Here is a 60,948-nt window from a genome sequence, read left to right as displayed (position 1 = left end):
CCCTGCATAGCCCAACCTTTGCTTCAACCAGGTCCTGGGATTACAGGTGTTTTCCACTGCACCTGGTTTAGTAACTTTGTTTCTTTTTTCATCTATTGTGCGTGCGTGACAGTGCTACTGCTGCACATGTGTGGACGTCAGAGGACAATTTGTAGGCGTCCATTCTCTTTCTCTGCCATATGGGTCCTAGGTATCTCACTCAGTTTGTCAGGTTGGTGGCAAGAGGCTTTATGTGATGAACCATCTTACTGGCCCAGTAATTAGGTTTGTTTATTTATTTAAAATGTATTTATTACATGTTTGTGTGTGTGCGCTCAGGCATACATGTGTCACAGTGCACATGTGGAGTTCAGACTCTATGGAGTCATTTCTCGCCTTCTGCCATATGGATCTCGGAGACAGAATTCAGCCTGTTAGATTTGGTAGCAGGAGCCCTTATCTTGAGCTTCCTCCCTAGGAGTAGTAATTATATCTTGACCATAGAACGTAGGTATTATCAAAATTCTCATTTTACAGATGAGGAAAGCAGCACAGAGGGGAACAGTCGTTTTGTACACTTGTAGGCTTTTATAATTTGAAAGATGAAGCTTCCTTAAATGAAGCATTTCTCTGTCCTGTCCCTCAGCTGCTGGCACAATTCCTTTTTCCTTTGGACGAGGCTGCAGGACTTCAGATGGAAGAACTACAGCTTCCAGCAGCCATTGCGTACTCAGCTCTGAGTGTGTGCAATATACCACGCCTCCAGGCATCCCGCTTGCGCAGCGCTCACTCGCAGAACTACACTTCCCAATGTTCCTTGCTCGGCACGTGATGCTCTGTCCTCCGTGGGCGCGGAGAGCAGTTGCTACAGCGTTGCTCCACTTTCTCTGATCCGGTCCTGGACCCAGCCCCAGCAGAGTTAGAACTGACTCCAGCATGGAAGAGGCCGATCGAATCCTCATCCATTCTTTGCGCCAGGCGGGCACGTAAGTACGCAGCCCCCACTCGCCTCCAATTGCTCACATCCGGGACTCCAAAACCTAGTACCCCATTACCCGGGAACCTTAAAATCGAGACCTTGGCAACCAAGGGCCCCAACTTACAGGATCTTAAGCCCACCTACACCTTAACATCACGGATCTCCCAAACGTTTGACCTGGACATTTGGTAAGCCCAGAGGACTCAGGCACCTTATAAGTCTCGAACCGTGGGAACTGAGACCTGAAATGTGTGATTTGGACACTAATCTGCTGGGACCCTGATATGTAGAGGGTGTAAGACACCTGCACTCTTGAGATCCGGGAAACTTACAATCCAGGACTGGCACTCAGCGTCTCCAGAGTCCCTGAGACTGGACCAAGTAGAAGTCTTAGTCACGGACACCCAGGGTCTGTTGAAACCTAGGCTCTTCCCTGCCCCTGGGTACTAGCGCTTCCTTCTCTAGAGGGCTGTTTTTCCCCCTAACCCCCCCTCAAGCCTGCTGCTTTCCTCTTTAGGGCAGTTCCTCCAGAAGTGCAGACTCTGCGAGCTTTCACCACTGAGCTGGTAGTAGAGGCCGTGGTCCGATGCCTTCGAGTGATCAGTCCTGACGTGGGCTCTGGCCTCAGTCACTTGCTGCCACCAGCCATGTCTGCCCGGTTCCGCCTGGCCATGAGCCTGGCTCAGGCCTGCATGGTGAGTGCCCTCCTCCCAGTATGCACACCACCTTCATTCCCTTTTCACAGTCACCAAGTTCTTTGACACTCTTGCCTTCCTCTCTGTCCCTCTTTGTGGCTTGCCATTCATTAATGGTTAAAGCTGCCACATGTGTAGCCAGACCGTGTGATTAGTTCTGACTCTACGTAGCTCTACTCATCCTGGCTGTATGACCCTAACCCTGCCATGCTTATTTCCTTATTTCTGAAATGGAGGTGATAAAAGGTTGGGTGGAGTAAATGAGTTGATCCAGTTTACACCTGGACTAGCTGTAGCCCCCACCTTTTAAGCTTGCGGTCAAGATTTCACCCCAGTGTTACACTGTAGCCAGCAGCAATCAGAAAGGGTCTTCAATTCAGCACTGTGTTTGGTGTCTTCCTTTCTATGTCCCTTGCTTTTGGTATCCATTTCTATACCTGAAGCACCTCTGTGTTTTGGCATCTGTCACTGTATAAGGCTACTTAGTCGGTGCTCTATTGCTGTGAAGAGACACTATGACCATGGCCACTCTTATTAAAAAAGCATTTAATTGGGACTGGCTTACAGTTTCAGAGGTTTAATCCATTATTCTCATGGTGGGGAGCATGATGGCACACAGACAGATGTATCTGAGAGTTCTACATCTGGATCCCAAGGCAGCAGGAAGAGAAGGACTCTGGGCTTGGTTGGCACAGGCTTCTGGAACCTCAAAGTCCACCTCCAGTGACACACTTCCTCTAATAAGGCCACACCTAATCCTTTAAATAGCACTATTCCCTGGAGACCAAGCATTCAAATCTATGAGCCTATGGGGCTATTCTTATTCAAACCACCACTGTAGCCCACTCCTGGAATGAGTTTCCTTATCAGTCACAACTCTTAGATCATAGATTTCAGATTTTATAAGCTTTAAATTATGTAGCATAGACACAACTTGTTTTTTTATTCTTGTGTGACCATGATCCTCTAATACAGCTTCTATTGTGACAGAATACATGAACATATCATAATGGTGGTTTTTGAGTCAATATTCTGCACCAGGCACTGTGATAGCATGCTGAGAACTCATTTAAGCCTCGTGACAGTTGTCCCAGATGAGTACTTTTAATATTTTATTAAAGAATGTTGGGGGCTGGAGAGATGGCTCAGAGGTTAAGAGCATTGCCTGCTCTTCCAGAGGTCCTGAGTTCAATTCCCAGCAATCACATGGAGACTCACAACCATCTTTAATGAGATCTGGTGCCCTCTTCTGGCCTGCAGGCATATATGCAGACAGAATACTACATACATAATAAATACATTTAAAAAAGATATTGAAAATTTTTATTTATTTATATTTTTCATTCTGTGCATATGAGTGCTTTGCCTACATGCATATATATTATATATATTATATTATATATGCATCATTTGTGTGCCTGGTACTGGTGGATGTCAGAAGGAGCTATTGCCTTCCCCTGGAACTGGAGTTTTTTGTTTTGTTTTGTTTCGAGACAGGGTTTCTCTGTGGTTTTGGAGCCTGTCCTGGCACTAGCTCTTGTAGACCAGGCTGGCCTCTAACTCACAGAGATCCGCCTGCCTCTGCCTCCCGAGTGCTGGGAATAAATGCGTACACCACCACCTCCGCCAGGCTAAAATGCACTTATCTATTTTTATGTGTATGGATGTTTTGCCTGCATGTGTCTGTACATCATGTACTTGCCGTGGAGGACAGAAAGGGCCTCAGAACGTCTTGAACTGGGGTTAAGGACAGGTGTGAGCTGCCATGTGGTTGCTGGGAATCAAACCCAGGAACTCTGGATGAGCAGCCAGTGCTCTTAACCACTGAGTCATTTCTCCAGCCTCCCCCTGGAACTGGAGTTACAGAGGGTCATGAGCCACCATGTGGATGCTGGGACTAGAACCCAGGTCCTTCAGAAGAGCAGCTAGAGCTCCTAACCACTGAGCCATCTCTTTAGCCCTTGGTATAATTTTTTTCTTACATAAAAAAGTGAAGTACAGAGAAGTATTGACCCATGGTCACACAGTTGGTAAGAGGCAGAACTTGGGTTTGAGTCCAGGAAGTTTGCTTTATCTTTGAACCTTTCTGGAACTCTTTTTTTTTTTCCTCTCGAGACAGGGTTTCTCTGTAGCTTTGGAGCTTGTCCTGGAACTTTCTCTGTAGACCAGGCTGGCCTTGATCTGCCTGCTTCTGCCTCCTGAGTGCTGGTATTAAAGGTGTGCGCCAGCACCGCCCAGCCTCTCTGGAACTCTTCTTGAGAGTCCTTTCTTCCTGAGCTGTGTTGTGTGTTTGCTGATCTTTTGCCTGTTGTCATTGATGATGATGGTGGTGGGAATTATTTTGTTGGTACTGGGGGTGGAACCTAGGGCCTTGCTCACGTAGGCAAGCTCTCTGAGCCACATCCCCAGTTCTGTTTATTTTTAGGCACTACTTATATAATAGATAGGTTCATGACTTTCTTCTCAAAGGCGACAGATATTGTTTTCCTAAGCTGTCATTGCTCTTTTGACTTTGTTAGTTATATATTTTTTAAGTCATTTCTTTTTTTTTCACATGGGCAGAAATCCTGTGTTCTTTTATGGCCTTTGGATTTTGAGTCATAGTTAACAAGGCTGAACTTTGTTTTTGTTTTTGGAGACAGGTTTCTCTGTGTAGCCCTGGCTGTCCTGGAACTTGCTCTGTAGACCACGCTAGCCTCCAGCTCACAGATCCTGTTGCCTCTGCCTTCTAAGTGCTGGGATTAAAGGCGTGCGCTGCCACTGTCAGCAAGCCCGCTGAGCTTTAATCTCTTTTATTGATCTTATAATACTGACTATAATGACTTTGTGGCCAGAATGCCTTGGTGATGCAGGTAGGGGGGCAGTGGGAGGTGATAGAAAGCAAAAGAGTCAGAGCAGGTGTGGTAGTCCCAGGGCCCCCAGATCAGGAGGCTCCTCCCTGATTGGCAAATCAGGGCCTGGCTTTTTACCCTCAGTATCATCATCTGGCTATACTTGCTAACCCCCAGGACCTGGGCTATCCCTTGGAACTCGGCTATCAGAACTTCCTCTATCCCAGCGAGCCTGACCTTCGAGACCTGCTTCTCTTCTTGGCTGAGCGGCTCCCCACCGATGCCTCTGAGGATGCAGACCAGCCTGCAGGTATGGGGTCCCGAATGGACTGTGTTCCCAGGGTGATAGGGGCTAAGAGAAGTGATAGGAAGGGTAGGGGGCTGGATGTATCCTCGGGAGAATGGGTAGATCCAAAGTCAGAGAGTGGATGGATTTAAGGCAGGTAGCATGAGGTAGGAAATGAGTTGCCCAGCTTCCCTCCTATACCTCTGTTCCTCACTCCGCTCTTATCATATGGGTGTTCTTAGTATTCCCAATGTGCCAGGCCCGGTCTAGCCTCAGTGTGTTGGGTCCCTGGATTATTCTTCCCCTCAGATCTCTTCATAGTCAACTCCCTACTAAGAGAGTCCCTCCCACGGGGCATGTGCTGCTGAAAATAGCTGTGAACGTCAGGCAACACAAAACTAAACCCGCTTCAAACGTTAGGAGATTGTTTGGTGTGACTGAACTGCACTGTTCTTGAGTGTGCTCTTTGTAGATGATAATATCATGTCAGAATGTCAAAAGGTTAAATACGCCCTCAACTCTTGTGCCTTCTGCTCTGTTACCTCAGTAAGGCCTTTCTCTGGCTGCTCTTTGAAACATTCCAGCCCCTTTTAGCAATCCTTCTCTTTCCTGCTTAGAATAGATGGTCCTAATGGTCCTATTCATGAAGTTTCTTTTCTGTTATCCTGCGGACGCTATGAAGATGGGGACCTTATCACTTTTGTCTCCTGAAGTGGTGTTTGACGTGGTAACTGGTACCTACCTACTTTAAGCTCAGTAACTGTTGGATGATGTTAGTTGACTTTACCTGCACTAGGAGGCGAGGGATCAGGTGCTACAGCTGGCTTCCCAGGCTGGCTTCCCAGTACTTTCAGATTTGTGGCATGTCACTCCTTCCCTATCCCCCGACCCCCACCCCTCACCCCATAGGTGACTCGGCTATTTTCCTTCGGGCCATTGGGAGCCAAATCCGGGACCAGCTGGCCCTGCCCTGGGTCCCACCTCTCCTTCGAACTCCCAAGCTGCAGCGCCTCCAGGTGGGATCCCCACCTCCTGTCCATCTGGACTTGCGCCCTCCTTGCCTTCTTGCCCTCATGCGCTTGCTCAGGTTGTTGCCCCCCCCACCCCCTTTCACTAGTACCTCAACCTAGAGGCCGACTCTGCTCTCTCCACAGGGCTCAGCCCTCCAGCAGTCATTCCACTCCAGCACGTTGGTTCTGCCTGAGCTGAGTTCCAGAGGAGGTGAGGATGCAGCTGTGTGGATCTAAGTGAGGAAGGGAGAGGAGCGTGTGAGCATTGGTCTACGGCGGTGAAGCGGGGAGCTGACTGGCACTGTTTCTGCCTTCAGAGCCACGGGAGTTCCAGGCGAGTCCCCTGCTGCTACCAGCCCCCACACAGGTGCCCCAGCTTGTGGGGAGGGCAGCCTCCCTCCTAGAACATCACGCCGTCCAGCTCTGCCAACATGTGAGCAGGGATTGCCCAGGGGATGAAGACCGAGTGTGCCGGACACACCGCCTCCCATCCCAGGTACCACCATTGTTCAGCTCTCCTCCCAAGGCTACTGCTTCCCGTAGCTCCTCTTAGTTCTCTGCATCTCATTGTCCCCACTCTGTCCCTCTCTTCTTTGCTTCTCCTCTGTGTGCACCTGCCTGGCTCCCTGCCTGAAAGAATGGCTAAGAAGGACGGAACCTGCAGCAAGGCCTTCCCCTTTGCTTGCTTTCCTGTTCTGAAAAAATGGGCTAGTGGGGTAGCGAGCTCACATGAGTTTTACCTGGGACTGTTGAAAGTATCCCCTGTGGGTACTGGGGCGCGTCCCTGAGCTCTGTCTCTGCCTCTGAATTTGTCACTGATCCTCATGGTTTCTGGCTCTGGGTGTCTGCACCATCTCCTCCTCTTACTGTCTTTCTTGTTCTGTGGTTTTCCTGCCCCTCTCTCATTCTTTCTGTCTTCAAAACATTCAAACTCTCAGATTCCACAGCATTTTTTTTTTTTTTTTTGGTTTTTCGAGACAGGGTTTCTCTGTGGCTTTGGAGCCTGTCCTGGAACTCGCTCTGTAGACTAGGCTGGTCTCGAACTCACAGAGATCCGCCTGCCTCTGCCTCCGGAGTGCTGGGATTAAAGGCGTGCGCCACCATTGCCCGGCTGTATCTTTCTCTCTGTTCACTTTTGCCTGTCCCCTCTTGCCCTCTTACCAATTCATCTTCTCTCGCCACCTCTGTCTACTTCTTCATCTGTCCCCTCTTCCCCCATATCTGCTTCTCCACCTGTCTCCTCTCCCCACCCTCCCCGTCCATTTTTGCTTTTGTCTCTTTCTATCTATCTATCCCTGCCACCCTGGTTACCGTTTGCTTGTACTTTCTCTCTCCCTGCCCCATCTTCTGTTGTTTTTTTTAGGGGAGATTTGAGACAGGATGTCACGATATAACCTAAGCTGGCATCACAATTTACAGTCCCCTTGTCTCTGTCTCCTGAGTGTTAGGACTACAAGCATGTACCACCATACTCAGATACTGTATCTTCTTTAAATTCACAGGAATTTTGAAGCATAAATATAGACAGATTGTTCTAATGATTCTTGTCTTCTAGTCTTTCTTCTATTTCCTTTTAACTTTCCCCCTGTATTTTAAAGCAAATCTCAGAGCTTGGAATGTAGCTCCATGGTAGAACACTCTCCTGACATTCACAGGGCCCTGGGTTCCATGTTCAGGATCAAATCCTAGTCAACCCAAACTGCCACACAATTTCCACTCCTAAGTAGTCAAGATGATGAGTCATTACTCACAAGAACATTTTTTATGTAACCCTTGTGCCATTTTTATACTGAATGAAATTAATGATTTTCTTCGTGCCCTTCAGCACTGAAATGGTTTCTGTTCTTCTCTCTGTTGCTTATCTCCCTCTGTCTTGAACTCTGACCCTTTTTGACCCGGTATTCTACATTCTGTGTCTTTGCTGCCCACCATCCTTTCCGTCTCCTTCTGATCTGAAAGCCCCAGGCTCACTTTTCTCTCTTCTCACATTCTGCAGGGTGAGAAGTGAGTGGGTAGAGAAATGCTACCCACTGTAGAGAAGGGCACCCCTCTGTCCTTGGGGAGCTCCTAGGCCAGTAGGGCAGGGAGCTACCTTGGTGAGAAGGCGGGGTCCTAGGGAGCAGCAGGCCCCTATGTCTTCCTCTTCCCCTGTCTGTTCTTTCCAGGAGGATTCCCGGGCTGCACAGCAGCGACTGCACAAGCAGCTGGCTGAACATCTGCGTCAGAGCTGGGGCCCAGTTGGAGCCTCGACACACGTCCGAGACCTAGGAGAGATGCTACAGGCCTGGGATGCTAGGACTACGACTAGCACCCCCAAAGGCTCCCGCTTCACCCATTCCGAGAAGTTTACCTTTCATCTGGTAGGTAGGCCGGAGTGGACAGGGAGTGTGCTGATGGCTGCCTTGAGAGTTGCTTTCCGTATTAATACCACCATATTCCATACAGCTTCCCCGTGCCCACTGAGTAGGCCTTCCAACTGGGAGACAGTGCCCAGAGGGCTCCCCTAGCTTCTTGGGACTTGAGTGGAGGGAGAAAGGGCAGATAGGTGGTGGAACTTGTAATATGCAGTGCTCCCAGCACAGATCCCATCTTTCCTTTGGTAAACATATTTCCTTTGGGAACATCTCTTTTCCTTGGACACCCACTCAGAGGAATGCCTGCTTTTCTCATGGACATTTTGGTCAGGGTGGTTACAGGGTCGGGGTGGTTACGGAGTTGGGGGTAGTTATAGGGTTGGGGTGGTTAAAGGGTTGGGGTGGTTATAGGGTTGGGGTGGTTACAGGGTCAGGTGGTTACAGGGTCGGGGTGGTTACAGGTTGGGCTGGTTACAGGGTTGGGGTGGTCAGGGTTAGCCTCAGGAAGGTTTCCTTGTGGTCAGCCACTCTAATCTGCAGTTACAAATGGTGTTTTATTCTCCTGTAGTCACTGTCTGAAAACTGTCACTGGTTGAGCAGACATGGGTACAGTGTTTGGGGGTGCTTTGGGGTTTGAGGCAGAGCTGTGAAGGCTAGGACCTTGTGTGACTAACAACCAGGCTGCTACTTCTATCCATAGGAGCCCCAGGTCCAGGCCCCCCAGGTACCAGATGTACCAGCTACCTCCCAGAGGCCTGAACAGGTAAGGAGAGAGAGAGAGAGAGAGAGAGAGAGAGAGAGAGAGAGAGGGGTCAGCCAGGCTATTGCCTGTCTTCTGGACTTGGTGGCCCCACCTAGACTGGCCTATGCTTCCCAGGACACACGGGCAGCTCAAGAGCAGGAGTTGGAGTCCCTTCGGGAGCAGCTGGCGAGTGTGAACCACAACATTGAGGAGGTCGAAGCTGACATGAAGACCCTGGGAATCAACCTTATGCAGGTGAGGGGCTGGGAGAGCAACCTGGGCCGGATCAGGTCAGAACTAGGGCCTTAAGAGCTGATCTGAAAAGGTCTGTAGATGCCAGGCTTATTAATGGAGGATATTAAGGACCTCTAATATTCTTGAAGGTCTAGGAAAATTTGTGAGGGCAAGAAAGATGTTTAATTATTGGCTTGGTGGACCTATAGGGGTTAGAGGCACGTTTGAGCACCAGTCAGGCTTTGCAGGGGGGCATAGCAGCTATGGGCATCAGTGGAGTAAGATGGGTCTGTATGAACAGGGGCTTGCAGGACTTCTCAGGGCTTCTGGCTGTCAGTATGGAGCTGAAGATCCTGAAGCCTGTAGTAGGTAGAGGCCATGGAGTGATCTTTGAGGCCTTGAGCTGGGCCAGGGCCATAATGGGCTCACTTAGGATTATGAGCTGTATATATGACTGGGAGCTTGGCTGTGAGTGTACCAGGTGGAGACCGAGTGTCGACAAAGCGAACTCAGCGTGGCTGAGCAGGAGCAGGCCCTACGCTTGAAGAGTCGGGCGGTGGAATTGCTGCCTGATGGGGCTGCCAACCTCGCCAAGCTGCAGGTGGGCTGGGATTGGGGCTGGGCCGAGAGCGGTGGGGTGGATGGATCTAGCCTGTTTTGACATATTTCCCTGACTCCTGCCAGCTTGTGGTAGAGAGTAGTGCCCAGCGGGTCATTCATCTAGCGAGTCAATGGGAAAAACATCGGGTCCCGCTTCTTGCTGAGTACCGGCACCTCCGAAAACTCCAGGATTGTAGGGAGGTAGGTGGTGGAGTCCTGGGCTGTGGACAGAGATGTACTGCCTCCATGGGGGCTGTTTCTGAGCTCTGCTCACTGCCTTCTGTCTATGGGTTCCTGGTAGCTGGAATCATCTCGAAGACTGGCAGAAATTCAGGAGCTACACCAGAGTGTTCGCGCAGCTGCAGAAGAGGCTCGCAGGAAGGAGGAGGTCTATAAGCAGCTGGTAAGGCCGATTTTAGGGCCCTGGGCTGTAACCAGGGGTGGAGTGTGGGGCGTGGGCTCATGCTTGCCATGTTCCTGTCTAGGTGTCAGAGCTGGAGACTTTACCAAAAGATGTGTCCCGGCTGGCCTATACCCAGCGCATCCTGGAGATTGTGGGCAACATCCGGAAGCAGAAAGAAGAAATCACTAAGGTGTGCCACTATGGATCTGATGGGTGGATCACGGATCACGTGGGCAGACAGGCGTAGGGTAGTTACACAGGGACTTTATAGTCTCTGGTAGGCAGAGCTGCTCAGGTGCACTCCAGCACATAACAGTCAATACAATATACCCCAGACACCCCAACCCAGTGACGCAGGCCCTGACTGGATGTAAGTGCAGGTGCATGAGTACCATCCGTGCCCCAGACATGGACTGATGGCTGCCCTGATTTCTGCCAGATCTTGTCGGACACAAAGGAACTTCAGAAGGAAATCAATTCTCTCTCTGGGAAGCTGGACCGGACATTTGCAGTGACTGATGAGCTTGTGTTCAAGGTATGGAGCAGGTGGGGAGGGGGAGGGCGGGACTGGGCTGTTGCCTATTGCTTGGGCCTGGCTTTTCTCTCAGGAGGGGTGAAGGCAAAGTGGTAGGAAAGAGTGGGTCTAGAGGGGGCTGGCGTCATGGACAAGTGGGAACGGCTTGCTGATAAGTTTGTGGTCCCTTCTGTCTTTTCAGGACGCTAAGAAGGATGACGCTGTCCGGAAGGCTTACAAATATCTAGCTGCCCTGCATGAGGTGAGGGGAGCCATGTGCCTGGTGGACTGGCTGTGGAGGGCTAGCACAGGCACAAGCAAGCCTTACATTCTTATTGTCTCCAGAATTGCAGCCAGCTCATCCAGACCATTGAGGACACAGGCACCATCATGAGGGAAGTTCGAGACCTTGAGGAGCAGGTAAGATCTGGGAATGGGAAGGGGAATGGAGGCAGACCAGGTGATAGTTCCTTGCTTTACACTGAGAATCTGCAAAACCAGACAACTGAGAGCTAGAGGCTCAGCCATGGGGCCTGTTGTGTCTGGGACCTGGAGCTAGCCAGTCGTCTACTCTGAGCCCTGGCTTCTAGCTTGAGGTTTCTCATGCCCAGCTCCTAGAACCCATGGTAGAAACTGTGACTTTAGGTAATGGGGAGGACATCCACAGAGACCTGATGATGGGAAGGGACTGGCCACTGTTACAGGGATGGGGGGAGCAGACAGTAACGCAGTAGAGGGGCAGCCAGCAGGGGCTGGGAAATGGGCCCTGCATACTGAAGATGTGTGCATTTTGTTGTCTTAGATCGAGACAGAGATGGGCAAGAAGACTCTGAGCAACCTGGAGAAGATCTGTGAGGACTACCGAGCCCTTCGCCAGGAGAATGCTGGCCTCTTGGCCCGGGTCCGGGAGGCCTAGAGGCCTGATGGAGGTCTCCTCGCCACAGGCAGGAATTTGGGGGTGCTGGAGACAGTGCCCAAGCACTGGTTCTAGCACTTCCTTCCGTTCGGCCTTCACGTTCTCCTGCTGGGATCTTAAACCCAGATGCCTGCTTATTGGGTCCCATCTTTGATCAGGGTGATTGTCTAGCTTGGCCACAGTTTATTAGATGGGCACTGGGGGCCAGGGGCCTTCTATCCCAAATAAAAGAGAAGTTCTTCTGTGGTCCACGCTGAGGCATGGATTGGGGCTTGGGTTAGAGGACTGGGGTCAGTGGCAAGTGAGACATGGGGTAGATTTTGATCCAGTGTGTATTCATGGAGCTCAGGAGATACAGTGGAGGGGGCTGCATGTGTGTACATACATGAGTTCTGACAAGCTGTGACTTGATATTTTGGGGCATGGCACGAGACTGTGTATTACCAGTTATGCCTGTGTGGTTTTCTGGGATGCAATCCTGAAGGTTCCAGTGCTGCTGTTGTGCAAGGGTCTGCATATGTACCTATGTGTGACAGTTAGTGCCCATGGTTCCCGATGTGGCTGTATGAGTCAGTAGGGCTGCAGTCACATGAGACTGCAGGACTATGCAACTTTGAGGGCAGGCGAATGTACCAAGCCAGGCTCTTTGTGTTTTAGGGTTTGGGTTGAGTCCAGGAGACAGGCTTACGACTGTGTGTCTGTGTCATTTTTCCACTTGGGAGTAGCCAAGGCAGGCTGTATGTATAGATGGGTCTGAGGGCTTTTTGGCTGGAAAGCCTGTCTTGGGGCTAGGTTGGGGATAGGGGCTGGGCTGGGATTGGTGTCCCTCAGCCTTAAGGCAGAAGATATAATCCAGGAGGGCAGCTAGATAGGGAGCAGAGGCCCTGGCAGGCAAGACGGCGGAAACATCATTGCCTGGTCTCTGTAGATATGTTCAGGACTTGCCTCCTTGCCTCCACAGCCTCTGTTTTATGTTTTGGCCCCTGTCCATCTTTCTTTTCTTGGTTTTGAGGTCAAGGACAAGGATTGGAGCACTTGCTAGGGCGTTGGCTCCTCTTCTTGCGAAACTCAAACTCATCTACGGTCCACACCGCTCCCTTCTCGCTTTCCACGCGCACAAAGCACTTGTGCAAGCTCAGGTTGTGGCGGATGGCGTTCTGTGGAAGGGGGGTCAGGACCCCGGGCAGGGATGGGGTGGACAGTCAGGCAGTGAGTTCAGCAGACCTCAGCACTGACCTGTCCCTTTCCCACGTGTGTCGCCCAAGGTCACCCACCCTTGGAGCCGTCCCAGCCCCCACTGTACAGAGGTGCTCACCTTCCAGGTGGCCGGGTGGTTTCGGAAGTAGGCAAACATGCGTGTGAACCAGTGGTAGATTTCATTGAGTGTTCTCTGCTTCTCTGGAGCTTCCAGGATGGCCTGGAAGTTGGAGTCAGGTGGAATGAGCAGGTTTCCTCAGAACTGTGCCTGAGGTGGGGGGGAGCCTACTCTAAGCTCTCTGCCTGGGATAGGTATGTAGTTGTGGGTCAAGGGAGGGGACGGAGAGGTAATGGGATGAGGCATGGGGGCAAGGGTGAAGTTAGTAATGGCGTGGACAAAGGAAAGGATAGTTTCTAGTGTCACAATTTGGCTTGCACTGGCCTGGCTTGTAGTAGTTTTTGGTTCAGGGACAGATCTGGGGTGAAGCTATCAAGAAGGATCACATCTTCGGGCTTCTCAGAGCTGAAGTTTGTTAATGCAGGGTTCCACTCTTGGTGCAGAGAGATGTAGCAGCATAGGAGACAAGTACCCCCACGCCCAGCCGTGAGTCTAGGCTGCCCTGCTTACCCATCTGATGAGGGTGGCATAGGTGAAAGGGGGCCTCATGTTATGGAACTTGAAATAGTCCATGTTGTGGAAGAACTCTGTGGAGGGTTTGGAATAGATCAGGCCCCGTGACCTCCTCATACCTTGCTCCACCTTTGTCTCCACACTGAGTCCAAGGCCTGAAACGCTGCCATTAGCACCAAGGGTGGAGGGGGTGTCTGTGATCACACACAGGTACTGATTGCGGAGTGCCTGCCCGGAGCTGCCTCTTGGCACCACTCTTGCCCAAACAGCTCTCCCCAGATTAAAAAGAAGTCAGGTAGTTTGCGCATCAGTTCAAGTGGCACAGCCAGCATGACACCAGAGTTATTGTCCCTGGTAAGTCCACAGCCCAGGCCTGGCAGGTGGGAATGGATTGGTTGGATGAATCCACTTGCTTCCCCTTGAGGCGAGGAAGAAGGGAGGGTTCTTTAGAATTAACTAGGTCCCTCCCTCATGATGACCAAATGAAGTAGCACATGCCAAAGTGAGGCATGGCTCCAGTCCCCAAAAGACACAGGGCTGGAACTATGCATTTGTAACCATTAGAGGATTCTCGGCCTAATAAAGTCAGGTGCATTTTCCTCCCAGATGCTGGTGGGGGTGTGAGGGGAATGGGGAGCTCCTTTGTGCTCCCCTGACACCAATGGGGTCATCAGACGGGGTGCAGAGTACACTGACCTGGAAAGGTGCCGTTTCCATGGCTTCCCCAGAGGTGCCTCCGTACTGCAAACAGGCTGTCAGAAGCCTCCCGGGGACCGGACCAGGCTGGGAGAACACTGCCCTGCGCGCTGGTGGCTACAATGCAGCAAGAACTCTTGTCCATTGAGGCCTGGGTGGATTTGGGAGAGAATAGCGATTGAGAGGCTTAAGCTTTAAATTTCATTTTCTCCTTTTCAAAATTCTTTTGTATTTTTATTATTAAACTTAGTTTTGGACAATTTTGCACATGTCTGCAATACATACAGAGCACTTTCACCCTACTTCCTCCCCCTGTTGCTTACCCGTTTCCTCCCCACAAATCTCGCTCCTATTCATGTCTATTTATTTTGTTCAGAAATGATTATTATTAATTCTTAGAGATGGGGGTCTTACTATGTAGCCCTAGTTGGCCCAGAACTTACAGAAACTTACCTGCCTCTGCCTCCTGAGTGTACCCCCATTGACTTGTCTATTCATTTTATTTGTGTCTTAATTATTTTTTCTGAGATAGTCTCACTATATATTTCTGGCTGGCCTTGTACCTTCCATCCTCATATCTCTACCTCTGGTGTTCTGGGATTATAAGTGTGTATCACTACAAAGTGGCTTCTATTTTATATTTTGGTTTTTTGAAACAGGGTCTCTCTGTGTAGTCCTGGCTGTCCTGGAGCTCACTATGTAGACCAGGCTGCCCTCAAATTCACAGAAATCCACTTACCTTTGCTTCCCAAGTTCTGGACTTGAAGACATGTGCTACCACACTGGCTTTCCATTTTACTTTTAAAAATGTTTGCTTGGTTGTGTTTGTTCGTCCACCCATCTGTTTGTCTGCCCGCCCGCCTGTCCATCCGTCCATCTGTCCATCCGTCCATCTGTCCATCTGTCCATCCATCTATCTGTCTCTGTATCTATTTTTCTACGAATGTATGTATGTATCTACCTACCTACCTACCCATCTATCTACCTATCTATACCTATCTACCTACCTACCTACCTACCTACCTACCTCTATCTATCTATCTATCTATCTATCTATCTATCTATCTATCTATCTATCTATCTATCATCTATCTATCTATCTATCTATCTATCTATCTATCTATCTATCTAATCTAATCTAATCTAATCTCTCTACCTGTGCAGGGTCTCATGTTGTGTAGTGCAGGCTAGTCTGCAATTTACTATGTTGCACAGGATGACCTCAAACTTGGGACACACTTGCCACATCAACCTCCCAAGTGCTGAGATTACTGCCTAAGCCACTACTTAGTTTCCATTTTATTTTTATTTAAAAAATTGTTTTTTGAGGCAGGGTCTCATGTCACCCATGCTGGCCTCTAGCTTATTCTGTATCATAGGATGACCTTGAACTCCTGATCCTTTGCCTCCACCTCTGGAGTGCTGGGACTATTGGTGTGAGTCATTATACCCTGCTTTCATTCTACTTTTATTTTAAATGAACAAAAATACTTTATGTGTATGGGCATTTTGCCTGCATGCATGTCTGCACCACATGTGTGCCTGGTGCCTGTGGAAGCCAGAAATGTGCACTGGATCCCACTGGAACTGGAGTTAGAGTTGTGAACTGCCCCTGGAAGAGCAGCAAGTTCTCTTAATCCCTGATCCATCTCTCCAGTCCTCCAACCCCACTTTATTTTAAAATTTGCATTTACTCATTTGGTTCTATTTCTATCTCACTTGTCTCTATGTATGATGTGTGTACATCTACAAGTTTGGATGTGTGTAAGTGCTGGTGCATGTGTAGAGATCACAGAGCAAGTTTGGGTGTTAGTCCTAACCTTTCATCTTGTTTGAGATAGGATCTCTTGTATGCCTCTACTTATGCCAGGCTAGCCGGCCTGTGAGCTTTGTTTTTTTAGACAGGGTTTTACTATGTAGACCAGTCTGACCTGAATTTATAGAGCTCTGACTGATTCTGTCTCCTGGGTGCTGGGTGCTGGGTGCTGGCTTAAAGGCCTGTGCTACCATGCACAGCATTTGATGTAATACTGTTTCCACCTAAGTGGAAGGGGATTGCAGACTTGAACTACTCTGCATCCGGTGTGGGTGCTAGGGTCCAACCTCAGAACCTTTTACTTATATGGCAAGCACTTTTCCCATTGAACATTCTCCCCAACTCTGTTTATTTGGGGTTTTTTGTTTTGTTTTGTTTTTCAAGACAAGGTTTCTTTGTGTAGCCCTGGCTGTCCTGGAACTCACTCTTGTGGACCAGGCTGGCCTTGAACTCACAGAGATCCACCTGCCACCCCCCTATTGCTGGGATTAAAGGTGTACGTCACCACCATCTGGCTATTTGTATTTTTTTAAAAAAACTTTTATTCTTCTCTCATACATAATGCCCTCCGTTTCGCTCCCCTCCATTCCTCCCAGTCCCTTCCTCCACATCCCCTCTCCCCCAGATCAACCCCTCCTCTGTTTCTGATACAGTAAGACTGGGCACAAGCCCTCATATCATAAACGTGGCAACCCAGCATCTTTTAGAGATGAGGTCTCTATGTTAGTCAGGCTGGTTTTGAGTTCAAGGCTTCAAGTGATCTTCCTTCAAGTAGCTAGAACTACAGATGCATACGGTGAGATCAGTGTTTTCGAGAAGGCCACCAACCCCCCCTCTTGTCACTTGCAGGCTGTGGTGGACCTCCATAAAGGGGCAGTGGGCATCTTGGCTGGAGTATAGTAGTGCGCATGCTATGAAGCCATAGATGCTGGGGCTGGGGGTGAGCAGGGGCTGAATTGGGATCCCCTAGTATCCAACTGTGAATTTGGAAAAGTGAACTATGTCTTCTTGACCTCAGTGTCTCATTTGTTCGTTAGGATGACCTTGGTGGCTCCCTGCATTGTAGTATGGGAATGGAAAAGTTCACATCGGCCAGGTGCCTGGGACTGGGCATGTGACGTGTGTGCTCACACGGGACCTACAGTATCTAGTGTTCTGAGGTTATTATCTTGAAATTGGAGTGTAGGGCCCTCAGTTTTCTTTTCGCAGTGCCCCCTCTGAGTTTTGCCACTGGTGCATTGGGGTTACTGTCTGCCTTCTCTGTGTGCCTGTTTACCATTGCTGGGAAAAGACAGAACATGACGTTTTGGGGTCACAAGGTCAGAGGGTTTGTAAGCATATTGAGGAGGTGGCAATGGCCTGTACAGGCCGGGGCTTGCATATGAGAAGAGGTCATTTGGTCCTTAAGGGCCCCCAACAGTTGAAGTCTTCTGCTTCTGTACTTGGGGTACTCACCATAGCTGGAGCCTTTGACAATGCCATCTTCCCGGCCAGGTGGGCCTGCATAGCACCCAGCTTCTCCTTTTCCAGCTCCAGCTGTGGGATGTACACCAAAGTGAGGCCTCTACCTGGTTTTTCTTAGTCATCCCCTTGACTGCACTAGGGCCTACCCTTGGAGGGCCCTCCCTCCCTCAAGCCCTCCTTCCCCTTAACCACACCCTGCAGGCATTACCTGCTGCTCCAGGGACTGCACCACTTCCCTCTGGAGGAGGCACTGCGCCTTGCCCTTCTCATCCAGGAGGTGATCTGCTTGGCAGTGCCTGAGCAAGGAGAAGGTTCCATGACTATGGTAGGTCAGGCCTCCTGGCTTGCTGTACCAACTAAACCCTTTGGGAGATTTCTCTTTAGAGTCTCAGTTTCCCTGCACTCAAACACACCCCTGTCCGTCTCTTTCTCCCACACAGACTACTTTAAACATCCACTCTTCGGCAACTACTGGCTTTCCAGCCTGAGCTATTAGAAAGGCACCGAGAGGGAGGATGGCATTTCAGGTGGTGGGCACAGCCTACGCAAAGGCCTGGCCGTACAGGAAGTGCATCATTGCCAAGAGCTAGGTATGATTAGTGAAACACAGAAGGAGAAGGGGACAGATATAAAGCCGAGGGGAAACAGCTACAACTGTCGAGAGGAGCAGAAGTTTGAGGCTCAGTCATGTGTGTTGCATGAGGGAAAACAAGACAAAGCAGTTAGGGGTGTGGGTTCTGGAGCCTGGCTGCTTGGGTTCATAGCCAACATTCATCACACAGGACCTTTGTTAGCTTAATTAACACTTAATTCTGGTTGGCCTTAGTACCTTGGTGTATAAAATGGAGATAACTATCAGCATATACCTTTAGTATTATGTCTCATTCAAGTGAGGCAGCCTGGGCCTAGAGAAGCCCAAGATCACAGAACCAGGGGGATAAAGTCTCAACCTTTACTGAGTTGAGACATGCACCGCAGACCTCGGTTCAGATACCAGAAGCCCATGGTTAGTCAGCCTACTCACTTGAGAAACTCTTCTGGCTCCTCAAAGACCTTCTCACAACCAGGCCACTTGCAGACTCCGTTGGCCAGCAGTGGATAGGATCCTTGCGGTGCAGCCAAGAGGTTGCTGGGGGTGGGGGAGTACAGGATATCAGCAGAGGGGTGGGCAGAGAGAGCGGGGTTCTTCCCAGCACTGGCAACTTACTTATCTTTCCTGGGTGTACCCGAGCGTGGAAAGGTGCAGAGTAGAGCTGGTTCCCTGGACACCCATTCCAGACTGGCTACATTGATCCCTGTGGGTAGAGACGGGGTACTTTTGGGGCGGCAGGCTAGGTTCTGTAGCTGGTCCCAGAAGGCCTCTACCTTCCTGGACCATTGAACACTGACTCACAGGACTCTGCTGTTCCCACAGAGCAGAACTGGCCATTGGTAAGTAATGACATATTTACTAATGGCAGCCATTTGTGGTTGTTAGCGTTCTATGTCTTCAAGGTTCTAAGCCTGACAGTTTTTGGAGGTTGAAGTTTTCATGACTCTTAAGACCCCTCTAGGCTGGAGAGATGGCTCAGTGGTTAAGAGCACTGACTGCTCTTCTAGGGGAACCAGGTTCAATTCCCAGCATCCACATGACAGCTCACAACTGTCTGTAACTCCAGGATCCAACACACTCACAAAGACATATACAGGCAAAACACCAATAAAATTAAAAAAAATGGCCAGGCGGTGGTGGCGCACGCCTTTAATCCTAGCACTTGGGAGGCAGAGGCAGGTGGATCTCTGTGAGTTTGAGGCCAGCCTGGTCTACAAAGTGAGTTCCAGCACAGCCAGGGCTGTTATATAAAGATACCCTGTCTCTCCGGGCAGTGGTGGTGCACCTTTAATCCCGGCACTTGGGAGGCAGAGGCAGGCAGATCTCTGTGAGTTCAAGGTCAGCCTGGTCTATAAGAGCTAGTTCCAGGACAGGCTCCAAAGCTAGAGATGAAACCCTGTCCCGAAAAACCAAAAAAAAAAACAAAAAAAAAAAACCAAAAAAACCAAACAACAAACAAACAAACAAAAAAAAAAAACCAAAAAAACCATCCCCTAGACCTCCATAGGACTGTAATTCAGAAAAGTTTATATTATGTATGTTCAAAGATTCTGTGAAGCCATGGGAAGAAAGCTGAGATGTTTACCAGGTGGCAGGCCAGGCCGGGCCTTGAGGGAAAAGACTCCAGTGGCAGCAGAAGGTGGTGGGAGGCTGATCATGGCTGGGTTGTCCAGTGGGCGCACTTGTAGTACAGGGGTCTGAGCATGCGCATCCACAGTGGAGAGCTGAGGAACAGATGGACCATGGCTTAGCCTGGCTTGGGCTTCGGTTCACAATTTTCCTGTTTATTCCCTCTTCCCAGCCTGCTCAGGTTTTCCGTACCTGATGCATGAAGTGTGGTCTGTCCTGGAGAAGTGCCTGCAAGTGGGGTGAGGGGCCCAGTCGGGCCCCAGAGGGTGCCACCATGACGAGGGGTACTGTAGGCAGCTGGAAGGAGAAGACAGATGCTTTAAGATGCTAGCCCCGCCCATCTTCACAGTTCTGTGTCCCATTCATCAGCTCTTCACTGAAGTTCCACGTGGTAGGAACTGTAAACATATCCAGTTCATAAATGTGGGATCGGAGGCTCATGGAGACATTATTCACCAGTGTCAAACAGTTTAAAGTGGTAGAGCTGGCCCCAACACTGTCACCTTATCTTACCTTTCTGGCCTTCAGCCATCTCCTCTTGTCACAGCAAAATGAGGACACAAGGCTATGCCCATGGGATCATAACAAGGTCTCCTTTTGGGACAAGGATTGGGAGGGGGGGAGGAGGCCTAGATCTCTGAGGCCTGGGGAATGGGGATTTTTCTTGGCCCTATAACATCTGCATAAGTCAGACTTGCCTGGGACCCATAAACCACTTCCTGTGCCCCAGCCAGCGCCCCTCCTGCCACATGCCACAGTAAAGGTCGGCACCTATAGGCCCAGGTACCCCACCCTGCTTGCCCCATTCTGGGCCCCGGGCCTCACCTGCAGCTGTGATGGTGGCAGAGGGTTCAAGGAAGAAGCGTGGGCCCCACCTCTCAGGTCCCGGCCTTGGAAGGTTCCCCCAGGACCCCTGGTCCCTAGGAGTTCTGAGCCCTTGGGTGCAGTCTTCCAGCTTGGTAAGACTCCTGGGGATGGACCAAGGGCCAAGGAAGGGGCCACGGGCTTGGCTGGCCTGGGGTTGGGCATTGGGTTCTTTTCAGAGGCAGGCTGCAGGGACAACAGTGGAATGGAGTCACGTGCGTTCCAGGGATGGTGTAAGATATTCATCCACTTGAACCATACAGGTAGCCTCTGATCTGAGCAGGTGTTGGCCAGGGTATGTCACAAAGGGCCCCATAACTATACCCCAAGCCATTACACAATACACTCTACCCTGATATATGTGTGTATAAAACATAGATATATGTATATAGCCCCCACATGTACATGTCCAGCATACACCACACAACCCTGTTGTGAATGTGGGACAATGGGGAGTCGGTTTGTGGGCCCTCAGTTTTCCAGTAGCCCATGCATTCTGCACAGGCCACAGTCTGCCGATTCTGCTGGGGCTCATCTTAGATTCTCTTCTCATTATTTTATTCCAGTGACTTGGGCATGAGCTCAAAAGATTCAGCTGGATGCCATGAGAGGGAAGGTTCTAGGGAGCTAGCAGTACTAGTGAGAAGTCTACTGCAATAGTTTCGGCAAGTTGATGCTGCTGCTGTCAGCCTGGATAGTGGCAGAGGAGCTGGTAGGAAGTGGCTGGATACTCAGTCTCTTTTGAAGACAGCCAGGAAAAGTTGCTGGAAGCTTGGATGTCGGAGATGAGAGAAAGCATCAAGATGACGTCTAGGGTTTGGCATTAGCAGCTATCACACAGTGGGCATTGCAAGAGATGGAGGATGGAGGAGCAGGGCTTGCAGTGATGTTAGATGTGGCTAGACGCAAAGGTAAGCATTTGATGCATGGGCAAACATGCAGGTAGGTAACTGAATTCAAGACTGCAGAGCTCAGGGCCACAGTGGGGGTTAGTTAGTCTTCTCTGGGCTTTTGTCCTGCATGGAGTTAGCATGGCAGGTGCCAAAAAAAAGGGACAGGATTTCTTGATCCAGAGCCCTTGGGAGCTCCCCAAATTAGCCACATCCCTACGTGCCCCAATCTCTGCTCCTCAAGCTTGGAATTCCTACACCATCGCTTTTTCCCTTAGCCATACCTCAGTCTTCCGTGTTCTCCTCAAACCCTACACGGTGATCCAGGCCCCGCTGGTGAGCCCCAGTAACTTACAGCCCCTAAGGGGCATGGCTTTTGTTTTTCAGGATCTTACAGTTCTAGTCAGAGAGGCAACCGGATCTTCAAATGACTATATAATTCTACCCGCTTTTAATTAAAGGGATCCCCAGGTTCATAATTCTTAGTCTTCCCATAGCCTTGGACCTCTTTTTCTTTCTGGACAGGGTCTCATGTAGACTGGACTGACCTGGAACTCACTATATAGCCAGATTGTCCTTCAACTGTTTGCCTTTGTTTTCTAATTCCTGGAATTACAAGTCACCATCCAGGCTGATGTCTCCACATCTTTCTCTAGGAAGTATGTATCCATGTCTACAGTTCACAGACTCCCAACTCTATCTATCTGCGCACGTGTGTATGCCATCCTCTTGTCTACTGTACTACATGGGTTGGGTATACAGCTTCTGAAAATAGCCAGGGGAGCACAGAAGTGTTCTGGAAGGCAATTGCATCTTTGCTATCATGTTATAGGGATCGTCAGAACTGTGGTCCTGGAAGAGATTGGTTTGAGTTTAATATGGAGGTATTAAAATTGTAGTGTCTCATGGATTAAAATAATAGTATGAGAACCAGGAGTCTGTGGAGGCTTCATAGAACAGTGAGGAGAAGAGGAGCTGAAAGACCGAAGGAAGGCAGGCAGCCATGAGGTGATGCTTCTCCAAGAAAAAGGGCAACAAAGAAAACAACCAGAAACTGGGAGAAGGCCAGGAAGAGATGACAGAAGGAGTCAACCCTGCTGACATCTTGACCTTGGCCTTCTAGCCTCAGAACTGTGCCACGATAAACTATGCTGTATAAGTCACCCAGTTTGTGATACTTCCTCACAGCAGTCCAAGCAAATGTGTATTAAGTTCCGTGAGTAGAATTTTCCACCATAGTGGCTTAGCCCTCATGGGTGGACCATGGTCACTTTTGAAGCAGTATGGATATTTGGCCAGAAATTGTAAGAAATCTCCTCCCTAAACATGTCTGGAACTGGTATGACTCTGGGAAGCATCAGCACATTCTCAGAAAGGGCACTTAAATTGGATATGGTCTGTCTAGTGGTAGTAGGGACCTGGAGGGCTGGGCTGGCCAGTCAGCTTCCTGCACTGTCTGTTGGGGCGTCCCTTTTTGACTGTTTCTCAGAAGCTGCATGGAGGTTGTTTCTGGGACATAGAATATGTTTTCCTATCGGGGTCTACATCTGGGCCCTGTTGTCACAACCCCGACTTGGCCAGACTTTTCTGCCATTGACGTCATGGCGGCCGGATGCACCAGGCTTCATCGGCAACAAAGAGGAAGAGAAGGGGGCAGACAACCCACCCCACAGGTTTCGTTCCGAGAACTGGCTGATCCATCCTGTAGCCGGATAGGCCCAGGGTGGGTGCAAGCGGATGTGGTAGGTGACGTCCATCTGGCCACCATGTAAACCCCAAGTTCTGTGGATCCTGTATTTCTTGGATGTCAGAGGGGCCCAAGATTGAACACTTTGTGAGTGTTAGGCAGGCCTCATGGCTATTGGGACCCGTTGGGTCTTCAAATGGTACAGTAACCGAAACTTAGAACCATAGGATCTCATTTCTTAGAGCCAATGGATTTTAGGATGTCAGGAACACAGACTTTGTAGGGTGCCTGGATTCACCTCCTCACCATGTGGACAATTCTAAGTCCAAAGAAATGGGAATCATGTAAAGGCCAGAAAGCCCAAAACTCTATAAGGCCTCTTGCTGGGCCTGGGATGTCAACAAGTTCTCCTCAGCTTCCTTCCCGATAAAGGACGAGGATTAGAAGGACCCTCTTGTGTCCTGATCTGCAGGCCAGGCTTTGCCCTCCTTTCTAGTTTGGGACAGTAACAAAGTTAGTACATATAAAATGCCGAGCAAAATGTCTGACTGGGAAATGGACACTTACATATGACTCCAGCCCCCCTCTCCTGGGACACTGTTCCCCAAATCATAACATCCTACCACAGTTGGGAACAAGAGGAAGACATTTGGCCTGGGATTCGTGGAAAGAGCACACCACCAGGCTCTTTGGCAAAACCTCAGAATAGTGGTCCCCAGGACCCAGCACCAACTCTGAGGACACAGTGCTCCTGATACTCCTCCATCATTGCTAGTCTCTGGTTGGCTAGGGCTTCCAACTGACTCATGGGCCCAGGGTTTGTGAAGCTTGGCCCCATGCCATGATTATGGACCATCGTGCTCAAATCTGGCTCCAACTTGTGAGAAGGCAGAAGAGGGACTGGCACTTCCTGATAACTGCTTCCTGGGTACCGAGGGATAAACTGAGGCCACAGTGGGGGATGGCCAGAGGCAAGGTCCCACTGAGATTTCTGAGATCGGAGCTTGTGTTTAACTGATACAACATCTCTGTGAGGCCTGGGAAGAATATGGGATGGAGGAAGGCCAGGGTCTTTCTGGGCTGTGTCTGGGGTAAATCATACATACATAATACACACATCCATCTATCCTGTGTATGCATGTGCACATGTGTGTATGAATAAAGACATGGGGAAACAGACATGGAGGAAGCTAGAGGTATAGAGAGAGATAGAGACAGAGACATGAGATGGAACAGAAATAGATCACAGAGAGAGACAATGAGAGTTATTTAGAGAAACAGTGACAGAGAAATAATGAGAAAAAGAGTGAAAGAGAGAGATAGAGAGGGGATTGACCCAAATAATCACTGGCCTCTGGCTGGAGGACTAATGCCCCTAGGTGCCAGAGACATCCATGGCTGGTATTGAATTGTTTTGCAAAGCAACATCAGAAAAGTGGTATTGCCCTTGTACAACAGATAGTAAGGATCAGAGCAGAGTTAAAAGCTTCGGCATAGATCTGCATAGAGATGATGGGATTTGCAATGAATGTAACATTTCAACATGAGGAATAGTGCAGGCTAGATTATTAAATGCTTCTGAGACAATCAGGAGAAAATCAAGTGACTGGGTTGAATGATCTGACTACTTTCCTACCAGTACCTCTGCCCACTTGAAATGTCACCATCATCACCTGCTCTAGAATAATTTCCAGACCCACTGAAGACAACCGTTTTAATGTCTGTCATTGTGTATTCCGCAATCCTCAGAAAGCTCCTCTGAGGTAGGTATTATTATACCCCCACAGTGCATACAAGGAAATGGAGGGACAGAGAGGTTAAATGCTGGTTCACATTCACACAGATGACTTGAGGTGAGGCTACATTGTTCCAGACAGTCTGGCTCCAGTACCCACACTTGTGAAAATGGAAAAAATGAAGCCATAAAGGAGACTGGAAGCCAGTATGGGGTGAACAGTTATTTCATTTTCAAGTGACAAAAGACTTTTAAACACAAAGCCATAGAGAGAAGCCACATGAGAAAAGAGTAATCTGAATACATAAAACACGTGCATTACAAAGCACAATAAATAGAAAAAAGAAAATGATAGGGTATGGTGGCCTGTGCCTTTAATCGCAGCACTCGGGAGGCAGAGGCAGATGGATGGATCTCTGTGAGTGTGAGGTTAGCCTGGTCTACACAGTGAGTTCTAGGCCAGCCAGGGTTATAGAGTGAGACCCTCTTTCAAAACAAAAACAACACAAAAGCACACAAATAGAGCTGGAGAGATGGCCCAGTGCTTAAGAGCAGCACTGAATGCTCTTCCAGAGGTAGCTTCAATTCCCAGCATCCACGTGGCAACTCACAACTATCTGTTAACTCTAGTTCCATGAGATCCCACACCCTATTCTGGCCTCTGTGGGCACCAGGCATGCATATGGTGCACATGCAGGCAACACAGGCATACCCATAAAATAAGTAAATAAAATTAAAATACATATATCCACAAATGATGAATTTGGAGCAAATGTTTGCTATAACGCATAGCCAATAGAAAGTTATTGTCCTTTCCAAATTAAGATCTGTAGAAAAAAAATCTTGTTACTCAATTAGGAGTGGGAACATGCTCATACAACCCTTCTCCGCAAAGCCAAATGGCCAATCGTCATTAAAAGTCACCAAAGAATGCAAAATTTGACAATACAGCAATTTTTACTTATGATGGTAAGGGATTAAAAATGGTAACAGCCACCTAAGATTAGCTTGCATAGGAACAATAGAAAACAAGGCAGCACTTTGGAAACGCAATTGGCAGAGAGAACAACAACAAAAAGCCTTAAAAATGCACAGCCTTCTTCCACAGCTACTCCATCTTCAGGGTCCAAGGGGTCTGTTTTGCATCTTCGTAATTAGAAGAAACCTGAATGTCCAACCATCAGCATTCAATTCAGGCAATTCAGAGTGTGATGTGAGGACAGTCAGGGCAGACATAAAAGATCACGTGCTCATTTTTTAAAGTATGCTACAAGAATGGTATTGATTGAATAAAGCACGAACAAACCCCAAATACAGCATGATTCTAATTTGTTTAAAAATACTAACAGCTCACAGTGAGAACTTACCATATACCAGTCACAGGGCCACACGACTAAGACTGGAGACACGAGCTCACCCTAGTCCTGAACTGTCTGTCCTCCACGGACGTGGATTCTGGTCACAGTCACACAGTCCTTTGCTAAACCATGGTTGACTGTGCTGTGAAGTGCCTTTCTCGAGGGTGTCCTCTTATGTGACACAAGCAAAAGATGAATCACATGCTAAGACCGACCTGCCTGCTCACAATCCTCCTCCTAGGACAAACAGAACTGACACCCACTTTTGGGAAATGGAGCCCTCGAGCCATTATTAGTAAGTGCCAGTGGTGCACACATCTCTGTGATGGATGCTGGGGGGAAAAGCAGGTGAAGTAGATGAGAGAGAGAGAGAGAGAGAGAGAGAGAGAGAGAGAGAGAGAGAGAGAGAGAGAGAGAGAGAGGTGGGATACAGCTGTTCCGGATGGAAGGGACAGGGAATATAGGCAGAGCCTTGGAAAGACATGGGCAGAGAGTGGGCATTCAAGGGAGAAAGACAGGGACAAACAAGGAAACAGAGGAAACAGGAAAAGAAGTGGGGGCATTAAGAGGAAAGAAACAAGAGATGCAGTTCAAGTTTCCAGTTCCAGCTGGACAACACTTCAAGTTCCCAAAGCTTTGGCATTCATAGATGCGGTTGATTAGCATCTTTAAAAAAATCCTGTCCATCTGTGTATCAAACAATCAGTTTTCTTCTTTTTGCCCCCAGCTAAGGACTGACTGCGCCACCTCTCTGGCACTTCCGATAAATAGCATTAGTTTCAAAAGTCCTTACCTGGAGTTCACAGTGGCTGGGGTGTTCCCAGCTGGACTCGAGGGCTCCTGACCCGCAGCTGCTATCTCCCTGCTACTTTCTCCAGCAGAGCTGTGTCTGGTGGGGGAGAGCAGGGACACTCACCTTGGTGCAATGGACTGACAGAGAAGGATCAGCCTGGCTTGTGGGAAACTGCCACATTATCAAAAACAACTTTGCTTTTATACCGAGAAGAAAAACCACGGCGTGGAAGCCGCAGACCTCTCTCTTCTAATAATCCAATTTTTTTTGATGAGTGTGTGTGCTGATAATCACAGGGTGGGGGGGGGTTCTCATAGTTTTTTTTTTCTCTCTCTCTCGCTTTGTTTATTCTTTTCTTATGAGACTTAAACGGAAATTTTGAAATTTTGGGTTTTTTCTTTGCCCTTTACAAGTCATCTGAAAATATGATTTCTTCCCCTCACGACAGAGGTAAAAGGTATCAATGAGATAACAGGGCTCACGAGAAACCACAATTTCTTAAACAAAAGTGTGTAGAGTCAGAAAAAAAAAGGAAAATAACTCAAAACCCAAAGGCATCCCGAGATAGGTAGAGACACCATTCTGTGCACGGGAGGATGCTTGAGGACCACTGGGTTGAAAAGAAGATGGGATCTGAAGCCCAGCGTTTGGATGGGAAACACCAAAGAAAGAGATGGACTAGTGCTTGGTTTCCACAGGCTTTGTCCTGCCTCAGGCCTCCGTTTTTCCTCAGGTAGAATGGTCCCCATCACTCATGTCACCAAAGGTTGGGAGATCTGGACACTTATGTAGCCCTTTCTTCCCATAGAAGACAGGAGGCGTGCAATGCAGTTCATGGAGAAAGAAAGTGGGGTGTACTCCTACCACAAATTCACAGAATCAACAAGTCTCAGAATCACTGGCTCCTAGAATCTGCTGAGAGTCTCCCCGTGAGGAGGAAAGGATCTCCACATGATGTTTATGCGTGAGTGCTCTGACCCACCAGCCACCCACCCACCTGCAAACAGCCCCAACGGCCCCATACTAATGCATCCAACTTCACAACAAAGGGCTAGGGGAAGAAAGTCACTTTGCTTAACTTGAACAAAGCATCTGGTTCCATCCTCAGTATCACAAAAACGAGATTAAGAACAAAAAGTCATACACAAGGCAGCCCAAGGTTCCCGTCCTGTCAGGAACAATATAGCCATAGCCTGATGATTCTGAACCCCCCCCCCCCCAAGCCTCGGTGACATTCTACTTTGAAAAGCTCCAGTTTCACCCAGTTTAGTAACACACGCCAGTAATCCCAGCATCCAGAAGGCTGAGGCAGAAGGATCAAGAGTTTAAGGCTGCCTGGGGCTATAAAGCCAGATTCTGTCTCAAAAACCTAAACAACAAAAGGAAAGAAAAGCTACAGTTTGCGAAGATTTAAGGATTCTAAGTAACTGTCAAACTTTTGGTAGCCAACATTTATGTAGAATTTTCCACATTCCAGCCACAGAGCCGAACATTTCCCCAAACAATATGCTCCCTTTGGGGTCCATTTCATCATTACTGTATTGCTATTATACCGAGAAGGAAAATGGAGGTGCAACTTGCCCAGGATCACAAAGATGGAAAATAGGGATCCTTATCATTGAGTTCTGAAGTGCCCAGTTTTCCTGAAGCCAACAGTGTCGGGTTTAATTTCTAGGATTCGGTGGCAGGGAAGTTCTGGGATTTGGAGACTTCTGGAGCTCGATGCTTGTGAGCACTTAAGGTTTTTCTACAAGGTTTTGGCAGCTGCATTTCCTCACTTTGGCACAGATCTGCTCCTTCCCACCACCACTTGACACAGATCAGCCTCTACAGATTTCTCCTGACAAGGCGCGGTCAAGGTCAAGAATTCCAGCTTTTGATGCCTCGGCACCCTGCAGAGCTTAGAGTTCCAGCTATCCAGCTGCACGCCCACCGCGACCTCTTTGCAAGACTGACTTCAGGCCTGAGGAAGAGAAAGTAGAAATACGTTTTTATTCACATACTTAATCTAGTGGCCAATACCCACTCCCTTTACCGGTTCCTTTCTTTGCCCCCTTTTTCCTTATCCCCCCATCTTCTAATGTCCACCCCCCAACACACACACAAAGAGAGTGACTTTTCTCAACCTACCTCACCTTTTTAGAAAAGACAAGCGTGGAACTGATGGCCTGGCTTTGTAAAGACAAAAGGGGAAAAAAGCGAATAGAAAAAAAAGAAGACCTAAAAATATCAGCCAACAACAACAACAACTATTGAAAAAAAAAACCCTCAACCCTCCCTACCATTATCTCAAAGCAAAACTTTCACTGGTTGGGGCTTCTAGGTTGGTGGGACATATCTAAGACCAAACATGGCCTGTGTGGTGGTTGGAAGCCGAGGGAGGTACCGAGGTGAGAGGGAGGTACAGAGGTGGGATGAGGTCCTCTTTCTTACTTTGGAGGTCTGCAGAGATCCTAGGAGCTTAACAGATGTGGCTGTGTGGGGGAGGGGCAGGGGAGGGGTGAAGCACATACCTAACAGGGAGTCCTAGGCAGCTGACTGTAGGTGTACCCCAAGGTTAATGATCCCTGCTCCTTGTGTACTTGAACCCAAATAGTCCCTGTATCTTCTATATAATTGAGACAGTTCCAGTTCCCCGCCCTAGCACCTGTCTCTTTCTGGAATAGGTGCTTGCTTTCTCAAGGTTCATGGTGTAGTCTGCATCCTCCTTTATATCCCTGTGACCATCTCCCTCTTACTGCCACTCCGTGAGAAAGACTGGATAGAGAGGTTGCAGGAGAAGTGAATGAGGATTAGTAGTGACACAGATTCCCAGGAGGCTACATGAGTGGGCCTTAGCTGCGGGAGGGTTGAGGTTATTGAAGCTGAAAGCCAGGATCTTTGCAGAAAAAGGGTTGGGGGTCAGGTTATCAGAGGGCAGAATCTCCTCTCCACCTTAACTGTATCTGCCCATGTAGGATGCTGGGGAAGAGAATCTGGAGGGCTGGGGATTGAAGATGAATGGGTAGAATTGAACAGGTCAGGGAAAGTCCCCAGGGAAAGGAATCTTTGATACAGACCCCGCACAGGTGAGGAAGAGAGCCATGGAGAGACCCACAGAACTGGAGGGAAGGGCCAATGTGGATTGCACGACCTGAGGTGAGTGTACTGGATTTGGGCAGCGTCAGAAAGGAGTCTGGTGTGGTTGAAGTGAGCGAAAGCAAGAGGAGCAGGAGGTAAGGTCAAAGGTTATGCCTTTTACAACATGGTGAAGGTTTGGCTTTTCCTCTAAGTTGGGAGGAAGCCGTGGGAGTGTTGGGAGCAGAGGAGGGACATCACTGTCAGGATTTAAGAGGATACCTTAGATTTCCGAGTGTGGAATAGGGTGTAGGCACATGGGGCATAGACCAAGAAGGAGGAGGCTACTACAGTAGCCCAGGTGACTGGCACTGGTGTTGGTTCTATTGGAAGACTGGTAGTGAAAAAGAAAGATTTGGCATTTTAAAAAATGGTGCTAGAATGGGGGCCCATACATTTGCCAGGAAGTGATTTATCACTGAGCTCTGCACCTAACCATTCTTTAAAAGACAAGGTCACACTTGTAGCCTAGGCTGGCCTTGAATTCAGTGATCCTCCTGCCTCAGCCTTCTGAGTGTTGAAATTACAAGTATGCATCACCATATACTGCTTGGGGAATGCTTTGGATAGATAACCAACAGGATTTGCTAAATAATGAGACTCAAAAGCAAGACCAGGGCACACACAGCTGGTGCCTAAAAAATGGGCAGCTAGGATGGAGTCCTCAGATTATTTGTCACCTGGAACTTTCAGGTAGGAAAAAAAGCTCTACCTTGTTTAAACCTTCATTATTTCATTATCCTTCTGCTACTTTTAGCTGAACAGATTCCTTTCATGACTCTGGACACAGACTGGAGGAGCAGAGAGACTACAAGGGGCTGAGGGATGGCCTTCCTGTTACAGGTATTGTGAAGGCTAGAGAAAAGCATCCCCTGAAGCCGGCACAAGGCAGACAGTAAGTCCTAATAAGTAAGATGGAAAGGATGACGTGTGAATGAACATGCTAGCAGAATCTATTCCATTCCCATAGGAGTGAGATGTCAACGGGAGAATGAAAGAACTAGATGAGACAGCACTCTGGGCAGAGGAGATGGTCTCTGCAGAGATGGGGGAAAAAAGTGGGGAGAGGAAGCCACTGTGGGGTGTAAAGTGTCAAAATGAGCAAGAAGGGCAGCATTAGCCTGACTATCCACTGGTTGCATACTGTCAGGGCCAATGTCTGCTGAGTGCAAGTTAGAAAACACTAATCCTTCAAAGACTTCTATTTCCTATGTTGTGATTGATTTTTTTCCAATGGTTCCAAGTCCTGAAGAACACCAATGCTCAGTTGGGAACTTTAAGGAACAATCAAGAGCGGTTTGGGCTAGTTGCGCTGCTCACAAAAAGGCTGGGAGGTATTTGTGTGTGTGTGTGTGTGGGGGGGGTGCAGGACACATCCAGTGACTGATGGCAGAGCTGTTTTGCTTTGGTCTCACACTACCGTGCAATCTAGGCTTTTAGGGGCTCTGGAAATTCGCGGGGTCATGGGGAGTCGTGGAAGGATAGGGAGAAAGGAAATCCATTCCCAGGGGCCTAGTCATTTTATTGGCTGCCTGAATTCTGATTCTATGCTCAACCCCTCAGTAGCTCAGGCTGTCCATGCACTTTCTTCCATTCTAACCTACGTATTTGGCCACTTACACTTTCCTTTACATCACCAACACTACCATCCTTGGCTCTGTTTGCCCATTTTGCCTCTAGAGTCTCCATCCGGCTACATTCTCCCGTTTAGGCATTGGTTAATCCCACACAGGCACTGCCGGGAGACTCACAGCCTTCACCCTGGCTCCCCATCTCTTTCTTGCTCCCACCTTCACTCTTTACATGCCCAAGGGCTCTTCCCCCTTACAGTTCCGCCTCCGTGTTTGCCCACACAATATCTTCCAGCCTCCTTTTGGTCTCTGTATTGGCTATATTCACCCTGTTTCCGCCCCTTGAAGCCACAGTGCACTCTCACAAGACTCTCCATTGGCTCAAAGCTATCATTATCGTCATCCTGCCTCTACATCATTCGCGTGCAGTTCTCCATTGGCTGTTCTTTTTATCTTTCTTACGTTTTACCGCCTACGCAACCTGCGGATCTCCCACTTTTTGGACTTGTGGGTTCGCTCTCCGCTGCCCCCATCGCCTGTATCCATTCCATCTTTCCGCTGCCCACCACGCCGCTCGTGCTTAGGCTTTCCCCACTAAGCGCCACACTTCTGCCAGCTACGTCTTCGGTCCCGCATTAACCCGACTCCGGCCTTTCCATTGACTCGGCGATCATCCCGCCTCCCACACCGCCCACGCTCGGGCGTCCTCATTGGCCGCTAGCTTCTCCTGCTCAGCAGTCACTGCCTACGTCACCCCCTCATGGCTGTCCATTGGCTGTTGGCTGTACCTGTCTTCATCTCACCGCCTACGCTCCGCTGGGGCCCCACCCCCTCGCCCTGGCCTTCCCATTGGCTGCCCGCCTTTTCAGACCCTGCCCCCGCCGGTCCCACCGCCGGTGCCGTCGGTGCCGCCGCCGCCGCCGCCGATATGGCGCGCACGGCCCCTGTGGAGCCACCGCTGCGGCATCCCGCGCCCCCGTCGCCGGCTGCGGGAGAGCCCCGCGCCTCGGTTGAGGCGGCGGTGGCCCCGCGGAGGGTGCTGTTCGCTGACGAGGCCCTGGGGCTGCCTCTGGCGCAGCTACGCCGCTACCGGCCGTGGGGCGGGCCCGGGGCGGGCAAGATGGCGGCGGCGACCGGGCAAGATGGCGGCAGCGGCGGGGCTGATGAGGACGATGATGGCGAGGATGGGGATGAAGGGGAGGAGGAAGAGGAGGCTTGCCCCGATCCCTCGCCGCTGTGCCCCGTTCCCGCTGGCGGGGGGTTTTACCTGGTGCCCACATTTTCGTTGCCGCCCGCGCTGGGCCGTCTGGAGAGGTTGGGGCGTGTGATGGTGGAGCTGGAGGCGCTACTGCCGCCTCCTGGAGCGGTCCCCGGGGGTTCCGGGGTGTGGGTGCCTGGGGGGCGCCCGCCGGTGGTGCGCGGGTTGGTGCGCGTGCTGAACCGCTCCTTCGAGAAGGCGGTGCACGTGCGGGCCTCGCACGACGGCTGGGCTTCCTTCTGCGACCACCCAGCGCGCTATGTCCCACGCAGCCCGCCTGGGGCAGGAGTGGGAGGAACAGGAGCAGGAGATCCCCTCCTGGATCCAGGTCTAGGCCTGGGCCCTGGCCAGATGTCTGCCTCCTCGCCCGACGACGGTGGCCGCACTGACCGTTTTGCCTTCCAGCTGCCCTTTGCTGAGGGCGCGGGCGATGGGGCACGCCTCGACTTCGTGGTGCGCTATGAGACCCCCGAGGGCACTTTCTGGGCCAACAACCATGGCCGCAACTACACTGTCCTGCTCCGGATCGCACCCGCTCCCACACCCACTGATGCCGAAGGGCTGCCCCAGCAGCAGCAGCTGCAGCAGCTGGAGCCACAGCCTGAGTGCCAGGGTCCTGTGGAGGCTGAGGCCAGGCAGCTGAAGAGCTGCATGAAGCCGGTGAGGCGCAGGTAATGTCTGCCAGCGCCACCTCCGCCAACACAGGGCTGGATGTAGAATGGAGGACAAGCATCCCATTCCAGGAGGTCCCCATATCCCCCCAGGCCTGCTCTTCAGGACAGGGAGGAGGGTGCATTTGATCAAAGAGTAGGGGAGGCCAAACATGTGCTAGGCACTGTTTTAAGTACCGGGGTATCATCCATTATTGAGTTCCACTGTAAAGCCCAGAACAAGACAGACACCTTCCCTGCCCTCAACCATCATGCTAGGCTCCTGTGGGAAACAGTATGAAAAAGCAAACAAGTAGATAAGATAAATAGGGCTAAGGTTAGTGCCGAGAAGAAAAAAGTAGAGTTAAGGCTCTGGAGAGGGAGTGGCTGCTGTAGACGCGCTGAGTGAGTTCTTGTGCTCAGTCCCAGACGGTGGTAAAGAAGAGTTATGGAAGAGAGAATTCATAGAGAGTGGAACAGGTAGGACTTTACCGAGGAGGTGGCATGGAGCCCTGAGTGGCATGGAGCAGTGACATACATGGAAGGAAGACGTAGGCAGTGGGAACAGCAAGTTCAACCGTCCTGAGGTGGTTATGAGTTTGGTATGAATGACAGCTGGTGTGCTGAAGTGGAGAGAGCATGCGGTTTGATGGTGCGGATTAAGGGTCTCCCAGTGTGGGGTGTGGAATCTGATTCCTATCTGACAGGGCAGGAAGTCAGTTACAGAGGTGGGGAAACTGGTTGAGGAAGTGGTGGTACTTGGCTTTTTAGTTTCAACCATTTCTGGCCTTGAAGTCTATGCAAGCTTCTTCTTTTTTTAAACTGTTCCTCTGGTAGTCTGAGGCCTCCTGTAGAGGTGAGGGGCCGAGGCCATAATGTCAAATGGAAGCATTAGCTTTGGCAGAGACAGAAGCTAATGAGAAGTGGACTTGAAGCTCATGTCTTTTTTTGCATACCTCCCATAAGCTTCAGGGGCTGGGAGAAAGGACCATTTCTAACCCAGGAGACCGATAGAATGCTTCTCTAGGTCTTCTTAACCAGGGCTATAAGTTTTTCAAGGACAGCAGCTAGGCCTGATTCTCTTTGTGGTCATGTAGGTGAGGTGACTCCTTGGGTCAGTTAGTTCTCTGAGAAATGTATGTGTTTTCCTTCTCTGAGGACCGAAAATGGATTTGGGAATGGGAGGTTGCTCTTTTGGTCATTGGAAGCTGCATGATGTGTTGTGGGATCGACTGGTTGTGGTCAGGGGCTTGTTATGAATGGTTCTGAAAGGTTTAGCTCTTAGCTGATGGACCTTGAAGGGTTGAAAACTTGGATTCTGCCGTAAGGTTACCTGGGTTCAAAACCTAGGCCTGCCCCTTTCTAGTGTTGTGACCTTAGCCAATTCTTAACTGCATTGTGTGGAGGTAACTAAGTATGCCCTCATCTGTAAAATATGTAATTACGGCATGTACTACACAGGGTGAGTAAAAGCATTCAGGGTCTAGTCTAGTTCCAAGTCGTGCCAAAGCGGTGTTAATTAGCATTAATATTTAGATACTCACATTCTATGGATTCCCTTCCTGAACTCAGCTTTGTTGTATGGTCTCTTCTCAGTTCTTCACTTCTCAGAGAGGCATTGACACTGTGTGGTTGAATTGGATGCAGCAACTGTGGGCAAGGTAACTGAGGTATAACTAGCTGTGAAAGGAATGGTGGTCAGTGTTTACTGGTCTCTGGTAAGAGTGGTAGGTCCATTGTCCTCTGAAGGCCAGCTGAATGTGCTGTTTGTTGTAGGTGCTATACTGAGTCCTAGTTGACAGGGAGCTGGGGAGCTCAGGGAGATGATCCAGCTTCCTTAAAGCCACCCCGCTAGTAAATGGTGAGCGCAGGGAGGAAATGTTGAGGCCCTTAGTTTAAAAGCAAATTCTGGATTTCACGGGTGGTGTTCTTAGGTCTTCATCTTTTCCCCTGTACCTGTTTTGTGTGCTTGATGTTTTATTGAGGTACACCCACATGGATGGTACTGATCTTGAGTGCGTGGCTCAGAAGATTTACACGTATGTTTGCACTTCTATCACTACCACCCAGATTGAGAGACTGAGCAGTTCCAGTGCCCCCAGAATCGCCTTCATTTCAATCACTTTTCATCCCAGTTGGCAGTTATGGGAGCCCTGTCTGTAAGATACGACAGTTTGGGTGTTGAAGTTTGGTCATTTTCAAGAGTGTGAAAGGAAGGGAACAGACAAATCAAAACCTTGCTAGGCCAAGGTGGGTGGAGAGGGTGTTTTTCTTTTAAAATACATGGGTGGTTTTAAGGAGAAATTGAAGTAGTTCATTTAGACAATTGTTTTGGTAGCTGGCCCCATGCTTGTGGTTCCCAACGTGACTTGAGATATTATTTTAAGTGGGCAGATGGCTTTTTGATAGCTTCTTTATCTTTTGATCTCAGCTCTTGCAAAGGGGAGGCTGGTGTGCACTGCAAGATCAGCGATAAGGTTTTCTTTGTAGGTCGGTGGCTTTCTTGGCAAGTACATTTCAACTTATTATTGTTGTAAGGCCTTTATGCTGCTGCTGATTTGGAGTGCTGTTGAAGAACAGCTACCCCCTGTGATCTAGCCCTCTGGGGAAATGGTGGTGGACCTCAGGGGATACCCTTTTCTTATCTGTGGGAGGCCTGCTGTAGAGGGCTTCAGAAATGTTGGCTGCAGGCCCACTGTGCAGCTGGGCCGTGACAGGTGGGGTCAGCGGGGATGTTTGGCAGCCATGAGGATATAGTCAAGAGGCTCAGGCATGCTTTCCCTGGGTTGCAGGACCAGGTTTTCAGTACCCATTAGGTTTAGAGATAATCCAACAGCAAGCATTTTTTGTAGGGCCTGTTACGTGCTGAGCACAGGGCTAGGAAGAAGCAAAGAAGACCCAGACTGGATCTCAGATACCCAAGGGCTTGTACTATAGCCAGGTGGTGAGGCAGGGTCAAGCCTTAACAAGTGACACATGGCTGCACTCCTTTTCTTTGCTAGGTAGTTTGCTGAATATTTTTGTGTAGTCTCATTCTTGACTGCTTTCTGTGGGCTAGACTGCTTTAATCCCTCTTAACTGCGTGAGTAAATCGCATTGGAGTCCTTGGTGCTAGGACTGGTAATGGATGGAGGCCTTCTGGTCTGTCTTGGCTTTATACTCTGAGGAGATGTCCTATTCCTCTTCAAAATAAAGATCAACCAAAGTCTGACGGGCCCTTACTCCCCTCTCCGTTCTCCAGCTTGCCTTCTGCTGTCATCTAGTCTTGCATTATACTGTTTTCCTGAGCTCTTGTCACCACGTCCTCTTGCTTCGGGTCTTTGCTCATACTGTTCGCTTCCCTGAGAATGTGTGTCCTGTACCCATCAAATTCTCCTCGTGTAGACCCCTCAGTTCTAAGAGGGGTTCCTCAGGGCAGCCTGTCCACCCCTAGCCTAAGTTCCTAGCTTTATTCGTATCACTGATCAACACGGGCAGGTCAAGTTAGAGAATGAATGCCCCAGAGCCTAATGGGAGCCTTACCCCAAGCTCAGGAGCGCCTTCCACCCTGCCTGGTAATCTTGTGCGTTCTCTGATCCACCCTCAGCTCCTCTTCCATGGCACCCTCTCACTTATTCTTTACCTTCAGACTCTGCCTTTTGCTTGCCCAAACATAATAGATACCATCAGAATGGAACTCCCTATCACTCAGAGCCCCTACCTCTGAACACCAACACCCCTCACATTGTCCCCGTTTTAGGCTAGTCCCTGTTCTTTGCCCCAGAGCTTCAGTTTTTGCCGTTTGCTCCAGAATCTGAGATCGTAAGCCTCATTTCTGTCCTGTTAACTCTTTCCCTGTCCCTCTCACCCGGTCCTCTCTGCTGACTTATCCTCAGGCCAGAGCCTCTGTCTTAGCCAACCACCTTGCCCTCTGCTTCTGGTCAGTACCTGATGGTCACCCTTGTCCCTTCACCCGAAAGTCACCAGCGCTTGCTTCCTCTGCTTGCTCACCTCATATGTTTAGTAGTCCCTGGATTTGGTCAAACTGAGATGGCTTTGTGGCTTTTCTTCATTCTTGAAATGGCTGACTAGTCCTACTTCGGTTTCCTCTGTCCCTGGCCTCGGGACCAACACACTCTGCTAGTTTTCCTCAGAAATCTCTGGCCCTTCTCTTTCTCCTTGTTCTTTCAGCTTCACTTACCAACTTGATGTCTTCACTTGACCGAATCCTTAGCTTTCTCATGCTCAACTGTCTCCCGCACACTGCTCCCAAACAACCTCTTATTTCCTGACCACACATGCCCTTCATTTGTTTTCTAAGCATCCTTAAACCCTTGCTGATTCTAGTGTGTGCCAGGGCCTAGTGTTCTAGCATCCTTCCTTTTCTAGGAGCTCTGACTTCAGTCTGGAGCAAGACCTTTAGTAGGGGTTATTGTGTGACTGCACTGCTAGACTGTAAGCTCCGTGAGGGGTAGGGACATGCTCTGCATTGGTGACCACTGTATTCTCACGGGCCTGCCATGATGCATGGCACTTAGTAGGTGCTCAATAAATATTTGTTGAAATAATGAGTTTGAGTATTTTTTCAAATGTCTCCACATCAAATTCTAAATTTCATAGTTGGGTTTGCTCACCAGTGTGTCTCCTCTGTCACTAGCCCTGACGCACAGCAACGCCTCAGGGGTTTTTAAGTGTCCCTGTGACTGGATAGCTGAGTCATAGCTGAGCTGACAGCCTGAGGGACATGAATTGAAACAGGGTGGGCTAGGGCTCATCTGAGTTGTCTGGAGAGAGGATTTCATGCGAAAGTGATGTCCCTTTGTTCCACAGAAAACTGCTAGGGCATCGTGGTTAAGGCCGTGGGCTGGAGGCTGCACACCGGAGTGGCAGAGCAGGGGTCTGGGACTGTGTAGTAGCCCTCAGTTTGGAACTGCAGAGCTAGGCTAGCCGAGAGGTCCTCGAGCTGGGCATAGCTGGACAAGTTGCTTTTCTCTTACGAGCCTCAGTTTCTTTGAGTAGGAATTCAAAAGGAATTAGTTGTAAGCACTTTATCGGTGCTTTTTATGCTCCCGCAGTCTATTCAACAACTCGGTAAAATATTACCATCATCTCTTTTAGACGAGAAGACTGAGGTTCAGGCAGTTAGGTACTGTGTCCCAGGTCACACAGCTGGCATGTAGTAGAGCTGGGATTATTCAACATTGCATTTTCTGGCCCTTTATTGAGATGCAAAATCAGTTTGCTAGCTTCCAACAAACATTGGAAGCGGTGTAGGAACTAGCACAGTACATAATGCCGTGCAGTAGAGGTAAGTATCGTTTTGGAGGACAACTGTTTCAGTTCTCAGTGTGTCTGTGTCTGTATTTACTCGTGTGGATGTGCTGGGTTAGGAGGAAAAATGGTTTTCTCACCCTGGGCTGTGAGCATAGAAGTGTCAGTGAGATAAAAGAAGCCGGAGGTATGGTAAGTTGCTCCACAGTGCACGAGACCTAGAGTTGGGGCTGACACTTATTGAAGGCAAGACAGTGTTCTACATAACTTGGTGGCTTTCACAGCTTGCTCACCCCACCCCCTGCCCCACCCCAAAGCACATGGCTGAGGGTAACTAGAATTCCAGGTATCTCGGAGCAACTTTGTGAAGCCATTTCCCCCCACCCCAGACAGCATCATCAGGTTGTCTCCATGGGAGCCAAGCTCTGCGGTGTTTCCCTTTGGGGTTCAGCACATGACCCACTTTGGGCAAGTAAACGTCTTTGAAAGTTGGAGGGCTGGAAGTGCTCACACAGGACCCAGAGGACAGTGGTGGCAGTCATAGGACTGAGGCTACTTTCCACTTCTCTTTGGGACTTATGAGCCCTCACTTGCTCATTCATTCATTCTCCCTGGCAATCTTTCTATTCTGCCTTGGCTGGCCTGGCCTGAGGCCATTGCTATGACTTTCTGAAGTCAAGCAGCCATTGAGTCTCTTAGTGGCAGGAAGGATTTTCACCTCCAATAGAGTGGTCCATTCTAGAGAAGATGGACCTGACTAATGTTCACAGACACTCAGATAAGGCATGCCAAGACATCCCCAGCAGTGTGCGTCCTGGCCCACTGTGTACTCGCGGCCCTTGAGAGGATGCCACATGGCATTTGTGGGACTGGTGCCAAAAGAGCAGGTTTTATTCTTGAAAGTTAAAAGGCACATTGCAGGTACAGTTTTGTTCTTAATCGGCCTCCCCATTTTTCTAAGAACTGTTACTGCTCTGTGAGTCGGGGCGCACTCACACGTTCCCTTCCTTTCCTCATTTTGATTGCACTCACAGCTGCCTCCAAAATGGTTACCGTGAAAGACCGTTCAAACACACCACACGCACACACGCACGCACACCCTGCCTACTGTTTGAGACAGTGTCTTCAAGTGGGGCCGTTTCTGAATGTTATTAGTATGGAGTGTGGTTAGTGGCTGGAGACACAGTTCCTTCAATCTTAGTTTCTACATTTGGGAGAAGGAGAGGTTGCTGTTTTGAAAGAAAGCTTTTCAATTGACTTTGATGTAGTAACAAAAAGGCCCACAGTGGAGGAGGTGAGGCGCAATGGCCCCTGACTCCTCTGACTCCTTCTTTTCTTCCCAAATCTTTGAGGATGGGAAAACAATTTGCTTGCTTCTGCTGACTTGGCGGCTCTTGGTTTGGGCTGTATTTGGAGGGCTTTAGCAGTGGAAGAGGTGTGGTGGCTGAAGAACTTTTTAAATTTATTTTTCTTCATCTGCCTAGAAGTCTCTTCTGCTAGTGGCTGCTGCTTGTGTCTCTTTTCATGCACATGTATACTTAACCAAAGCTTGGTCGTCGTGCATGTCGGGATTAAGCCAGATTACAGGATGCTTGTGTAGAGCTGGCCTTTTTGTCCAGTTGGGGGGGGGGGTTGTGAAGGATTTTACTTTAGAAGACCTCAGTAAGATGATCTAAGAGCAAAAACGAAGGCAATTGTTTCTGCCAGGCAAAAGTCATGGAGCTGTAGACCCAAAGGCCCGGATTTTAGATCCACTGAAGAGACTGGCTCAGGACTAAAGTAGTTTTTCCTGAATCTTCTCATCTGTATTGTGTGGAAGTTTCTGGCTGGGCTCTCAGAGTTGCCTGCCACAGGCTCTCTACTATTCAGACCAAAACACCTCTGCTGGGATGCACGAGTCCTAGACTACAGAGAAGGACTAAGTACCCCTTCCAATGATTCTAGACTCTAGGCCCTTGGTGTTAGTTAAAGCTCCTTCCTCCAGTGTGCTGAGAACAGTTCCTGTAACTGCTCTCTGGTAGGAGTCTAGCCGTGCATGCCGTGGAATTGGACAAGTAATGAAACTGTGGGTGATGGGCAGCTGAAAAACAATCCCCTTGAGAGGGAGGGAGGGAGGGCATCTACTTGTCTGTTATTATTGGTTCTTCCTTCTGTTTCTAGATAGGGCTGGAGGTTAGGTTGGGTACAATCACAGTCTCTTATCCAAACAGCATGAGCTTGGTTAACTCTGGAGTTTGATCCTGCCCGTGGAATCTTGAGCCATCAGTTTAGCCTCTGCTTCATCATCCACAAGGGGGCTAGCAGAACTGCCCACTTCAAAGAATTTATGTTGTTCTTGGCTTGCGGTCACCATGATTATTAAATCGGTACATGTGTTACATGTACCCCATTGGCTAACACCAGAGTACTGTGCCCAGACCTGCTAGTGGCATTCTGTTTCTGTGGAGATAATTTTGGTGAGTGAGGCATTTGATTAGGTATTTTCTCAGTTGCAACCTTTTTCAAAAGCGTCAGCAGTGCCCTGTAAGCTCTTAGGAAGAAAGAGTTGATCGTTTGAGTTCCCCTCAGGCCTCTGAATCCTGTCGTTATTGCTCTTGTAATCATTGTTTCCTTCATTTGTATTATTTGTGAACATTTGAGACTCCCATGTAGGAATATGAACAGTGATTGCGTCATGATTAAGTCCTGCTCCTGGTAGGATCTGGCTGACACACTTGGCCTAGGCCTCTCAAGGATCGTACTTGGCTGCCAGAGGAGCAGTTAGACCAATAGATTTCTCTCATTGATTTAGCTACTGCTCTGTGCCAGGCCAGATATCTGGCTTTCGAGTCTTACTCTGGAGTTCTCTATGCTCCCTACGTTGTATACAAGGAGGCGATGGGTCCTGCCAGACTGATATGGGGACCAAGGAGGGATGGAGAGGGGGACACAGGCCTTTCGGGCTCCCTTCCCATTCCCATTCTCCCTTTGCCTTCCTTCTTTGCCTCTGCTGCTTCCTGTGTCCCCCAGTCTTTTCTGCCTGCCCTTCCCTTAAAAATAGCTTCTGTGATAGCCAGGAGCAAACCCTAAAGAAACGATCCCAAACTGCCCATTGATATTTGGTTTGTAACAATAAAATAAAGGAAACAAGCTAGCTACTCAGTAGGAAGGGAATGGCTACACAGATAATGGTAAGGCCATTTGATAGGAGCATAAAGCTGCCATTTTTCAATGTTTGCAAAAGTCGATAATGATGTTTCTTACTGTTTAATGGACAAAGCCAGCTGTGAAAGCATGTTCGCAGAATCTAAATGGTTTCAGGGAATGTCTGGAATGAAAATTTCCAAATAGTAACAGTGCTTGCCTCTGGCTCACGTGATTGTTTTGTTTCAGGCATCCTTATGTTTTTCTGTATTTTGTAAAATTTCTACAGTGAGTATATAGGACTCTTACGGTCAAGGGATTAAAAAGTAGCAGAAGGGAAAATAGCTGTTAGGTGAAGATGAGTCACCACAGAGGCACAGAAAGTGCCCATAGGTGGCAGAACTGTCCTCTCAGGGTGTCAGATTTATGTGCTGTCTCATCTGCCCTACAGGCCTCTTGAGGAGGAGCTGAGGATGAAGAGCATGGAGGACAATACCCTTGGGGGTAAGCATCTGCCAGGCTTTGGGAGTTCTGGCCCATTTTCATACCGTAACTATTTTTCATGGTGCTGGGGTTGGAACCCAGGGTCCGTGTGCGCTAGGCAAATGCTCTGCTACGGAGCTATGTCACCTAACCTTTCTAGTGGCCTTTTACCATTTCTTTCCTCCTTGTTTCTTTCTATAAAAAAGAAAAGGTCACCTTCCTTGGACTGCCACACAAAGCTTCCAGTGCAGACCTCCAGTTGGTTTCCTAGATGAACAGGATGAGGCTGCTTGTATACCTGTCTTGCTTCAACCTTGCCCTTTTCTTCTCTCTGGCAGAACATCCTGATGTTCAAGAGTCACTGGGTCCTCTAGTGGCCCCCACCCCTCTCCGTCCATGGCCCCAGATGACACTTCAGGTAAGCAGGTCCTGTAACCTCGATATGAATAGACTGATAGATAGCTCCCAGTGTGACTACAGCTGAACCCAGGGGTAGAGCTGACAAGCTCTCGTCTATCCTACAAGTGGAGTTGGAGGTGGGAGTGAGATCACAAATCCCAGAATTTGATGAGGGTAAGAGAAGGCTGAAATTATTCATTGGGTTTAAGTGTTAACTAGCAAACAGTTAGGGAATACTTGTTCCATATTCTAGACACTGAAAACTTAACACAAATGACATCCTTAAGGGGATTACATGTTTGGGCAAAGACATAATGAAATAATAAATTACATATATTGTATTTGAGATGAAGATGAGTGCTTAGGGAAAATGGAGGGAGGGAGAGCAAGAGGAGGGAATGGAAGGGGAATGGAGGAGGGAGGGGCCTGAGAAATGAGGCTTGAGAGAAATTTAAAGGTGAGAGAATGAGCCTCATGACAAACCGAGAGAAGAGCCTTCCAGGCAAGTACCAAGTTCCTAAGGTGTGCTTTGACTCCTGTATGCTAGAAATAAGACTGAGCCAGCCAGAGGTGGCACAGCCTCTAATCCCAGCAGAGGCTGGTGAATCTGAGTTCAAGGCCAGCCTGGTCTACAGAGTAACTTCCAGGATAGCCAGGACTACACAGAGAAATACTGTCTTGAAAAAGCAAACAAGCAAAGCAAAGCAAAGCAAAGCAAAGCAAAGCAAAGCAAAGCAAAGCAAAGCAAAGCAAAGCAAAGCAAAGCAAGAAGACTATTGTGAAAGTAGAATGAAGTGGGGGTCAAAGTGGAGTGGTGAGGAGTGAGGTCAGGGAGGTGGCAGTGGACAGACTGGGTGGGGCACGGGAGGCAAGGTGAGGATTTAGGCATTTTCACTCTCAGTGAGGAGGAGACAAGGGAGGGTCATGAGCAGAGGAGGAATCTGGTCTGCTGTGGGACCCTGTTGGAGGAGGGTGAGAAGCAGGGACACCAGGGAAGAGGAAACTGGTGAACAGTGTTGCTGTTGGCAGGGGAGGAGGAGACATTTAAAACGTGCGTGTTTTAACTGTTGTTTATAAAACTTTTAAAGTAAAAGTATATATAAAAGTAAAGAGCCTAGTGTAACGAACACTCATCACCCAGCTTCGACACATACTGGCATGTGTCCATTCCTACTTTATAGCATAGCTCTTTCCCTTCCCATTTCCTAGAGAATGATTTTGGAAAAAATTCAGATACCATTCAATTTGTGAATTCTGTAGTTTGTTTCTCAGAAAAATAACTGTAAAACAAAACAAAACAAGCCCCAATGATTGTGCCATGATCACACCTTTGAAAATTAACAGTGTTCCTTCATATCATTAATGATTGGGTTAGTGATCCAAATTTCTTATGCGTATTCCCAGGACCCAAACAAGGTGATAAATTGTATTTCTTCTTCAATTTCTTTTCTATTTTTTCCTCTCTCTTTTCTTTCTTCCTTATTTCTTTCTTTATTTTTTCCTATTTCTTTTTTTAAAGATTTATTTATTCTTTTTTAAATATTTATTTATTATTTATTATGTATACCATGGTCTATCTGTGTGTATGCCGAAGGCCAGAAGAAGGCACCAGACCTTATTACAGATGGTTGTGAGCCACCATGTGGTTGCTGGGAATTGAACTCAGGACCTTTGGAAGAGCAGGCAATGCTCTTAACCACTGAGCCATCTCTCCAGCCCCTTTCTTTTTTTTTTTTTTGAGACAGGGTTTCTTTATATAGCCCTGGCTGTCCTGGAACTCACTCAGTAGACCAGGCTGGCCTTGAACTTGGAGATCCGCCAGCCTCTGCCTCCTGAGTGCTGAGATTAAACTGCCCAGCTGATACATTATATTTCCTCTCAATAGGTGTCTTTACTTTTTAATATCCCAAAGTTTCTTCATTGCAATTTGTTTACTAATCCCTGTTTGTCATGTAGAGTTCTATGCAGTCTGGATTTGGCTGATTACATTCAGGTGGAAACACATTTCTTTTCTTTTTTATTAAATTTTTAAACTTTATTTTACGTACCAACCACAGTTTCCACTCCCTCCTCTCTTCCCATTCCCTTTCCTTCCCCAACCTCCCTTTTACCCACCACATTTCTTATTCCATTTAAAATTTTTAAAATTACATTTATTTATTTATTTATTTTGGTTTTGCGAGGCAGAGTTTCTCTGTGTAACAGCCCTGACTGTCCTGGAATTAACTCTTGTAGACCAGACTGGCTTAGAACTCACAGAGATCCACCCGCCTCTGCCTCCCAAGTGCTGGGATTAAAGGTGTGCGCCACCACCACCCGGATGTTTGTTTGTTTGTTTATTTATTTATTTATTTATTTATTTATTTATTGTGTGTATCTGTGTATGTGCACGGCGTGTGTATGCCACAGTGTGTGTGTGTCACGGTCAAAGGACAACTTGTAGGAGTTAGTTCTCTCCTTCTATGGTGTGGGTCCTGGGTATCATACTCAGACTGTCAGGCTTGGTGGCACATGCCCTTACCTACTGAGCCATCTTGCTAACCATAACCCTCTTACTCTATTTTCATTAATTCATTAATCTTATTTACTTTAGTGTTTTATTAAATTGCATTTACTAAACCATTATTTTTGCTAAATATATTTGTTCAATGTTGTCTAGTATTATGAAATTGACTTAAACAGAGCTCATTCCATTAAGTTCTATTAAATTCTATCATTCTACTTCTTTTATTGGCTGGACTTTTTCTCTGAACTTATGACACATTCATTCATTCATTCATGGATTCAAAACTTATTTGTTGACTCTGAATCCACTGCATTTGCTTATTTTCATGGTTCCATGGAAGTATCCCTGGCCAGGAGTAGTCTTTTTTCTGTCTCTCTGTATTTATTAGCACTTTCCGTTATTCTGGGAACCTTTTCTCACGTCTTGCTATGATTATATATCACGGTCTTGTATTTTGCCTGTTCCAAACCTGGAGAAAGCAGTCTTACTAAGAAGCCTGGGGTCCTTTCAGTGGAGATTCAGATGGGGTCCAGCGGGACTGTTGCTACTAGACTGAGCATTGTTTTCAAAGACAATTAAGAAGTAAATATTAATGTTTTATTACATTTATGTGTGTGTGTGTGTGTGTGTGTGTGTGTGTACAACTTGTAGGGATTGGCTCTTTCCTTTCCACCACAGGGGCCCTGGGGATCAAACTCAGGTTATCATGTTATCATATTTGGCAGCAAATGCTGTTACCCATCCTAAAATTGAAATTTTGAAACGTATGTCCTGGCAATGCTGAAGCATGCATGGGCAGCCCGTATATGGTGGTTCTGTTGAACTTGTCCATATTGGGTTTCATGGTCTAAGTTGATGAGGACGACTGACCAGGTCTCTTCCTCAAGAGGGCACCAGACCTCATTACAGATGGCTGTGAGCCACCATGTGGTTGCTGGGAATTGAACTCAGGACCTTTGGAAGAGCAGGCAGTGCTCTTAACCACTGAGCCATCCTACCAACCCATAAATAAATATTTTTAAAGGAGAAAACCCATCATGAATTCATTTGTTCCTGACAGTCATTCACTGAGTACGGATACCCAGAGAATCATTTAGCACTATCACGGCAAGAAGAGGTCTCTGTGTACTTGGCCGAACACGATCAAGTCTTTGGCAGCTAGAGAATCACAGGGGGTTCTTGGACATATTTTTGCCTGGAAAACTCTAGGGACTGGGTGTGGGGTGTTACCAGTTCTTACTGTCTCTTCTTGTTCCCTCCCCTCTTCTACTTCCATTCCCATTCTCTCCCTCTGCACATACTGTAAACAGGTTTCTGAAGCTACAGTGACCAGAAACCCTCAAGAAGAAGGCGGCATCCCCAGAAGCAACCCACCTGTGGCTTTTACAGAGGTCCTCCAGACACCAGCCATCAGGATTCCTCCATCTACCCGTGGCCTGGGTGGCCCTCCCAGGGACCAGGCCTCAGGGCCAGATGCAAGCGATAGAGTCACTGGGCCCTTCCTGGAACCCAGTCAACACCAGGTGGAGGCCACGTGGGAAAGCGGAGGGGGTCGAAAGGCCCCCACGGTGGGGACTGTGACAGATGAGCCCGCTCGGGGTCTGGAGATTGTGAGTGGGTTGGAGGAGCTGCTTGGTGAAGACACCATTGACCAGGAGTTGGAGCAGCTCTACCTGTCTCACCTGAGCCGCTTGCGGGCTGCTGTGGCAGCAGGGGGTGGCGGGGAGGGCTCTACAGATGGAGGGACGTCCCCCAGCCATTCCCTGGGCATACTCACGGACCGTGACCTGATCTTGAAGTGGCCTGGCCCTGAGAGGGCCCTGAACAGTGCCCTGGCCGAGGAGATCACGCTGCACTATGCGCGCCTGGGGTGTGGCGTGGAGCTCATCAAGGACACTGAGGACCCTGATGACGAGGGGGAGGGCGAAGAGGGGCTCTCCATCACTCCCTCTAGCCCTGACGGAGACAGCCCTAAGGAATCACCTCCAGAAATCCTCTCTGGGGCGCGCTCTGTGGGAGATGTGTGGCTCCCATGGGCTGGGGGCTCCAGATGTGACAGCCCTGTGGTTCTGGCAACACAGGGACAGTTTACTGAGAATCCAGAGAAAGGGGTGGGCAAGGACGTCAACTCTTTGCATATGAATAGGCCCATAGTTGGGGTGACCAGGTCCCCAGGAGAGGCTGGGACGGAAGCCCGGATGGAGGTTCCTACTGGGTGGACAGGCAGCTTGCTATCTATTTCTGATAATGAGCCGGCTGCCCCAGCTCTGCCAGAGCAGCACACTGCTCTCCTTAGTCCCCCAGGGACTGAAGTTTGTCCTTCTAGTTTAGCCAACCGTCATGTGACCTCCCAGGATGAAGAGGGTAGAAGCCTAAACCCTGAGTCCCCAGAGAGGTCTCCCATGCCAGCAGCCCCTGCAGAATGTATGTGTGGATTGACTCCTCAGCTTTGGGGGCCCTTGACTCAAACGCTGGGTGTCCTGGCTGGGCTAGTTGTGGTTCCTGTGGCTTTGAACAGTGGTATGTCCCTTCTGGTGCTTGTGCTCTGCCTCTCTCTGGCCTGGTTCTCGTAGGGACTGCCTGTAGGATCAGTGACAGCAGATTTCCTCGTCTTCGGGGTCTGGAGATTTGCAGTCCCTCTGTCACCCCGAAGAGGTGAGATGTAGCCTGTGTAGTGAGGGACTTGGGTCCTTTGGTTTAGAGAGTGCTTGACTGGAGAGAGGCCTTCCCAGCTCTGAGCTCTCTGTAGTCAGCGCCAGGCTTCCCGCAGTAGAGCTTGTGAAGTGGAAGGAATGGCAGATTGTGTGAGAAATTTTAGAATGGAACCAGGCATGCCCCCCCCACCCCCGAGCCTGTATTTATTTTTGTATAATTCTCTGGATGAGGGAGAGTGGTCATGAGCTGGTCTTGGGGCACAATTACCCAGAGATATATTTATTAACAGCCAATCTGTGCAACCTGCTGGAGCTTTATTTTTAATTTAATTTATATAGAGTACCTATTATTATTATATGCCACAATAGAGCTCTATGAGAAATGATGTGTCTTGCTGTGCTGGTCTCCTGTTTGGGCCTGAGTGTGTAAGGTGGTCACATTCTGGGGAATTAGCATGGTCCATGGTGGGAGTGGAGATGGCCATGGCCATGCCTACTGCTGCCTCCTCAATGTGTTCTTGAGGATCTGTATCTCTTTGCCTTGTGGTCCTAATATATGTGGTCGTGCATATCTTGTCTGTGGGAGCCTGTGTCTGGGTATATGGGTGGTTGTGGTGGGAGCCAAGAAGAAGAGTATTGACCACGTGAAGTTTTGGTGTTAGTCACATGTCTGCAGTGGTGACTGTGGTCATCTGTAAATGTGGAGACATGGATTAGCCACAAGGTTTTGAGGTTACTGAAAAATAAAAGCTTTTGACACCAGCAGGGAGACCCCCTCAAGCCCCCAGATGGGGAAGGCCCCAGAAAGGAATTAATGTACTGTGAAAAATTTGTATCAGATTTGCTGTCCACAGACATTGCATTCCTGCTCCAAACAGGAAACTAAGAAGCTTTAATAGAAAGGTTAGATACATTTATTGCATGCAAATAAAAACTCTTGGCACAGCAAAATAAAACACAATATATTTATTTACTTCCCTTTACAGCAAACCTTTTAAAAGTGATCATTGTTTTGGTGATTTATTTATTTATTTAGCAGGGTCTCAGACTGGCTGGGAGCTCACTGTTGTGCTGATGCAGCCTCCTAGCAGTGAGGTTACAGATGTGTGTCAGCATATATGCCTAGTGGCGCAACAGAACTTTTTAAAGAATTATTTTAACAGCTTTCTCCATTCTTTTGTATTCCGCCAATACCCCCATGTCTTTCTGAAATAGCCCCAATCTGTATTTTTCCCCCAGCAATTTAAAAAGTGGCACTGCTGTTATAGCAACAGTTACGCCCCAGATATTTCTCCATTCTTTTCTATTCTGCTAACACCCCATGCCTTTCTCAAATAGCCCCAACCTGTATTTTTTCCCCAGCAATTTAAAAACTGCTGCTGCTGTTCCAGCAACAGTTAAGTCCCAGATCTCATCTTACATAGATTCCTGGCAGCATTTGACGGTTGTTATCTTTATTCCCAGCCTTTTCTTCACTTAGTTTTCAGGATGCCACACGCTCTTAGTTTCCCCACTACTCACTGGCTGGTCTAGAACAGTGCCCATCAAGTATGTCTGCCTAGGAAATGACCATTGAAGGAACAGACATGTATATAAGGAAATACAGAGAACTGTGGTTACAGTTTCAGCTTAACTTTGGGAGTAGTGACTGACTGAGCACCTCTGCTCTGTGGACACCAAGTGAAGATCTCACAGTCCTGTGGTGGCGAGAGGTACAGATAAGAAGTCTCTGAGCAGTGTGCTCAGTGCGCTAATAGTGGTAAGTATTATGGGCTGGAAATCTTGGAGGATTTGATATCTGACCTGAGTTCCCCAAAGTGAGGAAGAGTCTGGCAAAGAGTGAAGGGGAGAAGAGGACCAATCAGAAGGAATAGCCTTGTGGCATGAAAACAAAAAACAGCTAGTGAGAAATTCAACACACCTGGGTTTCAAGCATTATTATTATTATTATTTTTTTAAATATTTATTTATTTATTATGTATACAATATTCTGTCTGTGTGTATGTCTGCAGGCCAGAAGAGGGCACCAGATCTCATTACCAATGGTTGTGAGCCACCATGTGGTTGCCGGGAATTGAACTCAGGACCTTTGGAAGAGCAGGCAATGCTCTTAACCACTGAGCCATCTCTCCAGCCCCCAGCATTATTATTTTTTATACAGCTTCTCTGTAGCCCAACTTGGTCTTGAATAATGATCCCCCTGCTTCAGCCTCCTGGGTGTTGAGTTTACAGCATTAATTACCATGTCTGACCTCAAGAAGGTATTTTGACTTCTCAAATACCAATGTCTGTGTCTTAGTTCTGGTTTCTATTGCTGCAACGAAGCAGCATGACGATAAACAACTTGCGGAGGAAAGGGTTTATTTCAGCTTACAGTTCCACAGTATAGTCCATCACTGAGGAAAGTCAGGAACTCAGATAGGGCAGGCGCCAGGAGACGGGAGCTGATGCAGAGGCCTCAGAGCAGTGCTGCTTATGGCCTTGCTCCCCATGGCTTGCCCAGCCTGCTTTTGTATAGAACCTCAGACCACCAGCCTAGTGATGGAACCACTCACAATGGGCTGGGTACCTCTCCCATCAATCACTAATTAATAAAATGCCTTACAGCTGGAGCATATGGAGGCCTTTTCTCAGCTGATGCCCCCTCCTTTCAGATGACTCTAGTTTGTATGTCAAGTTGGCATATCACCAGCGGTCACAGTCCAGATATCCATGAATTTCTTTTGATGTGATTTTTTTTGAGACTGGCTCTTGCTTTGTAGCCCCAGGCTGGCCTTGATCTGTCCATCCTTCTGCCTCAGCCTCCCAGGTACTAGGATTACATGCCTGACTTTGATTTGATAATTTTATGATTGTTTGAAAGTGTTCCTTATGCCAAAATGTTTGAAAAAAAGACAAATTACTATCAATGTATAATTTATGACATGTGTCCCCAAAAGGAGCAGAAAACTTTAAGTAGTTTTATAACCATTGAAGAAACAGAAGTTTTCCTGCACAGAAACTCTGGGCCCAGATGGTTTTGCTATTTTAAAATCCAAGTAACAAATAACTCCACTTTTCCAACAGTAATTCCGTGGTGTAGAAAAGGAGTACATGCTCAGATCATCTAATGGGGCTGATGGAGTCTTAATATTTTAAGAATCTGATGAACTGAAAATGAATAGCAACAAAACCATCTCATGAATATAGACAAAATATTCTAAATCAAATGCTTGCTAAGTCCAATATATTTTTTAAAAAGTCTAAAGTGAGCAAATTGAGCCTGGCATGGTGATGTATGCTTCAATCCCCAGCTTTCTGAAGGTTGAAGCAGGAGGATTGCAACTTTGAGGCCAGCCTCTGTTACAGAATGTGTTCAAGACCAGTCTTGTTTATAGAGCAAAACACTGTCTCAAAAAACTTGGGGGGAAAAAAAGAAAGATCAAGTTGGATTTATTTCTAATATGTCATGTATTTTAATATTTGAAATAACACAGATACCCTCATTAGCATATTAAAGGAGGAAAACCACAGGAACTAGAGAGCTGGCTCAGCAGCTAAGAGCACGTGGTGCTCTTTCAGAAGACCTGGGTTCAACCCCCAGCACACATCTGCTGGCTCACAACCATCTGTAAATACTAGTTCTAGGGGATCCAATCCTCTTCTGGTCTTCGCCAGGTACACACATTGTGCACATTCAGGCAAACACCTATACACAAAATAAAAAAAAGAAAAGTTACAATTGTGTCAAAATTTAGAGAAAGTTAGATAAAATTCAACATTTATTTATGATTTTTTTTCAAATCTTAGCAAAACTGCCAAATGAATTTTCTTGGCAGAAAGCTTATCTAGAAAAACTTTCAATGGACTGCATACTTCGACTGGAATGTTGAATAGAATCTGACACTGGAGCTGCAGTAAGGCTACTGCTCCCATTTATAGTCAGCATTGTACTCAAGGTCCAGCACAATGAAGACATGAAAAAAACACATGTAGGGGCCAGCGAGATGGCTCAGTGGTTAAAGGTACTTGCTACCAAGCCTGATGACCTGAGTTCAGTCCCTGAGGTCCACATGGTATGAGAGATCTCCACACACATGCTGTGAGACATGGCCCCCATAAAGAAACGTTTAACAGTTTATGAAGAAGAAAATATTTAAATGTTGGAAACAAGGAAGAGAATTATCATTATTTGTAGGTTATACCATTATGTATGTGGAAAAGCCAAAATAGTCTGTGAAAGAGTTTAGGATGATTGATTAATTGAGAAAAATTTCTGTATACAAAATCTGTATTTAAAAGTCTTTTTGGCTTGGGCTGGGACTCTAGTTTAGTGGTAGAATGCTTAACAGGTGTGAACCCCAGTCCCATCACAAACACTAGAAAGATGGGGTTTTATGGTCAGACAACACAGAAAATTTTAATAAACAATTCATAAACAGCTTAGAACTTAGCAACTAAGGGCAATGTCTTTTTGGAAAAAATTACAAAACCTAATTGAAGAATTTGAAAGACTGAAATAGATTCACATATTCATTGGAAGAATCAGGATGGTAACGCCGTCGTGACCCTCTGACCAGTGGTCCTCAACCTTCCTAAACGCTGCAACTCTTGACTAAGTTCCTTGTGTTGTGCTGACTCCCAGCCAGAACGTTATTTTGTTGTTACTTCATAACTGTAAGTGTGCTACTGTTATGAATTGTAATGCAAATATACGATAGACAGGATAGCTGCTATGTGATCCCTGTGAATGGGTTGAGCAACAGGTGAGAACCACTGCTCGGAACTCTTTTGTAAATCCAATGTAAACCCATTTGTGGGTGCATTGCTTTTTTTCGAGACAAGGTTTCTCTGTGTAGCTTTGGAATCTGTTCTGGAACTCACTCTGTAGACCAGGCTGGCCTCCAACTCACAGAGATCCGCCTGCCTCTGCCTCCTGAGTGCTGGGATTAAAGGCATGCGCCACCACCGTCTGGCGACAAATTAATTCTTCAATGTGTCTGGAATGAGACATAAAGGTACATTAATCCAGGTGCTGCAATATCGTACAAGCCTAGGTAAATAGGTGGTCTCAGGTAACACTCACATGTAGACATAGAATCAGTGATCACGAAAAGAGTCTAGACCAGTAGGGGAACAGTGAAACTTTTAATGAATGGAACAATTGGGTGTCTACTTTGGAAGAAATGAATTTTGATCCCTAGATCATAAATAAAAACTCTCTGTGAATTAAAACATAAATATGCAAAGGAAAAGCAAATCACTTTATAATATGACCCAAAGTTGTTCTTTGAGGTGTTGGGGATCAAGTTTTTCATTCTGTGCAAAGCTAAGCACTCTAACCCAGCTATACCTAATCCTCAGCCATGAAAAGCGTTTGTATGCTCAGGATAGAGAAATTTTCTGCCAACAAGACACAAAGAACACTAACCATAAATGGAAACTGTAAAACATTAAATGCCATCAGGGATGCCTACTGACCAAAGGGTACAAGTGACATTTTGGGAGAAGCCAGTGGAAGCATGTCTAACTGATGAAGGGCTTAATCCTAGAATGTGTAGAAAACTACAAAGAGAAAATCCAGGGCCAGAACAGGTATATTAATGACTTGTGACATTCACAAAATGGAATATTGTGCAACGAGAAGGAAAGATCTCCCGCTGCCTGACCTGGGCGAATCACACGCTGTGATGTTGAGCGAAAAGAGCCAAATATATATTAATATATTATGTTAACCATTTAATCAAAGTTCGTAAACAAGTAAAACTAATGCATTACCATGTGAAAAAAATGTAAAGAAAGGTGAGGGGATGATTACAAAGAGGGAGTCACTGTGCACTCCCTCTGTGGGAGGGAGGGGTGTGGCTAGGAAGGAGATGTCCCTCATTCAATATTGTTCACTTTGGCTGTGACTCATGGATGTACAGCTTATTTTGTCTAGTTATTCACTTTTAATTATGTACATTTAGAGGCTGAAGAGATGACTCAGTAGTTAAGAGTATTTGCTGCTCTTTCAGAGGGCCTGAGTTCAGTTCCTAGCATCTCCATCAAACAGCTGACAAACCGTCTCTGACTCCAGCTCCAGGGGATCTGATGTCTCTGGCCTCTGTGGGCACCTGTACTCATGCGTGCATGATACACATGAACATACAAACACACATACACACCTACATATAATTAAAACATTGTAAATCTTAAAATGTACATTTGTATTTTAGAGTCTCAGGCAACAAAGTGAATCGAGCCAAACTTCGGTGAGGAGAGGGAGTAGCACAAGGCTCCCAGCAATCCCAGGGGACCTGCAGCCGTCTGAAGCCCCCCTGGGTTCAGTCTCTTGCCTTCTTTCCTGGCTGCCCCAGGAGCTTCCTCATCCCTGTTTGGGTAGGTGATGCCATGAGGAATTAGCCTGCATCCTGAAATGGTTGTGAAGCAGGGCCTCCTATCTCCCAGGCCACGGGTGACACATGCTCATCTTGTTCTCGGATGATGAAGTTCATGTCCTCTTGGACCTCGTTACTCCCATCATTAACCAGGACATCCAAAAGCCTGGTTGTATGACTAGAAGAGAATTATTAGTTCTCTCAGAGCCTCAGTTCTTCATTCCTAAGAGGGATTTGGTACCCACTGGACTGGGTGATTGCACCCTCTGGGGGACGCTTGTAACACGACCTTCCTCAGACCCACATTCATTTAGTGGATGCAGTGTTTGATATAGCTTAGCAGGATGGGCAAGGGCAGGGGCTAGAATGACAGGGTCCTGGACCAAGTCTTCCCAGCCATCGCCTAATGGATCCATTCTTTCTGCCTCCCTTGGCTCATCTGTTGTCAGGGAGTAACTCAAACGGTTCTCTGAAGTTGAAAGGAGACAAGTCTGTCAGCCACTGACTTATGTTTTATTTCCATGATAAAACACCGTGACCAGAGCAACTTATAGAAGAAAGGGTTTCTGTTGGGATTACATTTCCAGAGGGCTAAGAGTCCGTCATGGCCAGGCAGCATGGCAAAAGCAGCAGCGGGCGTGCTGGCTGGAGCAGCAGCTGAGAGCTCACACCTCAAACCTCACACAGGAGGCAGAGAGAGCGGAACTTGAAATGACGTAAGTCTTTTTTTTTTTTTTTTCTTTCAAGACAGGGTTTCTCTGTGGTTTTGGAGCCTTTCCTGGAACTAGCTCTTGTAGACCAGGCTGGTCTCGAACTCACAGAGATCCGCCTGCTTCTGCCTCCCGAGTGCTGGGATTAAAGGAGTGTGCCACTACCGCCCGGCTGTAGTCTTTTGAAACCTCAAAGCCCACCTCCCGTGACATACTTCCTCCAGAAAGGCCACATTTTTTAATCCTCACCAAACAGCCACCAACTGGGGACCAAAAGCACTGCAGCCAGAGACAATGGCCATCTTTCACAGAACAAGCTTCTGTTCGAGCTTGCCATTGTCATCTCTCATAAGGATTTCTAGCTGATGTCCTCACAGCAATTGTTCCCATCCGTGCATGGATTGTTACAGTGCCAATGATGTGCAGGGTGAGGACCTCCAGGGACCTCCTGACCTGCTCTCTGGGGACTAGCACCTGCCCAGTATCTCTGTCACTGAGGCTGATTAGGGCACAGCCCCACCACATGGTAGGCTGGGTGTTTCTGACATAGATAGCCCCGAGGGAGGGAGAGGAGCAGGAAAGGATGGGAGATTGACTCATGCTCCTGCCTGAATTAGTTTTCTGCTCCTGTTGCAGATTTACAATAAACTTAGAAAGGCTTAGACCAACAAATGGTCACTGCTAGATTTCTGAAGCAGAATAATGTTAGATTTCTGAGATAAAGAGACATGAAGCCAAAAGAGACTAGAAACAGACTTCAACAGACTGGACTGTATATTCCTTTTTTTCATTGTATTATTTATTTTATTATTTTTTTAAAAAGTTTATTACAATATACAACAGGCTCCTGGATAACACTTCATTCTAGCTGTAGATGGCAAAGATGTTATAGTAGGGAATCCAGATGTTTAACAGGCTCCAGGATAACACTTCATTCTAACTATAGGTGGCAAAGATGTTATAGTAGGAAATCCAGATGTTTAACAGGCTCCAGGATAACACTTCATTCTAACTATAGGTGGCAAAGATGTTATAGTAGGGAATCCAGATGTTTAACAGGCTCCAGGATAACACTTCATTCTAGCTGAAGATGGTAAAGATGTTATGGCAGGAAATCCAGATGTTTCACGGTCTCCAGGATAACACTTCATTCTAGCTGTGGATGACAAAGATGTTATGGCAGGGAATCCAGATGTTTAAATAGGAATGGAAGAGGGTCACCATCATCTCAGGTATGAGGAACAGCTGATTTTTTGCTAGATTTCTTAATTCCACCTGTGGCCAGGGGTCCCTTCCCCGTGGCCTTGGCTTTTAGCTCCTTGAGTTTCTTCTGCTCCTCTTTTGGTTTCTGCTTGAAAGCGTTATCTTCCTCGTCACTTCCTTGGCCTGTTTCTTGGGCTGCTTCAGGGGCTTCTTTCTGCCACCTTCCCGGCCCGACATGGCACCTCCAGACACCCCCTTCTCCAGACCCTGGTTCTAAGCCCTGGACAGTGTATTTCCAGCAGCAAGGAGCAGACAGCAGGAAAAGGGTGTCTGCTGAAGGGGAAGGGGTACTTAGGGTTTCTATAGTAGGTTTGGAGAATGGGAAATTAAATGCAGCTGCTGGCGCTGCATGTACGCCTTCATGGAGTCGCTTGTCCAGACAAGGCATTTTTTTTTTCTTTAGAAACTGCTTTGCCCTGGCTACCAGGATGTGGGTGATAGTGGCTGATTGACAGGAGCAGTGAGGGGGGAGGGACTGGAGTTTCAACATAGGGTCTTGATCAGGGTTTGGCAGAGTTTGGTCAAGGCTTACTCGAACAGTCCGAGGTCTCACAGGTTTGTAGGCTGGTCCTTCAGGAGGAGCTAGGGCATTGGTTCTCAACCTGTGGGTCGAGACCCCTGTGAGGTTGCATATCAGTTCTCCTGCACATCAGATATTTACGTTACAATTCATAATAACAGTAGCAAAATTACAGTTATGAGGTAGCGACGAAAATAATTTCATGGCTGGGGAGTGAGCACGACATGAGGAGTCGTATTAAATGGTTGACGCTCCTGCTCTAGGGGGAGCATTCATCTTCTTGCCTCCCCAAGTTGTAGCTGCATCCTGCAGCCCTTGGCTCATGTTCTCGTGCTCAGTATTCGGAGCCAGTCCTGGCTAGTCGAGTGGAGAGTAGAACTTGTGGACACCATGGCACAGTCAAATGACAGGGAGCTGTTCTGGTGGTAATGACGCTGTGAGCGTTTCCCCCGCCCTCCCTCTGCCCCAGGTGTGGCTGAGCATGCCTCATGAGCCGTGTTTTCCTTACACTAAGCCCAGGAATGGAGAGTCTACACTGACTACGAGCTAACAGATGAAGAGACCAAGGCTCTGGGACTCTGAGTTCTCCTCAGCCCTGAGCATAGTCCGCTGTGACCTTTCCGGGTCATCCGTTCCCTCCTTCTTCCTTGTTTAGCATCTGTACCTCATAATGGTCCTTGTTCTCTCTGTTCTCAGTTTTCAGCCCAGCTGACATCTGCCTCCATTCTACAGGGTGGCTGTGGTCCAGGATGAGGACAGTTCCATAGCTGACCTTCCTGTTAATGAAAGTGGCCTTGCCTTGCCTCTCCCCTCCCCTCCCCTCACCTCCCGTCCCCTCCCCTCTCCTCTCTTTTCCTTTCCCTTCCCTTCCCTTCCCCAGGGAAGCCTGCAGCCCATGGTGGTCATGGTCCCACAGTGGGGCTGTACTGCCATCGGACATGGTTTAGCCCCGGACAGTCCACATTATAGTAATGTCCACCTTTGCTAGAAGGGTGCACTCTGTCTCCCAAATAGGGAAGGCTTCAGAGGACACAAAGGAGGGTCAGTCTTTTCCTTTTTACATTTTTTATTTGAAAAAAAGTTTTTGTTTGTTTGTTTTTTGAGACAGGGTTTCTTTGTGTAATAGTCCTAGCTGTCCTGGAACTCACTTCGTAGATCAGACTGGCCTCAAACTCACTGAGTGAAAAAAATTACTATTATTTTGAAAAAAAATTATTTAAAGTTCAGCAATTTATTGTTTTATTGTGTATGTATGTGTGCATGCATGTATACATTTATGCACATGATTTATGGAGGTCAGACAAGATACACACAAGATCAGACCGGGTGTGATTGCTGGCCACTCTAACTCGGGTCTCATGGTTGCACAGCAAGCATTCTTAACCACAGAACCTCAGCAAGTACATTTTAAAGAGCCATTTCTTTATTCTGTGTTATGAGGGTCTGTGTACCACATTACCACATACATGTCTGGTGCCCACAGAGGTCAGAGGGAGCATGGGATCCCTTGGAACTGGAGTCATAGCTGGTTGTGAGCCACCATCCGGGTGCTAAGAATGGAACCCGGGGCCTCCATAAGAGCAACACGTGCTTTTAAATGCCGAGACATCTCCCTAGCTCCCCCACAACAATTTTTTCATGTAAGTCATGACTCTCACATTCATACTAATGACCTGTTTAAAGCAGCGGCGGGGGGGGGGGGGGTATCATACACAGTAGAGAAGGCAGCCCAAAGCAAGAGAACACCAAAGCAGAGACGGGGTGTTGGGGGGAAAGAGCCAGACAAGGCTAGTAACTGGGGGTCACCGTTTCTGCTGCCCTATCTGTTAGCTCTTTAGAATGCCAGTCTAACCTCAGGCTCAGGCAACAGTGCAACCCTAATTTCAGAGCAAGTAGCTTGACTGAAATCAAAAATAAATTGGGAATGGAGCACCATGACTGAGCTTAGAGCCTGAAAATCTATAGAAAGTAACTGACATTTGAAAAGATTAAAAGCCTCAGTTTGCTAAGTGGGGCAAACTAGATGGAAGGTGGAACCAGCAAGAATGACCCCATTACCATAAACTGGCTTCCTGTAACAGAGCTAATGAGCACCCCAGACTCTTGTCTAGAGAAAGGTCAGAGCTCATCTGTCTGCTTTGGCCTTTCTAATTACCTTGCAAGCTAAGGGCTGGAACAAAAACACATCTTCCAAACTCAGAGCCCTGAAAGCTCCGCTCCAGTGTTACTTTCTCACATACAGCAGCCATCTTGGCAGTAGGACCTAGCTTCCAATAAAACTCCCGGACTTGTGTGCTTGGTTCAAGGACCAGCAGTAGAAATAGAGATGGTGTCTCTGTTGCCTTGTCCCCCACGTCTCTGATCCTCGCGTACACTGTTCATGTTTCCACAATGCAGGAACCCCTTTTCCGCAGCTCAAAAATGAAGAACATGTACATGTCCATCACAGAGACTTGAGCCCTGGCGAGCACAAGCAACATATCTGAATAGGGACTATACTCAGCTCTATTGAGCCTTCTCTACAAGGGGTTCCTAGCTCAACCGAAGCTTAAGCTTAAGATGGATAGCCAGATGAGGCCACATGTATGGAAATTCATTAAGAGGAACACGTTTTGACACTAGAGCTGTGATTCCCAACTGTTGGTAGTTTGTCCCCTCAAGACATTTGGCAATCTCTGGAGACATTTTTGGGTGTCAGAACTAGGGTGGGTCAGGGATGCGATCAAATATTATATAATGCACAAAACAGCCCTCTACTACAAAAGACTGCTAAAGTTGTTTCCAAACCGGGATGGGGTGAGGGCAGAGGTAGCAGCAGGTTGAGAGTAATTAAATTAACTCAAATTAAAATTTTAATTAATTTTAGAGAGGAACTTTGCTGGAAAGTTACAAAAGCACAGGATTAGATGGCTGACTGGAGGAAGAGCCTGCTGCTGGCAGAGAGATATGGAGGGACTGCAAACGTATGATTTTAAGTGTACAGTGTCCTAGACAACAGCTACTCTTCCAGCCCACTGACTTCTGCATCAGTTAAGGCATGGCAGAACAGGCAGGAGTGCCTTAGCAGAACTGCCTTCCCCGCTGCTCATCTTATCCACACGAACTGTCTGAGGAGTCAAGTTTTAAAGCTTGGACTTTGCATGGCGGTACACAATGCCAGAACCTGGCAACCTCTTGTCATGGAGTAGGGACGGCTCATGGAGCCCCCACTCCTCCATGAGGATGCATTTGCAGTTCACTGTTAGTGGGGAGGGAGAGGCATTTCCTTTAATGGTGTAGCCCATGTTCCTGTAAACAAACCCTTGCCCGTGCTCCTGTAAGCAGCCCCGGTGAAATTCACCCAGCCACAAGAGCAAGTTAGGAGAGTGGAAGTGGGATTACTTAGGACGAGGAAAGAGGCCAGTGGGCATGGGACAATATTTATGAGATATGTCAGCATGTACATGTAGGAAAATGCCATAACAAAACCCATTATCACAGAGAATTAATATATGTTCATAAAACAGTAAGGAAGTTTCAAAATGTGAGCTGGTGGCACATGACCACAGTACCAGTACGAGAGTGGGGTCAGAAGGGTCAGAAGCTCAAGGTCATATTGGTTACTTAGTGAATTCAAGGCCAACCTGGGCTACTTGAAACTGTCTCAAAAACCAACTATAGATTGTACCCAGACCTTTACTCAGGAGCAGGGAACTTGTTTTGGGTTCTCAGAGAACTTTAGCTTAGGCCTATGGTGTCCAGTGCTTCTGTTAAACTCCTCTGGCCAACCAGTAACCACTTGGTTAGTCTTGCTTTAGGGGGAGCAGAGGCCAGAAGAAGAGGGAGAGTCGTCCCCATGCCTTTGGAGGTGGTTAGACAGGGAAAAGCAGGGCCCTTGGGCCACTGGCTGTAGGAGGGGTGGGTGTGTGGTAGTGTCTCTTCTGGGATCAACATGGATGGTGCCATGTTGCAGCAGAATTACTCCTATGGGAGCAATGACTACTCCATGGCCTGTCTTTGTTCCCCTTGGATCTCACGTCTTTCTGAGCTGCACCTGCTGTGGTAACTTCACCCACAGTCCCAACCTCCCAGAGCAGTGCGAATCAGGTGGACAAAACGCATTGACTCCTCAACCAGGGTTAGGACAGTTTGTCTTTTCTTCTTTGCCTGGGGATTATCTACCACATAGAATGCAGTTTGTACCAAAATGC

At 48.0% G+C, this 60,948-nt stretch overlaps 3 protein-coding genes and 1 pseudogene across 4 annotated transcripts; 2 read left to right on the top strand and 2 right to left on the bottom strand.

Annotated features, from left to right (window-relative positions):
* The first annotated feature begins 821 nt into the window (after positions 1-821).
* Positions 822-12,346, top strand: Ccdc22 (coiled-coil domain containing 22). Its single transcript, XM_057759944.1, has 17 exons — positions 822-965; positions 1,476-1,653; positions 4,662-4,794; positions 5,680-5,786; positions 5,925-5,991; positions 6,098-6,276; positions 7,946-8,140; positions 8,835-8,897; positions 9,012-9,131; positions 9,592-9,711; positions 9,795-9,911; positions 10,012-10,113; positions 10,196-10,303; positions 10,553-10,648; positions 10,830-10,889; positions 10,973-11,047; positions 11,430-12,346. The coding sequence occupies exons 1-17, from the start codon at positions 916-918 to the stop codon at positions 11,541-11,543; spliced, it is 1,884 nt and encodes a 627-aa protein (XP_057615927.1). The 5' UTR covers positions 822-915; the 3' UTR covers positions 11,544-12,346.
* A 205-nt stretch (positions 12,347-12,551) lies between these two features.
* Foxp3 (forkhead box P3) lies at positions 12,552-20,612 on the bottom strand. Of its 2 annotated transcripts, XM_057759945.1 has the most exons (11): positions 20,394-20,612; positions 19,761-19,865; positions 19,525-19,663; positions 18,555-18,642; positions 18,372-18,476; positions 17,556-17,643; positions 17,339-17,419; positions 14,068-14,218; positions 13,369-13,445; positions 12,859-12,960; positions 12,552-12,700 (listed from the first exon to the last, which is right to left on the bottom strand). In XM_057759945.1, the coding sequence occupies exons 1-11, from the start codon at positions 20,595-20,597 to the stop codon at positions 12,557-12,559; spliced, it is 1,284 nt and encodes a 427-aa protein (XP_057615928.1). In that variant the 5' UTR covers positions 20,598-20,612; the 3' UTR covers positions 12,552-12,556. The 2 variants fall into 2 exon arrangements, with proteins under 2 accessions (XP_057615928.1, XP_057615929.1); XM_057759946.1 differs by lacking the exon at positions 19,761-19,865 and having other exon boundaries at positions 20,394-20,597.
* An 11,856-nt stretch (positions 20,613-32,468) lies between these two features.
* Ppp1r3f (protein phosphatase 1 regulatory subunit 3F) lies at positions 32,469-48,475 on the top strand. Its single transcript, XM_057760137.1, has 4 exons — positions 32,469-33,512; positions 42,316-42,368; positions 42,686-42,765; positions 46,563-48,475. The coding sequence occupies exons 1-4, from the start codon at positions 32,512-32,514 to the stop codon at positions 47,823-47,825; spliced, it is 2,397 nt and encodes a 798-aa protein (XP_057616120.1). The 5' UTR covers positions 32,469-32,511; the 3' UTR covers positions 47,826-48,475.
* A 7,728-nt stretch (positions 48,476-56,203) lies between these two features.
* LOC130867572 (translation machinery-associated protein 7-like) lies at positions 56,204-56,415 on the bottom strand (annotated as a pseudogene).
* Positions 56,416-60,948: the final 4,533 nt, after the last annotated feature.

The sequence above is a fragment of the Chionomys nivalis genome, chromosome X (genome assembly GCF_950005125.1).
Source record: "Chionomys nivalis chromosome X, mChiNiv1.1, whole genome shotgun sequence".
Lineage (NCBI taxonomy): Eukaryota > Metazoa > Chordata > Mammalia > Rodentia > Cricetidae > Chionomys > Chionomys nivalis.
The sequence above is the reverse complement of the archived record's forward strand: the minus strand, read 5'-3'. Positions and strand labels throughout refer to the sequence as shown.

Bases quoted from the DNA above. Each gene is read 5' to 3' on its own strand.
- Ccdc22 (XM_057759944.1), top strand. From the start codon at position 916: ATGGAAGAGGCCGATCGAATCCTCATCCATTCTTTGCGCCAGGCGGGC. The intron at 966-1,475 runs GTAAGTACGCAG...TTTCCTCTTTAG, and splicing joins TCTTTGCGCCAGGCGGGCAC to GGCAGTTCCTCCAGAAGTGC. The intron at 9,132-9,591 runs GTGAGGGGCTGG...TGAGTGTACCAG, and splicing joins TGGGAATCAACCTTATGCAG to GTGGAGACCGAGTGTCGACA.
- Foxp3 (XM_057759945.1), bottom strand. From the start codon at position 20,597: ATGCCCAACCCCAGGCCAGCCAAGCCCGTGGCCCCTTCCTTGGCCCTT. The intron at 18,477-18,554 runs GTAAGTTGCCAG...CCCCACCCCCAG, and splicing joins GGTACACCCAGGAAAGATAA to CAACCTCTTGGCTGCACCGC. The intron at 17,420-17,555 runs GTAATGCCTGCA...TACATCCCACAG, and splicing joins TGCAGTCCCTGGAGCAGCAG to CTGGAGCTGGAAAAGGAGAA.
- Ppp1r3f (XM_057760137.1), top strand. From the start codon at position 32,512: ATGGCGCGCACGGCCCCTGTGGAGCCACCGCTGCGGCATCCCGCGCCC. The intron at 42,369-42,685 runs GTAAGCATCTGC...TCTCTCTGGCAG, and splicing joins GGAGGACAATACCCTTGGGG to AACATCCTGATGTTCAAGAG. The intron at 42,766-46,562 runs GTAAGCAGGTCC...TACTGTAAACAG, and splicing joins GGCCCCAGATGACACTTCAG to GTTTCTGAAGCTACAGTGAC.